Below are 72,089 nucleotides of genomic sequence, written 5' to 3' on the forward strand. Positions count from 1 at the left end.
TATCAAATAAAGACAGCAGTTAATATACGGTGAGATGAGAGGTTACTTCTATTTAAGCAAAGAAATTACAGTATACATGTCAACAGAAGCCCTTTCCTGAAACCCACGTAATAATGCTGTCCAGAATTTGGGAAGAGGGTATTTTGTTTGATAATTTTAGGAGGAAGAACATTTCATAAAATTTCCCCAGAGAATTACATCCCTCCAGAACAGAGAATTACATACATTGTAAATTGATAAAACTCAACAATGTGCTAATTAGTCAAGAACTGAGCTTAACATTTACTAGGCACAGCTGTGATAATTCGAACATTTATGTGGAGTGCTTTTTGTGTCTTCAATTTCCAACTAAGCTTTTCATTCCGCCTCTATCAAAAGAATGTATACACAAAAGTAAAACATATAAAAACAGAATGCTTTAGGAGGCTTAAAAGACAACAATAAAATAGAAAGTTTGTAAAAATCAATAGGAAAAATTACTTATGCATTTTAGGCCTAGATCAAGATGAGATTCCAATATTTCAAGGAAAAGAAAATGGCATGACAGCACCAATTCCTTAAATTTATTATTTATGTATTAGTAGAAGAAATTGTGTATAGGTGTTACTCAAGCTGAGACTAAACCCTCTACTGTAAAAGCAATTAAATTCTAATTGTGCTGGCAATAAATAACTGGAGCCACGCACAGAAAAGTAAAATTAGAACAAACAGCTATAACGCATATAAGTAGAAATTTTACAAGCAGCAATGAGTTCATGTCATACCATTAGTAACTAAACAGGGTTAGCACGCCATCCAAATTTCTAAACCCTTATAATTTAAAAACAAGTTGATTAACTCCTATCAGATCTGCTATTGAAATTAGCATTTCTAGCTAGATTAATACTGTAACATATTTTTTGTTAAATTCTACAAGAACATTACAATACTATTACTTAGCAGGTACATTATCCGAAGATTTTGCAATGCCAGTGGTCTCAATGGTACAAGATGCAACCTTTAACTTCTCTTTGTATTCTTGCATTTCCCTCTTGTACCGCTCCTTATCCCTTACTCCATAATTACAGTACACCTAAAATGAACAAAGGATATGTATCAAACTGTGTTGCTTATCAATTTAAATATAGTAAACTACTAGTCTCAAATGTTGCTATTGCATATGACAATTTTGAAGTTTCAAATTTGAACTGACCAATTTGTCTTCAGTAGTGAGCTTGTTCCAATATTCGCCGATCATCTTACTATACTCCCTTTCACGTTGCGGATACATCTCCTTCAGCCTGGCATGCGTCTCAGCAAAGAAAAAGTTGTAGGCACTCCTGTTGGGTTTTGGGTGACCTGGGTCTCTGCTTTTCCGCCGCCTCTTACGCTCACCCCTCGCATGGGCCAATATTGGCCCATTTGTACTAGCGGAGCCCATGGGTCCTGCCATCTCAGATGGATTAGGCAAGACTTGGGTTTGATCAGGTGCATGATAGAGAACCCCCCGTAACATCTCATCTCCGATTTTGACACTTACGAGGTAGCCATACTCAAATTTACCATCAATTGATCCTGTCACGTTAAAGTTGCATGATCCTACATAGAAAGGTGCATTCAGAGTTTCAGACCATCATCAGATAATTTTACTTCTCTTGTCTATCTAGCCAGGCAAAAACTTAGTTATATCAGTACACAATTTTCTGTCAAGGCGGTTATAAATATATTGCACAACAGATAGTTAATAACCAAAACTATTATGGACCTAATGAAGGCATTTAAACCTAAGGTAACAAAATATTTCTGTTTAGATCCAGATTGTCCAATCAGAATCCGCATGAACATTAAAGTGGCCAAGTGCATTCCATCTCGAACCGGGTTAGCCCAGATTCTGATCAGATGGTCCGAATCTAAACATAAATATTCTGTTACCTCAGAGGATATGGAATCATGCTGGTATGAGCAAGAGCAACTATTAGAAAAGTAACACTTTAAGACTTGTATAAACAAAAAGTTCACCAAATGATTTCATTTACCTCCTTTTAGCGACTCTGGCAGGGCACCTTTTTGTGCACCTGAATTCTGTCCTGAGAAGCCAGAGGCCGGAGAGCCACATCTGTTAAGCTTGCTCTGAGGTGTCTTTCTTTGCAATGATTCTAGTAATAAAAACGAATTACAAGAAAGATTAATTGGTGTTAAAATGTCAAAAATAAAAATCAAATAATATTTTTGGAAATCTGGTACAAGATACATGAACTATCCAGAAAAAATAATATTTAAGCACCTGAAGGTGGGACCAGGGGGCCGTTGGCTCCAAAGAAGTACACCTGTTCAAAATGATGCAACAAGCTCAAGTAATATTTTCTTAGCACAAATGAAGCACTTGTTGTGGTCGGAGGAAACTTGAATTCGGCTATCACATCTCTCCATTTCCTCTCCTTGATCACCTGGACAAAGTAAAATTGCATTTTCTACAGAAGCCCTTGAAACTATATTTTTTGCAAAAACAAACTTACATATAAGAACTAATTAATTAAGGTACCTTTTCCAGACCACCTCTCCGGGTCACTTCGACATAGAGAAGATGTAGGTCTAACACTTTGCCTCCGATCACAGGAACCCTAGAGAGAGAAAGTGTAAAATGCAAAAATATTCAAAGAATTTTTTTGCATGTAACATGAGAACTGTTTAAATGTGTTGTATTAAAATGTACGCGAATTTTAAGCCAATAGAAGAGAGGAAGCGGCTAAGAGCATCCTTGAAAGCTTCTCTATCTCTCACCAACTCTTCATGTGTGTAAAGGGGTGAAGGATACACCTTTGCTTCCACCATCCCATGACCACTGCTATTTAGCATTCTCTCCATTTCCATCTGCATCGAGACCTCCTTTTGCTCCTCCATTGGAAGTTAATTCTCCTAACAAAGAGAGGGATTAAATGAGAGAGTAGAAACTAGAAAGACATTGGAATCAAATGGGAAATGTATAGGAATTAGGAAGGCTCGGGATTTCTGTTGAACTGTATGTAATAAATCCGAAATCACTGGGCAAGAAAGCATACAAGCTAGTCAACTACGCTTTTGGCTTCCAGATGGCAAAGGCTGCCAGAGAGCTCGTATTCACGTTTAATTGTAATCAATAACGGGTGGAGTTCTTGTTCGCTATGGTCCTATGGATAAACTATTCACGAATCTCAACGCAGATTAAATGATTTAAGTTCTAAATAAATGTTGTCCAAAAACTTGGGAAAAAATGGGATGATTGAACTTTTGGCAGTAATTATCTGGAGATAGATAATTATCCAGAATGATGGGATTAGACACGGCAGGCTGGCAGCCCCAGCTTGCACACGGAGCTGTGTCATGTCTATAAGAGCCGCAAGCAGCAAGTATATTCATCTTTATACACATTAATTTTTTTTTTTGATTGGAAACCCGTAGATAAAAAGTTTTACAGAATAAACTCACAAAAGTTTTTGACACATATATGTTTGGTTCAGCAAATCAATTAAGATCAATTGCTCAATTTGAGAGTGTTTGAGATTGAAGTTCAAAAACATTCATCGTGAGTTCAACCTCTACTACTTAATTTACTTGGGAGAAGAAATTAAATTGAAGTTGGTGGCCAATGAAATGAAAACCGATTAATGGTAAAAGTCGACGCAGCATTATTACCACGGCTCCTCTTGGTAGGTAGTTCTCTTTTCTAGATGATTTATACATCAATCTACCAAGACCATAAGATGCAAAATTTTACATTTTAAGTTTTTAACTAGAAGCATATCAGTAATAATATGACACGTCAGATGAAAGTAGAAGGTAGTTGAAAATAGCAGTGTGTTATAAAACTCAATATGACCATGCTATACTGTTTCACCGGATCAGAGCAAGAACATACGGGTCAAATTAAAAAATATATATATCAGAGCAAGAAATTAATTCTCGGTGCTTTTGATGCACTGTTCACCTCTGGCTCTGATACAAAATCCGAAAAGGTTACATCATTTCTCATAAACAAAAAAGGTTCCATTCTTCTCTGAACTGGAGATCTCCATTGTATGTCTACTCTTGTCTCTTGCAGGATAGCGGTTTTGCACCATTCGATTTATTAGAGCATAAACTTCACTATAGCAAGTTTGATCTATGCAGAACAACAACTTTTCTACTTAGAATAATTAATAAATATACAGGGACCAAATAATAAAAAGTTTTTTTTCCGGTCATAAAAATACACCATATCAATCAAAATGAATACTTAAATAGAGCAATATATATATTTCTTAACAACTCACACATAAATTATAACAATTATTTTAAATCATAATTTAACTAACCCACTCTAACAAAATAAAAATAATTTAAATCATGATTTAACTTTAACTACAATAAAAAAAGAATAACTTAAGCTATCTTAATTCAAAATAAACAACTTACCGCCACTAAAGACTGCTGTATGCATTGGCGAATCCAGTAAAGAATTGGGGTAGGCACTTGCCTACCCCTGGATTTGAATTTTTATTGTCGATTCAGTACTAATTGTTCAGTGTGCCTACCCCTGGTCTGAGCTAGTATGATTCTTGAACCGATTCCTTCCGTGCTTTGCTAGATTTTGTATTTTTTTTTATGAAGGTTATGCTCTATTTCGTAAATATAATTTGAACCGATTCCTTCCGTGCTTTGCTAGATTTTGTATATTTTTTTTATGACGGTTATGCTCTATTTCGTAAATATAATGAGGGAGAAGAAGAGAACAAGAAATGTTTGACTGTGAAACATATCATTACAATTCTAAGAAAATGGGCAAGCAGAACTTCTTGAACATTTTATTATTCAATACATATATTTCGGTTAAATTTTTATCTAAGTTTTAACTTCAATTTGCTAATTTTGCTAAGAACAATTCTACTTTAAACTGTGTCAAACAAATTTTTAATTAGCAAAGAAAAAATATTTCAATACAGTGCCAATTGATTTCATGATTTTAATATATTTTTAATAAACATAGTTATAAAAATTGAGTTGCAATTTTATATCCGATAAGTTAATGAATTTGAATTCAATTAGCCTCTGCACGCAAACTTGTTATTGCCGTTCTCAATTTTTTTTCTTTTATGGCCCTCGTTCGTACATAAATAACTATGGAAGTTTATGAGCATAATAATTGCCTTTCTATATATACGGCTGGCGTCTATATCTATTTTTATATATTTTTTTCAGAAAAATATAGCTTTTTAATGAAGAAGAGCACTGGAGAAAAGACAAAACAACTATAGAAATGTTCGCGGTGTGCTCACCAATTGCTTTTCAAATGCAGAGCTTTGTCTTTTCTTGAGAGTGCTATGCCTATACTGCTATTCTTTATTGGATCTATTAAACTCTACATTTTCCATTAAATGTCGACGTGGCAACGGTGTCAGGCACCAGAATAGTGATGTGAGGCGCAGGTGTTATCGGAACCGTACAAATATACGCGAGCTAGCTCCGTAGCTCGTACCTCGTAGCTGCACGCCTGCACCCGTCAATGAAGCTACTAAAGTTATCAGCATAAAACCAGCTGGATATCTACATCGTATCTTTTCTCCAAATATTTCGCCTAGGCAACGACGCCAATCTTTAGAATTTTTTTTTATAAACCATAATTAAAAAAAAATTATGAAACCAACATAATTATTTTTTTTTAACAAAAATCATAAGAACTGAAATGTCATTTCGGTCCGAACTTTTTTTTTCAGGACTGAAATGGCAATTCAGTTCGAGATTTTTCACAAGTTTTACAACGTTTTTTTCGAAATATGTAAAAATAACTCGGACCGAAATGACAATTCGATCAAAAAGAAAATATTTTAGACCGAAATGGCATCTCGGTTCTTATGATTTTTATAAAAACCAAAGCAATCAAGTTGATTTGATAAAAATCTATTTTTTTATTTATAGCTTCTAAAAAAAATTCCAATCTTTGCTTCTGAAGGTCTCAAGATAAATGAAGAATTAATTACTTGAGCAAAACTAGGGTGTGATGTGCTCACCAAAAGAGATTGGTGAGCACACCTCCAAAAAACTATTAGATTGATTTTAAATTACGAATTCAAACTGTTGAAATCTATATACTTCGTGAGTGATGCATGTATATGCAAAAATTTTAAAATTTTGAATTTATTTAGCACATGGTTAAGCGGTTAAAACAATGAACATTTTACAAGTTATTTTTTTAATTATTTTATGTATTAATTTTTCGTTATATATTTGACCGCTTGATTATGTACTAAATAAATTCGAAACTGTAAGAATTTTACATGTATATGCATCACTGATCACTCATATATATGTAGGGGTGAGTAAATCGCTCATAACTCGCTCATTAAAAGCTCACCTAAACTCGCTCATTTATCCGCTCATTTAAACTCGCTCATTTACTTAATGAGCGAGCATGAGCATGACCCAACTCGCTCATAACTCGCTCATTAAGAATTTGTCACATCTAATCCCTACCACATTTAATCCTATGTAATTATGTGTAACATCAACCTTACCTCATTAAGATTGATAGATAGTGAGCATAGTTTCATATTTAATTATGTGTAATATAGTGAGCACAATGTAACATTTAATCCTGTGTAATATACTAATATTCATAGTTTCATATTTTTTTTTTTTTGTAAATCGGCAGAACCAAAACCTCCGCCTAAAGCCCCAAAACAAGTAATAGTCATAACAACTCGCTCATTTAAATGAATTATGACAATTTGTTGGATTTTGTTATGATGACTTTTAACAAATTTTGTTATGCGTGGGCACACTATATAATATTTTTATGAGTCATAAGTCATAACTCGTGAGCCGCTCATAACTCGCTCATTAAAAACTCGCTCATTTATCCGCTCATTTAAACTCGCTCATTAACAACTCACTCATTTACTTAATGAGCGAGCATAAGCATACCCTAACTCGCTCATTAATCACCCCTATATATATGCATCAGTCGCGAAGTCAATCTGATAGTCTTTTTGAGGTGTGCTCACCAATCTCTCTTGGTGAGCACATCACACTCTAATTTTGCTCTAATTACATCATATGAATCTACAGTCTACAATTGATGTAATTATACTATTTCAGCGATGGAATGAATGTTATTGTGTTTTTTTTAGAAAGAAAGAAAAAACGTTCTACATCATATAAATGTCTCGTTAAAAAAAAAAAAATACTGGGAATGTGAATATAATGTCTGGTTCTAGATAATGTCGTTAATATAGTTTAATTGTTTGTACCATTCTTCAACAATTAATTATCTCATTGCTCATGCGGAACCTTTTTTCTCTTTCGAAAGATGTATCGTGTCTGAGAGCGCAAACTATTAAATTGATCAGTGTAAAAAAAATTTCGGCGAAATTACTTATATGAAAACAAATATATATATTTTATTGATATGTATTTTGTAATTTATAATTTAGAGAACTAAGGTGTTCTTAAGTTCACTACAAATTCTAAAACTTATCAGATTGACTTCAAACGACGAATTTGATCCGTTAAAACTCATTTATCTTATATGTCAAGCGGTCAAAACTAGAAGATTATAAATTAATTTTAATGTATTTATTATTTTAATTTTTTTTTATCAATGATTCTATACAAAATTAATTTTAAATTTTAATTTTTTTTGCATGTACATGCATCACTCGTAAGACAGTTGAGTTTCAACAGTTCAACTTCGTCGTTTGAAATCAATCTGATAGGTTTTAGAGTTGAGTTTACAAAGGGCTTGATTAACATAAAAACACCCTGGTGTTACTCTTAAAAATTATTATAAAAAATATTTAATAACCTGAAATTATCTCCTAATAATCTTGAAATGCGTCTTGATAGTATGAATTTAGTTTTGTTATTATATTTACATTTTTTATATATATTAGCATTGAAAAAAAATTATGATAATTCAATACATTTTATAAAATTTAAGCAAATTATATTTTCATATTTGAAATATATTTATATCCGTATTCATTTGATATCTGATTTGTACGTTTATTCAAAAAAAATAAAACATATACAATATGATTGGAGTAATTTCATGTATATCTTGAGTGAGAAAAATAGCACAGCGGAGTCGGTGCTGTCACATAACGGTACAGTTTTGGTATGGAACTGCACGACGCGCATGTATGTTACATGTCGTGACTTGTGTGTCCCATGTTGTGATCATTTGTGTATCATGATCATTTTTTTGAAAATTTGATACGGCATTGCACGACACGTGAAAGATCTAGTCATGACACAGTACGGCACGTGATCACACGGATCACGTGTTACGTGTAATTAGAACCGTTATATCTTGACTAAATGGTAAATCTTCAATAAACTAGTATAAATTATGATCAAATGGTTATATGAGTCATGTTTGGTCATGACACATTTAGGCGTGGCATGATTTATGTGGCGTTATTATTCGCGTGCCGTGACTATCTATTGACATTTTAATCACAGCATAAAACACGTGAAAAATTAATTTAATCACAGCACTACACAACACGAAATTAAAATCATGACGTATTACTCACTTTACGACATAACACAACACTTTTTTTTTCACTCCACGTATACCTCTCAAAAATATCGAAATTACGTATTTCCATTTCCCCATGTATTGATTTTTCTATTAAAATTGTTGCATACTTGTCTTCAATGTTTAGTTCTAATCATACTTGTATCTGGTTTTGAAGATCGGATTTTAGCGAAGATGGGTTAGGATTTTAGGAAGCATGAAAAATTTAAAATAATCTGAAGTCGTGTTGTCTTTTCTGTTTGCATTGTGTTTTCTGTGAGAAGCAAAACATGAGAACTTGTACTGGAATGAATCAACCGTTCAGACCTGACTTGTTCCATCTGTCTTGTACGGTTCTCGCTCCGGATCACAATAAAGCATTTTTTTTTCTGAACAGAGAGAAAAAAAAAATCACTATTTACTCGAAATCTCGAGTTCTCTCCTCTAAATTAAACTATATGATTTTCACATTGAAAATAATAGATACAGAGAAAACATTTTAGCATTTAGCCGAGTTATTCACGTCCGGGCTACAGTTCTAAATTAGATTGATTAAAAAAATTAGTATTAAAACAATCGAATTTAAACTAATTCGAACTTCAATCCAACTAACTATTATTATTTTTTTTTAATATAAATTTAAAATAGTTTGGTATAAAATTAAGCGGTAAAATAAATATTTATAAGTCGAATTAAATACATTTATTTTTTATCAATTTTTGACCGCCAAATTTTATATTAATTAAATTTGAGAATTTAGAATTTTTGCTTGTAGCAGTATTCATAGAATATAATAATTTGGGATCGACTAACAGTCCCCCGCACTAAAAGATAAAAAAAATAGTTAAAACGTGCTAACTACCACCAAAGAGCAAGATTAATGCTATTTTATTAATAGTCAAAACGTATAGTATTCATACCTACGAATTTATAGTATTCATATTTATTATCAGAACCATTCATCATATGTAAACACAAGCTGGAGGGGACCAATAACGACCAGGGGGACCACTGACGTCTTGTGACAGCCTGGATTGGGGACCGCAATCGCCTGAAAGCGACATTTGCCAAGATTGGGGACCACTACAGCGAAACTATATATTATTCATATCTAAATAAAGAAGTATTCATATCTAAACAAATGAAGTATTCATACTGACGATTACGAAGTATTCATACATGTTTGAAATAATTTATACAATTCAAAATTCAAAGTCAGATTCATCTCTCTCACCCCACCTCTTCCAAGAAGTATTTATACTGACGATTACGAAGTATTCATACATGTTTGAAATAATTTATACAATTCAAAATTCAAAGTCAGATTCATCTCTCTCACCCCACCTCTTCCAAGAAGTATTCACACTGACGATTACGAAGTATTCATACATGTTCAAAATAATTTATACAATTCGAAATTCATTGTCAAATTCATCTCTCTCACCCACCTCTTCTAAGAAGTATTCATATCTAACATGAAGTATGCATATCTAACAAATGAAGTATTCATATCTAACTAATGAAGTACTCAATATCTAACAAATAAAATATTCATATATATAACTATTCATATCTAACTAATGAAGTATTCACACATGACACTAACAATATTCACATCTGACACTAATAATATTCACACCTGCCCAGATTGGGACCAAGAAATATTCTCAACAGACTAGTATGCATATCTAAAACAATGAAGTATTCATATCTAACTAAAGAATTATTCATACTGACGATTACAAAGCATTCATACATTTTCGAAATAATTTATACAATTCAAAATTCAAAGTCAGATTCATCTCTCTCATCCCACCTCTTCTAAGAAGTATTCATATGTAACATGAAGTGTGCATATCTAACAACTCAAGTATTCATATCTAACCAATGAAGTATTCATATGTTGCACTGTGACAACCTTCGCTGGGCTAGCATGAACCCCCTCCAATGGTGCACCACGCTCTCCCCGCCAAATCTTGACGGTGCACCACGCTCTCCTCGCTGGATCTCGACGGTGCACCACGCTCTCCTCGCCGGATCTCAACGGTGCACCACGCTCGCCTCGCCGGATCTCGATCGCCATCACAACTGTCGGCGTGGGTAAATGGTGGCGAGCAGTAGAGGAGAAGAACAGGGTGAGTTTTGAGTTGTGTTGATTTTTTTTTTCTTTCTAAGAGAAGATTAAAGAGGGTGGGTTTTGACCACGTGAGGGAACAAAAAAGGAAGGTTGTTAGGGGGACAGATATGAGACAGATTCAAGGGGGACAACATCTTTACTCTAATAATTTTAATGGTTTGGATTTATCGTTTTGGCCTAACTCATGGAAACTTAGATTTAATTCTTTCGTAATAATTCATCTAATGTAATCATATGATTATTATCAGATTTATTTTGGATAGTGAAAATCATGCAACTGAATTATACGAATTAAATAATAATTTATATCTTAGGGAGATAATATGCCGTGTTTATGAGTTAGATATTTAAATGTTGGGAAGATAAAGATGTTCTTTTAATGGAAAATTGACACATATTAGTATTAAAAGTAAGAATAAGACTAGTGTGTTATCTGTAATTTAGTGACATTCTGTGTTTTTTTTAAAAAGTTTCGTAGAGGTTATGAAGTTGTGAGTGGAGCTCGAACTCTTGATATTTGAGTAATTACAATTTTATAATCTTTTCTTCTAGCTAACTGTGCTACCGTCCCATCTCAGTGACATGTTGTGTTACTCCCTCAAAAATTTATTGGAAATACTTCAATGATGAATCCAAACCGTTGAAACCGATCTACTTTTTGAGCGATGCATTATAAAGTTAAGTTGTCAAAAACTGAAGATTTATAAGTTAACTTTAATGCATTCATCTTTTTTATTATTTTAACTGCTTGATTTTATACTAATGAATGTAAAATTTTATAAATTTTATATGTAAATGAATCACTTATAAAGTTGATCAGTTTCAATAGTCTGAATTTGTCGTTTGAAGTCTATTCAATAAATTTTTAAAATGGATAACACAATATGTCACTACTCACTATACTAAAGGAAGCAGAGGTAGCACACTAGCTTTCTCCTTAATGTAAATATATATATATAGAGAGAGAGAGAGAGAGAGGGAGAGGCTACCATGTTTTGCAAATTAAAGTGAGTATTTTAATTTGCGCTCATATCTCTAGCTTCAAAGTTCAAATAGTCAATCCAAACTTCTCAACATGTTCTTCATATTGAAATGTATTTGGAGGCCAAATTTTACATTTTTTTTAAAAAATTTACTACTTTTTAGAATTTTTCAAAAGTAGTGTTTTTTAAATATTAAATATTTAAAAAATATTGATTTTGAAAAATTCTAAAAAAATAGTAATTTAAAAAAAATGTAAAATTTGGTCTCCAAGAGTTCATATTGACTATTTGAACTTTGAAGCTAAAGATATTAGCGCAAATTATAACAGTCACTTTAATTTGCAAAGCATGATAGTCTATCTCATATATATATATATATGGAATATGCTAGCATGCTATGCATAGCATAGAGCCCCTCCATGCAACGGCTCGGATTTCAAGTTTTCAAAATCCTAACGGTCGATCCGAATCGTTCATCTTGTTCTCCATATTAATATGTGTTTGGAAACCAAATTTTACATTTTTTGGAATTGTTTTACTATTTCTTTAGATTTATTGAAAATCCCTGTTTTCAGCAAATCTGGACCATAAAAAAACAGCGATTTTCAATAAATCTAAAGAAATAGTAAAAAAATTCCAAAAAATGTAAAATTTGGTCTCCAAACACATATTAATATGGAGAACAAGATGAACGGTTCGGCTCAACCGTTAGGATTTTGAAAACTCGAAATCCGAGCCGTTGCATGGAGGGGCTCTATGCTATGCATAGCATGCTAGCATATTCCTATATATATATAGAGGTTGGTTACTCTACTTACATAAGCATATGAGGGTATATGCTTATAAGTCATTTTTGTATTTTCAAAATCCAAAAAGTCAATCTGAACCGTTAGATGTGATCTCTATATTGAAATGTGCTTGGAGACCAAATTTTACATTTTTTTGATTTTTTTTTACTATTTATTAAGCCACTTTGAAAATCGTTGATCCAACGGTGGCTTAACAAAACTGTAAAATCAGAAGCCACCGTTGGATCAGCAATTTTCAAAGGGGCTTAATAAATAGTAAAAAAATTCAGAAAAATGTAAAATTTGGTCTCCAAGCACATTTCAATATAGAGATCACATTTAATGTTCAGATCGACTTTTGGATTTTGAAAACAAAAAATGACTTATAAGCATGTACACTCATATGCTTATGGAAGTAGAGTAGCCAACCTCTCTCTCTCTCTCTCTATATATATATATATATGAGGGATCCGATTACCATAATTTTGAGTTACCACAACCATTTTCTACATTTTCAAATTCCAAATCGTCGATCCAAACCGTTCAACATGATCTCCACAATAAAATGTTCTTACATATCAAATTTTATATTTTTTTTGAATTTTTTTACTATTTATAAATTATTTTACAAAAACTAGTCAAATTCAGACCATTGAATTTTGTACCCATCGTAATAAATAGTAAAAAAATTCAAACAAAATGTAAAATTTGATGCACATTTCATTGTGGAGATCATGTTCAACAGTTTGGATCGACGAATTGGAATTTGAAAATGTAAAAAATGGTTGTGGTAACTCAAAAGTGTGGTAATCGGATCCCTTCTATATATATATATTCGGGAGAGTTATCTATTTACATGATGTGATTGTTTCGAATTTTGATCGATAGGCTTATATACATTTATTTAAAAAAAATGAAAATTTCTTTCGTTCCCTTTAGAGATCTATGCATGGACAATTTTTTTTTTTTTTCAATTTCTCTAGAGAAAAAAAAATGGTCCAAGAGAAACCGAAAAAATTGTTCACCAACTTTTTTTCAAAATTGAAATACCCATGTAATAATTCTAGAAGACTAGAACCCAATATTATTTCTATAAATAAAAATTCAGCTCGCCTGGTGGAATAAAATATACCTCTGTAATAAGTAACCAATATCTATGATTCTGATTGAACTGAAATGTTCTTTACTAATATTATTATAATAAGAAAGGTATTCCATTTAGCTACTCCTAAACAGCATTTTTCAAGATCTCATAATGTTAATTAACGGATAGAACTTACAAATTATTCCGTTAGTATTTGTGCGGAAGCGGATCTTGCGAGCGTAGCAGTATCACTGGTTCTGCGAGGAATCACAAGCCGAAGCCGGAAACCCTGTGTTTTCCACGACTTAAGACCTTCAACTATTAACAGAGTATCTTGGTGCTCTGTAACTTTTATCTCTTTCAGTTACTATTTCATTTTTTATCTTATGGAGAGAGAGAGAGACAGATATGGATGGTTTATATAAAACCAATGCACCTTTTCATAATGGGTTGGCATCTATTCATAATGGGTCGGGTTTTGAATTTGGGTTTCCCATAACGGGCGTACCATTTAATAAATCCAACATCTCCCAGTCACACAAAATGGGATACCCGCTATAAACTAAGAGAATGTAATCTCTAATCTATGTTAAAATTCATATAAGGAAATAAGCTGTAATCAACATATCTTAGTTTGAGAGCATATGTTGTTATCCAACTGTTAGGTATGAATAACAACATCTAAGTAGAGTAAATATGCAGTACCTCAGATCATCAAGTCACATTTTTCAAGTATTACATGATCTATTTTATGTATTGATACAACAATACTTATATATTCACAATTATGTTACATAAACATAATTGGTGCACCAGCGAATATAACCTAATGTAACACTCAAATGATCTTTTTTTTTTAATCTAAAATCTATTCATTCCAAATTAATTGCTATCCAGATATGTTCCATTGGATCGCATCATTCATGATCATTGACAACATTCCAAAATAACTAATTGAAAAGAAACTTCAAGTATTTAGTAAAAAATGAAGAGTCCTATGAGATCCTTTTGATCTCGCGGGTCTCACACAACAAAGAATAAGAGATCATATCTTCTGTTACCCTATTGGTCAATTGCACATATGGTATGAAACATATGTTACGGTATTATTCTTCATTTCTTATGGAGCGTATGTCTAAACTAAAATTCAATACAGTACAAGTGATAGTTCAAATATGTTAGTTTGTAATAATCTAGAAGTTAATAATACGATAATTTATCATAAAGCTTTGTTCATGAATTGGATGTTTAATTATATATCATTTTGTTGCCTTAAGTATTATTGTATTATGGATCATTTCGAGTTCATGACTGGAATTGTGAAACTCCATAATAAAGATGATATATATTCTTAAGAAGTCACTAACCGAGGTAATTAGCAGGAACACTAATTAACCGTTACTAGGTTAGTATGTGGATTAAAAGATGATTAAGTTTTACAAACCATTGACATGAGATGTCATTTTAATCACATAGATACATGTTCTAGGAACATGATATTTGACAGACCCCGAATGAAACATTAAATAGAATTGTGTTCGTGTCATTATGATATTTGACAGACCCCGAATGAAACATTAAATAGAATTGCGTTCGTGTCATTAATGTTTTCATTCATTGTCAAGTTCTACAGTATGAGGTATTCATCGTTCCTACTAAGAGATGTGTATGTGTGAGTATTATCTAACGCTGTCCGTAAAAAGCAGTCATAACGGTAGCACTTCCGTATGTATAGCTTAGCTGAGGAAGTGATGGTTTACCAAAAGTACCATTGTCCCTCGTATTTTGTACGAGCTATAGCATCACTGGGCCCCTTGGTAGAGTTAGATTATCTGCATGCGGTATAATTACAAGAGTAATTATATTTGATAATCTGCTCAAGATCAAGAAAAGATTAAGTTAGCAAGGATACACACACCTACCTTGAAACTGATCTGATAGCTATGAGACAAAGAATTGACACAAAGTAAATAGTTTACTGGATCGTGATATTGTACAGTACAGCATCATCTGTGTAATTGGATGGTCATAGTGCAGATGTCAGATGCCTCCTATGATTATAGAAGTTAAAACGGTTTTAATTATATTTACCAACATAACACAGATCCTATTGGGTCACACCATATAGGAGCTACTCGGAGAATCTTATTGATTAATTATAAATTGATTATGATTAATAGTAATATGGTTATAATTAATTATACGTGATATAATTAAATTATAAATGTCATATAAGATGACAAGCAAAAACAACGGTTAATTTATAATCGTGCACGACACGTTGTATAAAAGTTACCGAAACAACAAACTGCAAGAAATATAATTGTTCAGAATAATTATATGGATATTAATTGGATTTTGGGTCGAGGGCATTTTGGTCTTTTCACTTTAAACTTATCCATACATGTCATCATCCTTATCCATACATAACATGTCATCATGCTTTTCCAACCGAGGGCATTTTGGTCTTTTCACTTTTGAACCTCCTTACTATTCACACCTTACTATTCATGGGGTATTTTGGTAATTTGGCAACCGACCCTATGGCCTATATAAAGGCATGGGGTGTAGAGAGAGAAATCACAAATTCACTCGTATCGTTTCGTGTCGAATCAAATCAGTATTTTCTCTCTTTCTCGTTTTCTCTCCCAAATAGTGTTTCGGTTGAGAAAAGAAAGTTATACGTAGTTGACGTATAATCTTGCGGGTTGTTGATTAGTAGATTTACAGGATCAGTGAATAGTGTTTTCCTAAATTTCGCGGTATTTCTGTAACATCTTGAAAAATTAAATTTTTATTATTTGAAATTAGAAGGTTTTATTATACTGTTTAATATACTATATAAGTCTATTTTGAAAAAAAAATAATCGTCATTAAGATATATTAGATTAAGTGAAGATATATATATACATACATTCTTATTATGTGTAGTTTTTTTTTTATTTTAATATTTTAATTAACATTTGAAGTAACAAATTATAACCGACAAGAAATTATAATATAATAGAATTTATTTTTATTCATATTCATTTTTTAAAATAAAATAAAAGGAATTAAGATGGCATCCCTTGCATGCCATGCGGCCATTCGTGACATCTGCATAAATGGTAAAAGTCGGCCGTCCATCTTTTATTCATTATCAAATCCCTTCGAATCCCTTCAGTTTATTTTCTGAAAACCGCCAACCCTGATTTGTCTCAAATGCAAAGCCAATTAAAAATGCCATCGTATACAAAGTAATAATTGATTTGTTTTCGTTTAGTCTCAAAACCGCCCATAACCTCTCTATATACATATACCAATTAAAGAATAAAATAAGCATTGAGACATTGCTTAAAATCATAAAGGAATTCCTGTGGCACTATACCTTCCGCTTCTCTTTTCCTTGCACAACCGATCAAGAAAAAAAAATTATATGTCTGAGTTGAATTTCGAGTATGTCGCCATGACTATGAACTATCGTTGCAATCGGATTTGAAATTCTGAATTTCTCGCTATAAGGTAACCGGACTTCTCTATAATCTGTGTTTTCATTTTGTATGGTTGATTTGGATATGGGTATTGCATATTGGATTATGATGGCATATTTAACGGGATAGCGGGTCTGAGGTTGGAATTTAATTTGTCCGATACACGGGGGCTGCTAGTCGTGGTCGGGACCGATATGCGGGGATTGCTAGTTGCAGTTGGGTTCGATGGTTGAAAATGATGTGACTTGTTTTACGAATAACCTAGACCGACGTGCTATCGCCGATGAAATATGTGTGCATAATTTGATGTGTATTTGTGTGGATTAATCCGGTTTATTTGAATGGTTGTTAAATTATGCCAATTATAGAGAAGCGCGTCGTTAAATAACCGGTTACTGAGCTTTGTAGCTGACTCCGTTTTGTTGTTTTGTTTTCATTTCTATTGGCGACGTAGGTTGACGGGCCAAGAAAAAGTGTGAAGATGCTTATATAATCACGCTCCGGATGGTAAAAATCTGGGGTGTGACAATTTCAGTTTTGCTTATTTGTGAAACTGAGTAACTGAAAATTCGTGTTTACGGGTTTTCGTCTTTTCCCCGTGAATAGTGTTTTGGCAGAATTCCGCAGTTTACAGTATTTCTGGCAAAAGAAATAAACTGCTCTCCGGTTAGTCCTGGTGGATAACCGATAGAGGCATCAAACGTCTGATGCTCCGAGACGAGTCATCCCGATGTCGCTCTTCTCGCTCGGTCTGCTTTCCAATTTGAATTTGGAAACAATGTATAAATATGTTATATTAATCTATTTAATTGGTAAATAGATTAAAGCTTTAAAAAATTAATTATGGAGTAGATATGTAAATGAATTAAAAGGGGTTTTGATGTCAAAGGAATACGAAAGGTGGACAGCCTTGGAATGTTTCCTGACATACCCCATTTAATTCTTAGCTTAACTTAAACGTAAAATTTTGTTTTACGCACTTTCCGCAATTAAGCTAAATCAATGGGTTTAAACTGTCAAAACCCAACAAGATATACACAATATCTAACTTGAGTCCACAACTCTACTTATCATATAAATATAATAACATGACTCCCACTTGGCATAAAACAGTTAAGGTGAATAGTGGGTATTTCACCTTTGGTTATAATAGTATATTCATATGACCTCATCTTGATTCTCTATCAAGGCGATATATATATTTTTAAGCACTTTCTCTCACATTTTGTATCATATCTAGCTTAAAATCAATCTTATTTCTATGTTCTACTAAGACATAGAAGCGATTGCCTGTGTGAGAAGGCCAATCAACTGTCTGACATACCTTTCATTTTATATCTCATGTGTTATGCTAAAATCACAACTGTTATGATATGGCTTAATATAAATTATTTAATATCTTAGCATAACACTTCTAGTTTTACAACAACTGTGAAATAATTTAATAATAATAATATTTATATATTAATATCGAAAGATCACTAAATTTCACAATCATCTTTTTAATTCTATAAATTTTATTACCATTAATTATTTCACTATGCAAAACTCCCACTAAAATTATACATTTAATATATAATTTTAACAAAAACGAATTGTAAAACAGATTTTTCAAAAAAAATCTGTACAAAAAAAATTTCAGTGGCGCTTATTTCATATATAACATCAGTTATCTAAATCGAAAAAAAAAATATTTTATTAATTTCAAAAAAAATATCACTATTAACTTCAAAAAAAAATCATTAAAAAAATTTGAATTGAAAAGCCACTGTTTTGTAGTATGTATATATAATATATAGAATCAACATAATGACATGAAATACATTGTAGTGTAGTGGTAAGGCTTTAGTCTCCCATGGTATAGCAACAAAATAATGCATTTTTTCGCGGTTCACCATCCTGAAATGGACCAAGTCCATTTAGTATGAACCGATGCATACAATCTCCATTTCTCACAGTAATAGACCCATCCATTAGCGCTGGTTGAATTAAAATTGGATTTCATACAATCCGAAAGTATAAAAATGGTCCGCACCAAATATCAACCATCCAATCCGAAAAAATGGTTCTTTGGACGGTTGTAATTCATTTGGATCAAAAAATTGTCCAACCCAGTTATATAAGATCCGAAATAAACTAAAGATGCATTGTTTTGCTTTGCATCTCTCATTTCTATTATACAAGATCATTGTTTTGCAATGCATCTCCAAAACAATGAATACAAATAAATACGTTTTTTAAAAATAAAATTCGTATTTAAATTGATCAAATTTACAAAAAAAATTGTAAATTAAATCTGAAAATTAACCTTGATTTAGAAAAAAAAAAATTCGAAAAAATAATTTTATAATTTTAAATTATGCGTTTTTTCTGAAACATGAAATTAATTTTCGAAACAATTCGTGTTATTTATTAAAACCAGAATACATGCTATAAAAGCTCTGATACCAATGTTAATTAACGGATAGAACTTACAAATTACTCCGTTAATATTCGTGCGGAAGCGAATCTTGCGAGCGTAGCAGTATCACTGATTCTGCAAGGAATCACAAGCCGAAGTCAGAAGCCCTACGTTTTCCACGACTTAAGACCTTCAACTATTAACAGAGTATCTTGATGCTCTGTAACTTTTCTCTCTTTCATTTACTATTTCGTTTTTTATCTTATGAAGAGATTGACAGATATGGATGGTTTATATAAAACCAATGCACATTTTCATAATGAGTTGACATCTATTCATAACGGGTCGGATTTTGGATTTGAATTTCCCATAACGGACGTATCATTTAATAAATCCAACACACAATATGATAATAGTGAATCTTACAAACGTTAAACTAACAAGGGAGAATATTTCAAGAAATCTCCATTTTTGTGAGTATTTCAACAAAGCATGTACAGGTATCCTACGAACATAATGTACATCTTGGAACAATTTCCCGGTACAAATAATGAAACAACAGACCAAATCAGAAATTACAGAAATCACAAAAAATCACAAGAAACATTTTTGAACTGATCAAACCCTGGAAAGATCCCTCCCGCAAAATTTCATTTTCCAATCTTCCAAGAAAGTTAAGTTTTTGTCACGAGTCCTCTATCCCTTTCCAATTTACGTTGTTAGCGTGTCAGGAAGACTAGTAGCAGGTGCACCAGAGATCTTACCACCTACATCTGGAAAGTACTCATAATTCGGTAGCGGCACAACCTTACCATCAGCCTCTACTTTCATCGGGTATTTTAGTAGGTGCCCTTGTAATGACTTCATTTCCTCTCCCGCAAAATTTTCCCAATTTCTTTCAGCTATTTGATTCACAAATTTGATAGTTTCAGGGTGGTTTGGTTCCTTGAAACAGTGATCCACCATGCCTAGATGCTCCGCCCACAGGGACATCCTATATCCATACACCTGTGGAACCATTAGAGAAGCTTATTAAAATTGACAACACAGCACATGTTTCAAAAACTGGACAGTTCTCCTATGCTTGTTGTGAAACACAAAAAAAAAAAAAAAAGAGCGAGGCTAAAATGAGCTCAAGCTCACTAAACTATTCCTGAGCTTAACTTCGAAGATGCAAGATCGACTTCAAACAAGAACATGCCTGACCATCCAACCATTTTTGTTTCTAGTAGCAAAAGTCATTGGAATCGATATTTGATATATTGGAATAATGCGTTTTGTTATTTCAAATTTTTCATTTGATTGAATTTTGTATTGAATCAAGTGGTTGAAAATTTTGAAAGGAATGCCCCAAAATAATTCATTTTTCAACATCTTGATCTTTATACAAATGGACTAAAAAATTAGAACATCTGGAATGCAAAAGTTTGGTTTGTCAAGAAGATCGAGATCGACATTTCAGGTTCACCTTTGAAGTCGACCTTACTATCTTTTGAACTTAATATCACAAACTAAAATATGTTGGGTCTTAGTATCTTTAAGTTTCCTTTTTTACAGTTTGACAATGTTTTTAAGATGAAATAATCCTTGCGAGACCATAATCCAAATTTTAGTTTTGTTATTCTATTTTCTATGCATTGTTTATTTCCGAACAAGAATCATCAACCTACAGCAAGCAACAAGAAAAAATATACAACCAGCATCATTAGTGGTCAGCTTACATTTTGACACTACAGTCTAATTGAATTTTTCAAATAATGTACGGGTCATTGGGCTGTTTACAAATAATGAAGGGCAAGGGATGGCTTTCATAGTAAGATTACAAATCCACTGGGCACGAAAACAAATATAAAGTGTTAAAGTTGGAAAAAACCTGGCCATGTGGGTGCCCCTTTTTCTCAGCCCAGGAGTGGTGAGGCTGGTATGCACCCATGGCAATTTCGGTATCTCTTGAGCCGGCCATAGACCGTTGGTTTATATTAGCTGAACCCAAAATCACGTACTCATCATCTACTATCATCCCCTTTGCATGTACATATATCATGAACCTCCTATTTTTCTGAGCCAACGCCTGATAAGTTCAAATTTAGGCAAGTAATATAACTATTAGAATCTATTTCAAAGTACACATGCATGAATGTAGTATTACATTATTACTGATCACATATATTGACATCTTTCTCGAATAAATATCATTAGCAAGAACGTAATTTCTTAAAATTATTTCGATTAAATCCTCCACTGAAATAGTAAGCCAATTTAATTCATTTTGTACTGTTCTTGTCACAAAAAAATATAAAAAAAAAGTAACAATATGATCTTTTACAAATATATGAACAAAATAGTAGGAATTTACTAAAATTTGAATAGAAATAATTCAATATTACCGCAGGACCACTCTTTTCGGGTTGGTTATCTGATGACATATCATTATTTTCTGAGACCAATTCACGGTTCCCAAGGCAGTAGAAATTTAAGTAATCTTGCGGATGTACTCCTTCCATATTCATAGACTTAAGCTCTTGGGCAATTATTTCATACATCAATTGCATTGTCTGATTCTGCAGTAGAAAAAAATATTTCTAGATAGTCCATTATTCTTTCTAACTTCATTTCATTATTCTGTTCTCATTTTAGGATGGTAATTGCATGTGTGCTCCTATAGAACATTCAAAATAACCACTGTACCCTCACTTCCCAGCTACTTTAAAAGAATTCCAAACTATCCCTTATTCCTAAGTCTTTTATGACCACGTAATTCATGGAATAGAGGTGAATTTGAGTTCCTTTCAGGGATCAGGAGACAAGGTTGGCAGCAGATATAAACAAGTCTTACAGGGGTATAATAGATAATTCTTCCTCTCCGAAGGTAAAATGTTTTTTTTTACTCTTTGGTTGTCAAATTTACAGTATATGACTGCATTGCAAGGTTTAGTAAGGACCTGCCAGAAGAGAATTTCTTGAACAGAGGATGTAGTAGGTGCACCTTCAGGCCACAGCGGTATCACCACATAAACAGCAAATTTTTCCTTTGCTCTAATCTTACTCGCCACTTTTAAGGCCAACTCCATTGGTATCAAATTATCGGCACCTATCAAATATAAGATACTTTAAAATAAACGAGGAAATATTGATGGAATCATCACTGGTTTGACACTGAACTGATACGAACCAGAGTTCTTGTATGAAGGCCAATTGTAAGAAGAACCAAGAAAGTACTGATTCTCTATGTATATGAAGTGTTGAGCTGATCGGATTGCGCTGACATATGCCGAGTGGATGCTTTTCTCTATTACTAAATCCTTTCTACAAACAAGATTCTGTATCAAGCAAATATAGTCAGTAAAAATATTAAAAAAAAAGGTGCTTTGGAGTAATTTAACAGAAGTTGAATTGAAGAAAAGGACTAACCAACTTGGAGGCTTCTTGACTGTTATTGGGGAATCCTTTTACTGATCCAGAGTCTATCGATCTGAAAACCTGAAAAGAGAAAAATGAACAAAAAATAAGAACTAGCTCAAGACAAATGTTCAGAGAGAAACAAGCCTGATGAGTAGTGCCGAAACAGCACCACCAAACCCTCTATTCCAAGTCAAACAAGCACATTAATATTCCATACAGGTTTTCAGCTCAAATAGGTGTTTTATCCTTAGAATGTATTATGCATATTGGATCAGAAATGCTATCAGACAAAAAGGTCCATAAGTCAGATTCTAGCAAAGCTTTGGCACTATTATCTACAGGCAACATTAGTTTCTCATAATAATAAGGTATAGTTAATTTCTTTGTACCTGGACATGCCAATTTTCAGTGTCTCCTTCATCAGAAACCCAAAGGATAGGATCATCTTTTTGCACCTTGGGTGACGGGCTGAGAATCCAAGATATCCGGCCCAACTTTATTAGCGCATCATCCTTCCAATGAGAGGCATGCTTGAAGCGGTCACGCCATTTTGTGGCCTTGCGCCACCTTTGCTCGAAGTTTGTCAAAATGTCGTATGCGGCGGGCCCCTCAATTTTGCAATGCAAGTCGTGCCATGGCTGTCTTGGACCTTTTCCCTCTGTCTGGAGATCAAAAAATTATAGATAGATCACATCATGGTAGATGCATCTAAAAGAAATATATATATATATATATATAGAGAGAGAGAGAGATGGGCTACGGTGAGTTGCGAAGTAAAGCGACTATTTTACTTCACACTCATATTTTGCGATTTGAAAATCCAAACGACCGATCCGAACCGCTCAACATGATCTCCATATTGAAATGTGCTTGGAGACCAAATTTTACGTTTTTTGGAATTTTTTTACTATTTATTAAGCAATTTTGAAAATCGCTGATCCAATGGTCCAGCAATTTTTACTGTTTTTACTGTTCACAGCAAAACAGCAGTTTTCAAAATTACTTAATAAATAGTAAAAAAAATTAAAAAAATGTAAAATTTGGTCTCCAAGCACATTTCAATATGGAGATCACATCTAACGGTTCGGATCGGTCGTTTGGACTTTCAAAATAAAAATATAGCGTGAAGTAGAAATGCGTTTTACTTCGCAACTCACCGTAGCTCATCTCTCTCTATATATATATATATATATTTTTGTGTAAAAATAAGGATCAAGTCCTTTGATATATTGAAATGGTAAAGGGTTACAAAACTTGAGTGTCAAGACAAAAAAAACAAATATTTTTTGAAAGTAATATCTTATATATGTGAAAAAAAAAAACTTCGCATTTTATCATGTTTGCAACTTGCAACTGATGCCCGGCAGTCTTTCAGAAGTTAAGCTAGTGTGGTAAAAAGATGTTATAATAAAAATTATAGTCTAATTAAAAAATTTAGGTCATTTATAAACTACATTGATTAATGAAAAAAGTATAGCATGCTTGTTGGGTTTCATTTCTAGCCTATCCTAACTTGTTTGGAACTAAAGGCTTTGTTGTTGTTGTATGCTTGGCTAGGATTCAGATTTTGGATTTCAGATCAGGGAAAAAGGCTACAGTTAAACAGATATTGTACTGACCAAAAAGACATTGGCATGTATCATTAATTCATTATTGTGACAAAGATTGTGCTTAACTCTCGGATGGAGAGATGCCTTATCATACCAGTGCTTTACAAGTGTGAAGTATGATTACTGTTACGAGGTTGGCTTATACTTTTTTTTCATCTCTATTTTTGTCTTGGGATGAAGGGGGGGAAGGGGGGGGAGGCTATCTTGCATTTAAAATAAATCATAGTTCACTAAATAAACCTTAGTTTTAACTATTTGGGTGTTTCAACAATTAGAAGTACAGAAAGATTTTAAATGCAGGTTGCACGTAAGAAAAAAAATATTTTGGTGCCTTTAGCAAATATTGTAAAAAATAGTGTACTTTGCATAACAAGGTCACCCGTACACCAGGTCCAAAATTAAAGAAGCACTCACAGAAAATGTTGGCTGGTGCAGGTCATTTTTAAACACTGTGTCTAGGTCGGTAAAGAGCCTGTGCTGAGGTGTGTCGTACCGGCCGTCACATAAATCAAGGCCACCAATAAAAGCTGTGATTTTTCGATCGTTTCTCCTAGCTTGGCTGTCAACTAATACGCATTTCTGATGGTGGGTAAAGAGAGTTCCAACTACCTAAAGACAGCCGCAATAAAGAGTATTACATCATTTCACACAAGGTATGAACAAGATTTTAAAAAATGCAATAGAATACCTGTTGCTTGAAAATGCTGAGTTTGCTGCTGGCATAACGAGGTGACAGTTGACATATAACTGACGAGTGCTTGAAGAATCTTCGGGTCTCTTCATCATGTGTTTGCATTACTCCACCCTAAAACACAAAATATTGAAAAAAATATATATATCAACTCCTAAATGTTAGTGTTTCAGTACAATTAATTCCGTGTATCCTTTGTTTTTTTGGTAAAAAAATTCTCTTCATACTTGCTAGGCCAGAGAACAAAAGACTTTTAGAATTAACCCAATTACTTCACCATATTGCAAATTATGCATGAAACCCAACTCATGAAACCAACATTATACCAGGCAAAAAAAGACTATATTGCCCTTGACATTTCCAAATAAACAAAATGACATGTCTTCATGGCTAGTTCACATAAAATCAGGACCAAAACTCTAAATTTGCTGGGTTGGACTATCAGTTATCGTTATTTAACAAAAAAGAGTTGCATAACTAAGAACAAAAGCTGCGATGACCTTACCGTCTTGATGAACAACTTATCATGTGATGTCTTATCATCCCATACAAGCAAACAAACTCTGACACCCTCCTGAGACTTGTACTTGAGCAGCTCACCAAGGGACATGTTCATGAGCTCGTCAGAAATTGGTCGATTCGGCTCTCGCACCAGCTTGACCTTGTCATACACTGACCAGCCTACTATGTATATCAAGTGGTGTGCCTCCAGTATGGCATGGCATATATCTTCCCAGCATGTGTTATGTTTAAAATCTTTCCCATTATCTAGCTCGATTTTTGGTAACTCGCCCTCTCTTACATGGGCATCCTGGTTTGGAAATATAAAAATCAGAAGCAGAATTTTCGAAAAGCAGCAGAAAATGAAATGTTTCAGGTATACATATCCACATGCCATCAATCATGATAAGTATTTTACCAGATTGACATGACATCAGTTCATCCAAATGGGTAATTTATTTTGATGTGAGCTACACCTCAATTATGGGATCAAGGCTCAGTTATTTATATTGTGCTTCAATTAACAATCAATGACGCAACTTAACCCCAAATTTAGCATCAATTATTCTCAAATGGTATGTTTCTTGAATCAGCAACCATAATCCTTGTGTAAGATCTCTGTACAATACTGCAATATCAGTTGTTTTTTGTACCTTATTGATTAATTGTATTTAGTTGGATTTTATAGTATTAGACCTTTCATTGGATTTTAACATTCTAACACTCTGCCTATAACTCTAGTCCTACAACCTCAGTACCAGCCAAGACAATGAAACATGCACCAAGTCTAGCATTTCTTAACAATTTACCTGGTACAGTGTCACCTCACTACCATGCCGCAAAGGAAAATATGCATCCGATACTCCCTCATGCTCTGGATCACCAGCAATACCATGCTGGTACCCTGGGTTCCCCTCAACTGGGCGAAATTTGAACGAAACATGCAATTTTGTTTCAGGCTTGTACTGCTTACCATTTGTACCAATCACTGGGAGCCATTCTGAAACCTCCTGACCTGACAGTACCCGCTGTGCCGGTATGGTCACCGTACCAATTAATTGGGCACCAAACATATCATTATCCTTCACAAGGAACTCTATACTGGCTGTCCGGTGGGCCAGCGGAACAGTGAAGCGCTCGTCCCATTTCGGAAATTCAGAGTTGGTAATGACACGGGTCCGGGCGACAATTGCACCCGCTACAGATAGAGTCACGTACGGATCACTTGTAATGATCTTCACATGAGGGTGGCGGTGGTGTCGGTTTTGACCAGAATTCGGATTCCGATCGGGTTCGGGATCAGTAGTGCAAGTGGCAGTAGCCTTGCAGGAGGCGAAGCACCGGCGGAGGCGCTCAGAAAACATGTCCATGTTCGGAAGGCGGCGCGCCTCTATTATGTGAAGATCCAAATCGCCGTGTAGACAGACGATTTTGTCCGGCAAAGAGGCAACCTCCGCCTCCATGGCTGGGGGGTTGGAGGTTGGTGGCAGGGGTAATTTTCGGAAGAGAAACAAATCCTCTCTCGCGATATTGTGAGAGAGAGAGAGTGGAAAGGTGGAAAGGTGGAAAGTTGGAAAGTTAGAAGGGATATCAGTATCACACAAAGGAGGTGGAATGTGGATTGACGGGGTTAACCAAGATTTTAACAGATCATTTTTTCAAGTTTCGGTGAGAGAGAGAGGGGGAGGGGCTGGAGGGAGGTACAGTTGTACACTGCAGTGCTCCGGTGGGGATGGGATGGATTTTGGTTCAGAATCATTTTTAGCCGTTGGATTTCGTACGATTTTCTGATTAGAGAACTGTGATAAATTTCCGTCACTCTGTCTTCAGCGAAAATAAGAAGGGCAAATCAAGAGGGGCTACGGTGAGTTGCGAAGTAAAATACGTTTATATTTCACGCAATATTTTTATTTTCAAAATTCAAATAGCTGATTCGAATCTTCCAACATATTCTTCGTAATAAAATATGCTTGGAAACTAAATTTTACATTTTTTGGAATTTTTTTACTATTTATTAAGCCACTTTAAAAATCTGAAAATCCAAGTGAATAGTAAAAACAATAAAAATTTCTGGACTATCATATCGGCGATTTTCAAAGTGGCTTAAATAAATAGTAAAAAAATTCTAAAAAATATAAAATTTGGTCTCCAAGCACATTTCAATATAGAGATCATGTTGAGCGGTTCGGATCGACATTTTGAACTTTAAAATTACAAAATATAAGTGTGAAATAAAATAGTCGCTTTACTTCGCAACTCACCATAGCCCATCTATATATATATATATATATATATATATATATATATAGGTTGTGGCTAAATTGCTGCTGGCAGCAGTTCTGCCCAAGTGCTGCCGGGGCTATATTTAGCCGTGTGATGTCCAAACAACAAATTCAAACCGTTAGATGTTTAATCTATATTATAATCTACTTGGAGACCAAATTTTACATTTTTTGGAATTTTTGTACTATTTATTAAGCTGGTTTGAAAACCGCTGATTTCAATGCTGCAGAAAATTACTGAAATCAGCGGTTTTCAAACCAGCTTAATAAATAGTAAACAAATTCCAAAAAATGTAAAATTTGGTATCCAAGTAGATTATAATATAGATTAAACATCTAACAGTTTGGATCTGTTGTTTAGACATCACAAAATAAAAAAAAGACAGCAGCACTTCCGGCTAAAATGCTGCCGGCAGCAAATTAGCCGGACCCTATATATATAACAATGTAGAACCACGTGCACATTAATGACTCCGATAGAATATTGATATTGACTTACATCATAGGTCTCAACTGCCTTGGTCTAATGAAACTGGCACAAAATCCACCATGAAATAAAAATGATTGAATTTTATTATTGTGAGAATACAGTTTACAAATGCCCGCAAGTGATATAATCACTTTGAGATTTACTAAAACATAATTAAGTTTGTCTAAATTTTATAATCCACAATTGTAAATTAAGTTCAAATTCTTACTCCAAAAAAAATTTAGACAAAGGGTTTTTGTTCGTTAAGAAGAGTATTTGTAATCATAATTTTTTTGTATCAACAATTGTGTCAGTTTTTGTTGTTTATATTAAGAAGAGTATTTGTTAGCTAAAACTTATAAAATTTGTAATTACAAGATAAAAATATTAGACTATCGACTCAAAATATAGATAAAAAAATAGACCGTATGAATGACCTCTTTTCAAAAGAAAAAATTTGCTTGTAGTGAAAGAAACATAAAAGCATTAATGATAAAAAGGAATTATAATTTAGCGAGTCGTACATTACACCAATTAACTAGTATTTTGGCTCTATATTTGATTTTTTTTTTTATGTATGAACGGTTGATCTGAGATGATCAACACTATATGTATATTAAAGTTCTCCTACAATTAAATTTAATGTTTTAATACGCATTTATACAAAAAAAGCCACTGCTATAGGACAATCTAATTTTTTTTTAAAATGGATGAAATTCCTCCCTATAAAAAATATATTGGCAACAAGATTTGGATATATAAGATCATACTAAGTGTCTTGAACCATCCTTTAAAATTGCAAAAATCGAGATATAGATTGAAAGCATTTTTCAATAAGAGTTTTAAAAAACATGACAACACAACTCATAATTTAACATCAAATTAGTTTCTTTCTATGTTTTTTTTAATGAGACATGCAAGTCAATTGAGTGATTGAGATATAAAATTTTAAATCTAGATGATACGGAAACAAATTTTATTAAAATAATAAAGAGAAAATTACTAGTTAGTAGATGTTGAAGACACTAAGTTGAAGACGAATGGTAATGTTAAGCAGAGGCGGAGCCAATATTTGAAAGCGGTGGGCAGCTGCTCACCTCTGAATTTTTTTTTTTTTCATATGTATTACTATATAATTGTGCCCCACTCTAATTTAACATTTGCCCAATCCTATGATAGACCTGACCCAATTACACAATAATAGCCCATAAAAGCATTAAATATGGGTCTGTATTATATTCCCTGATTAAAAATATTAATTTGGAATTGAATGGTTCAACAGTAGTTTGCTTCTTTTTTTGCTCCAATTACTTCTTATTATTCCGATTAAAGAAAGAAAAAAATGATAAATAAAGAAAAGCAGAAATAAAATGGGAGATCAATGGATGAATTATGATCTAGTTATTTACATTGAGAAGGATGTGTTTGACCGTGTGGATAATAAGAAAATATTTCAAAAATTTGAAGACTCGTCGAGGAATGCTCGCTTTGACGTCATCGACTTGAAAAATTTAGTATTACTACTTTTATTGTTTTTTTAGGAAGTATGTGTACTTTCTTTTATATGGAAAAATACCGCTTGTTAGAACTTTTAATATTTTTGTATTTCTTGAATTTTTATGTCCACCTCTGATTTAAATCCTGACTATACTGATGTTAAGGATTCCCACCATGAAGATTTAGAATCAAATTTTAATTTTAATTAAAGACGTATTAAATAAGACGAAAGAAATTATAATTTTCTTGTTGAAAAAAAAGTCTAAAGAAAGCTGAACGCAATGGACTTCCCCATTATTCTTTTCAATAACCCAAGGGCCCCGCCCAGGTTCCAGTTCCGTCAAAACAGACGATAAAAGACCGTCAATCTTCGATTATTTCAATCAGACGGCTGGGTAGGTGACTGGATAGAAATCCCTTCGGAGTAGTCTGTATCCTTTTCCATGTGCCCTTAAGCACAGATCGCCCTGTGCTCGTATTTTCGAGAGCGGGAGAACCCACCTCATACCCTCCCTTTGCGTACACGTGCCGCGGTACTGTCGAAGTGGGACCCAGTTCAACAGCACGTTGTAACGGTCAATTTGTACTACCATCCCCTCTTAAATATTTCATTTGCTCTAGGCTCATGATCCGCGAACAGTTCATCTTTCATCGAAACGTAGGATCCACCGCCCTTTTGTTTTGTCCAAGTAAGGCCGAGCGCATTTTAGATGTCAAAGCTTCCGCGGAATCCGTATCCTCCCAGTTACCGTAGAAGATCTACCTCACTTTACGGTTTGAGATTAACACTCAGGTGCTCTAGGATTCAGGCTAGCGCAGGGGGCAGTATTATTGAGCTTTGAGATTCGTGCAAATTTAAAAAATAACGGTCTGGATCTACTAATTGTAAAAGATCCCTCGTCAGGTACCTGGGAGGATATGAATTGAGCTTCCGCGGGACCCATTTGAAGAAATGGAGACGATTACAGCCGACATGTAGGTGTCCCATCCCGCGCACGAAGAAATTAAATATGGGCGACGGAGACAGCGAGGGCCACGTGGCATTGCCCGTTGGTTAGTAAGACAGGATGCAGTTTCTCTATACGACTATGGCATTATGAAATTATAGTTAAAATAACTCGTTACGGGATTTCTCACGTAAATATTGACAGTGCAAAATAGTTAGACTAAGTGACGCGTCCTCGTGAATAGGGGTTCACGCGGCGGATTTTCAGCCGCAAGTCATGGACTAAGATATTACAAAAAAAATATTTTAAGAAAGAATTTCTTTAATACCCCTCAGAAACATCGAAATTTCATATTTCTCCCTTTAAAGTTCACAATATCGTATTTACTCACAAATTTACTTATATTGTCTTTCCTATTAAAACAAATTTAAATTTATAAAGTATCCATTTTATTTTGTATTAAAAAAAATAATATCACATTTAAGAAATATTTAGTAAGTTTTTAAAAATAAATCTATCATTTCTCTACATTTGACGCATACACAATAACATTTATACATATTCCTTCGTAAGCGTTAGAAGTAGAGAAATAACTCATCTGTCGTCCATAATTGACCAATTTAGACTTACATTTTTTAAAAATATACTACATATTTGTATTTTTCTCAATAAAGAATAAAATAGTCCTCATGATCTTTAGTGTTATATGCTGGACAATTTGAAAGTATAGGAATGAACTATGTTTTCAAAATGATAAACCGAAAACTGACAGAAATCTCATTTTTCTTATTGATTAGGTAACAAAAAAATGGAAAAGAAAACACAGGAAGAGGCGCAAGAATGGCTGCCTTTAGAGGAGATGATTGAAGCCATCCATCTTGGAGTTTGGCTTCCTGGAGAAGATCAGATCGTGCCTTATCAACCAGAGGACCCCTCTGAAGACCTGGACACCATTTGATCTATGCTACATGGTGTCATGCAATTTTGCAGCTGCAAACAGTTGGATACCTCCATGGCTCCATAGTGATATGTTGCAGTTATTAAATGTCAGTTATTTTGCTGTTTAGTTCCGTGCTATATTGCAAGAAGATCCACTGTTTTGGCATTTTATGTTTTTAGTTTATTGGGATTATAGATTCAGCTAGTCAGTGTTATGGATTATAGCAGTGCTACTCTCTATATTGATGTTATGTTTGATTTGTAACTTAATTATGTTTCGTAATGAAATTGGGCCTTGGTCTTTTTAACAAAAAAAAAGGGGGGGGGGGGGGGGGGGGGGGGGGGGGGGGATAAAGTAGGTAATTAAATTTAAAATGAGTTTTAATAGAAAATAATAAAATTGATAATTTTGTGAGTTTTTAAAGTTTAAGATGGTAAATCTGAATTGTGAATTTTAGGGGGCAAATAAGTAATTTTAACATTTTTGAGAAGTATACATGAAATTCTCCCTTATTCAATGATGCTCAAGACCGCTGTACCTATAACATTATAGTAATTGGATTATCATGAGCTGACGTGGCATATTAAGTTGCACAAAGGAACTTTTCTTTTACCAAGTACCAACTAAGGGACTAACAGTCACATAATAGATACATCGTATTAATTAGTAGCATTTAATTCGCTGTTTCCCAAACGGGTTAGAGCCCGTTAGCCCCTCTCCAATAGTAAATTGAAGAAGTTATGGATGTTTCCGGGTTTGAGGATGAGCTCATTATTGGGTATTCTGCTACAAGATTTAGCCCAACGGGCTTAAATTTGATTTTGCTTTTCTGAATTTACTTCACTTGCTGGGTGAAAGGCATATAGAGGTTTTATCATCGTCATCTCAATAATGGCTTCAAACTCCATCTCTGAACTTCTATTTTCATATATATATTTTTTCAATCTGATGTACTGAGCAGCTGAGGTAATATTAATTAGGGGAGTGCTATATTGAGGGCATATATTTTAATTTTGAGAGCTAAGAGAAACATTTTTCTTTAGATACCAATTTTACCCTTCCATCTTCTCTCCAACTCATCTAATAATAAAGGAAATAATTTAAACGAAATTTTAAAGTTGCTTCCATGATTCCATCCGTGAGTAAAAAGGAAATTTATAATACGCCCCTGAGAAGGTCTATATTTACTATTACAATGTATAACTTTCATATTTAATTTTAACTCAAGAATACAATAAAATCCTCGCTATAATGTACTGTTACAACCATATATATAAACACCTAATTAATAATAATACAAAGTCGTTATCTTTCAGTGGTGGAGACATGAGGTATTTATTCATCTCTTCCTCTCGCTATTGGCAAAATGTACTCCAGATTTTTATCTCACTACTGGTTTCCTGTACTATTAACCAGAAAAATACATAGATACCCAGCAATACCAGTAAATATCAGAAATTTCCAGAAAACCAGAATTAACCAGAAAAATACCCAATTTAAGAAAATTACATTAAACTAAGCTCATCTAAGCATCAACAAATGTGTAGAACCTAATCTCGTTGATGTTTTTGTGATGTTTTGCCTTCACGATTCCAGAAATTTTATTGGTTTAAAGCAAAAAAGAGTACATGAGGGTACATACTAAACCTTAGAAATCACTGCTATAGCAGCTGAAATATAAATTCTCAAACTTCAAATGCTAGGAATAGTGCTAAACTTCAAATGAGAGTTCTATTTGTCCCCTTGAAGCATAAATTATTTTTCTCTATTTTGTTTTTACTAAGTCCCGAACATGATGAGAAACAGTAACATTTGATTTTTTGCAAAATTGAAGAGTTTTTGGGTACAGGTGAACAAAGTTTTCGAAATAAAAAAATTGGAGGAGAAAGAGAAACACAGAGAGAGATTCTAAATCCTCACAGAGGAGATCTATAGGATGCGATTTTTCTCATGTAACTTTTCTTTCCTTTCCTTTTATTTGTTCTTCTATTAATTGGGGTGAGAGAAAAAAAATGCAAGGACAAAATAGACATTTACAATTTATTTTTAGTAATAAAATATTCACAAAATTGTAGCAGCTGGTCAAGGAGGACAAAAGAGAGTAAAATTAGGGTGTTTTTAATTTCACCAAGTTCAACTCTAAAATTTATTGGAATAATTTTAAACAACGAATTCAAACTGTTAACCAATTTACTTCATGGGCGATGCGTTTACATATCAAATTTATAAATTTTCGGGTTAATTTAGTATAAAGTCAAGCTATAAAAAAATAATAAAAAAATGAACACATTGAATTAATGTATAGATATACTTCAATTTTAACGGTTTGAATTCGTTATTTGAAATTATTTCCATAGATTTTGTAATTAAGCTAAAAAAGTTTAAGTTAGCTTAAAAACATTATAGTTATACTCGCAAAAAAGTTTCTTTAAAAAATTAATTTTAAAGAAACATTACGGAAGGGGCTATATAAGATCTCTCTTGGTTATGATAAAATTTAGAAAGGATGATGCAATCTCTACCATTTTCTGAGTAACGAAAAGACTTACATATTTTTTTAATATTCGATCGAAATCATTCAGCCGGTTTTAGAATAAAATCTATACTAAAATTGTATGAAAACTAGTTAGAACCAACTCACTCTAGTTTGAAGTTATCCATTTATGAACCGTGGAATTTTCTCAGTTGCCAGAAAATTCTCCATTTATTTCTTTGTTTTATTCTTAAAATTCATTATCAAGTTTGAAAATGGTGTGTGCGTGCGCCGAAATTTTTAAATATATCATTATCTCAAAAAATATAAACCAAACCACCACTTTCTCTCAAAATTTCGAATTTTGACATGAATGTGGCCACTTTTTTTTTTCTTCTTCGTGCAGTTCAATCTGAACGGAAAAAAAAAAAGGGTGGCCGCACCTAGGGGATGCGGCCATGTCAAAAATTGTGGTTGTTTGATTTATTTTTTTTGGAAGTATGGTATATTTAAAAATTTCGGGTGCGTGCGTGTCTGTGTGTGTACGATATGAAGTTATGTGGGATAAAATTTTACAATGAACATACTTTTATACTTATTCTAATTATAAATATATTTATGTAATTTCTTTGAAAAATATATAGTTACGTAGGTCTATAATTTTTTAATTTTTTTTCTCCTATGTTGATTTTATGTGGGTTTGTTTTTGTATGCATGTGAGTAAAGTGAGCGTCTTCTTTTAAAATTTTGTAAAATTTTATACGTAAACACATAACTCTAGAATAGATTAATTTTAAATGATAAAAATTTGTTGTTTTAAAATCAATTCAATTTTTTTTAAATTAAGCTCATAAAAAAAACTTCATTCTCTCTCTTTACCTATTAGATGACTCAAAGTAAAAAAAAATATATATATTATCCACATAAGTTATTTTGACTAGAAGAAGAAATTTGCTGTTTATTTGAGCTGCCAAAAGGACTTTTCTTCTTTTTTTAATGAAGAGGAAATTTGGGGTACGAAAATGAGCGAGGTTAGCAATTCGAGTCACGGATAGAGTTCATGTAGATACAAATTATGTGCATGAAACAAAAAGAGTTCATTAAAATATTCTTTCACGTTATTAGACCTGACTGAAACCAATTAAACGCCTACACATAAAACAAAGTATGATTTGGCGGCGCAATTTGACTGTTACGTGATGAGTATTCAACATTTTGCATTTAATTTATGTACCACGTGCTGTTGTTAGAGTTTAGATTAGAATTGAAAAAAAATATCAATAATTATTAACAAGTCTTTACAAACGAATTTTTTTTCCATGAATATATTTTTTAAATTAAGTTTTTTCACAGCTATTCCCACAATAAATCAAATATTTATTTCAATTTTTCGGTAATACTCAAGGAAATGGGTTCCATTAATTGAATTGTTGGTTTCTGTATAGGAAAAATTACAACTTGTATAATTATGTGACAACCGAATATATTCTTTGGTTTTTCTTTTTTGTTCTAGAATAAATTAATCTTTTGTAAAGATAATTTTACAGACAAATTTGACAGACAAGTATATTTTAAACGGACTTAAAATATTTTTAAATTTTATTAAAAATTTAAATAATAAAAAGTAACATGACTAATCACATCAAAATTTCTAATTTAAATCACAATAATAAATAATAAAGATAATAAAATCTGATGTACGAAAGTATAGATACTGTGTCATAGATAACATTTTTTAAAACTTTATTCTTACTTGTAAAGTATAAATTTAACAAGCTAGCTGCAACAAAAAAATAAAAATTACGGTGGTTATTTTTAGGAGTGTCAACCGCCACGATACGGATTGGATTGGAGTCATTTTTATATCTGTATCTGTTATGATAACGATAAAAATCTTTACTTTTACATGTTTTTTCGAATACGGTACTAATCGGGTAAACAGATAACAAAAATGTCATTGACATCTTAATTTGTACTTTCGATAAAATGTTTTTCAAAATAAGAAAAAAAAAAGATGAATATAACTAATTTCTGTTATGAAAATTTAGTAAAATACAAAATTTTATCGTGTATTATCTTCATACATACATACATACATACATACATACATATCATTTTATTTTGAAATTTATTTTAAGATAACAGTAAGATAATGAAAAAAAAGAAGAGATTTTGCTGGATAAACGAATAAAAAAATGTCATTTACACTCATAGTTAATTTGAATGCATTAAATTGCAGAGGGACGCGATTTAAAAAAAGAAAGAAAATAAAGTATGCTGATTAATTCCCACTTGACTCGGCAAGCAAAATAAGAATGTTATAATTTATGAAAAACAAGAATTAATTACAATAATCTAAATACAGGCAGAATCTGTTACGTACCAACTACAAGAGAACTGCATACCAGGTCATATAATACCAAACTCTGTACTGGGTCTATTTTTTAAAAGAAAAAGAAAAAGAAAAGGGTACTATTTTTTTGGTGAGATATATGTATATAAGTTCATATCTATAGTTATTAGTTAACGACAAAAACATTAACAATCTAGTCTTTAGTTGCCAACTTGTTTGGTAGGCTAGAAATGAAATATATTATTATAGTTAATGACGGGCTAGATTATTAATTCTCTAAGCTTTAGGATATTCAAATTAAAAATTAGGGAAGAAGAATAAGAAGAAAAAGAATGGAGCGGTATATTATATACCATCAAATTTAATTTAAAAATGCCACAAAAGAAAAGTAAGCAATTACTTTTAATTAATTATCTTGTTATAGTTCAAATTGGAAAATTCTCATTGTATTAAAAAAATATACTTGTGATTAAACAAAAGGAAAGCTCATATTCAATTGGGTGATAATTATTATTGTATTAAAAATACGATCTGCATCCCTTTTACTATTTTTGCTATTCTCTTTGAATTAACAAACTACAAATGTACAGAACTTTAAAACCAAAAGCGTACATATATACTAGCTACATATCCAAAATCTCTTGGAAAAGAAAAAAAAGAATTTTATATTTTTTACACTCTATCTAACAAAATAAAATAATAAAAACCAACTAGCAAGGAGTACCCCAAAAGCCGAAAAACTTAAAATTTAAATTTCATCTAGATTGAGAGGAATTGGTGCACCGATGGTTCTCCTCTTCCAAAGGTTCACCTCCTTTCTCGGCTCCGGCCCGGCAGCACCACCACCAAATACCAATGGCGCCGAATAGTAAACCGACACATCATCCTCTTCGGTATCTTTGCCTTTAATCTCTCTCTCAACCTCTCTCCAATCGAAGTCTCTCAAGCTCTCTCTTCCGCTCTTAAACCGCTTCATATGATCAATATTCCTTGGTGCTCTTGATGTCGATGCCAACAAATTATCGCTTTTCGACACTTCCAACTTGCGTCTTATACTCGGCTTTCGACCGAACATCTTCTGCACAAAGGAACTATTTTTACTATTTTTATGTTTCTTTTCCGGTTTTGGCACGGCGCGTTTCTTTACACTTTTAGCTCTAGGCAGTTTGTTCTTCCTAGCCTTTTGTTTAATTTGCCCGATACATGAGACCATCGGTGACGTTGGCTCCTGCGTTTCGAAGGGTATATCGGTCTTTTCCTTGCGACGAGCCTCGGCAGGTATAAGTGGCCCAGAGAAGCCTCTATTATGGTAATGAGATGGCCTCATAGGCGGTGCTGGGTTAGAGAAGGTGGTTGATTTTGCTAAAAGGGTTAAGAAGTTTGCTCTTTTTGATTTTACAGGCTTCTCCATTCTTTTCTTTTATTTTTTATGATTGAAAGGTAGCAGAATTTGTGCTAGATAGATGTAAGATATTATTACAAGGTACAAAGTATATATACAAGAGGTGGCTGGTGGCCTGGTGGGGAAACAAAAGGTTTGTTTAGTCAATGGAAATATTTTTTAAGTTTCCTGGTCTACACACTGCCACCCGTTTTTGAGTTCTTCCAGGGAGGATGAGAACGGGTTTGGTTGGCGCTTTGACCCGGCAATTGAGGACCCAAAATCCAACAAAAAATGAAACTGATCGATTAAGACAACAATCAACTGCACGCGCCTACAAGCTAATTAGAATGTCGCTAATTATAGACTCCGAGAGGATTTAATTAATATGCCTATGTTTTATTGGATCCGTTGAAGATCCATTAAACATTGCATTCGGTTAGGTCATATTGTACCAGTCAAGCCATAGCTCAGTTACCAGGTTGCCCTTATGGAGAACTTACTGTCTATTTGTTATTAGATAAGGGCAAAATTGTAAAACAACAATCTTTACCTTCCCCTGAAATTAAACAATGTGATCGGGTTTTCTTCTCTGGTGTCGATTGCATCAGCGATTTTACTTTTTATGTCCAACATATATATTGATTAATTCTCTTGACGGGGATTTCCATTTCATTACTATTTCTTTGTTTGTGATTTGACTTAATCATCGTACCAAATTTGTTCGTGTAAATAATTTTAGTTTGTACGAAACCTTCAACATATCTGACTTTTACGTACATTGCTGATTATTTTATCATAGTACAGGTCCATGATTTTGTTTTTTTTTAAGAAAAAAAATTTATGTTCAGAATTTATATTTTTTTTTACCGATAATCAATTTATTTCAAAGTGTTTTTTTTTAAAACAAATGTCCTTAAAACAATTCTACTTAAAAATAACTCTCTTATTTCTCAATTCTAGTCAAAAATAATTTTGTCCCTCTTTCCATAAATAGGCACGTAATTATTATTTTTCTCTACATTTCTGTTGATTCAAAATTCAACATCTTGAAGAAACCGAACTTCAAGTTGAGTGCTCAATTTGCCAAGTGGGATGTCGTTGCTCGTTGGTAATAAATTCATCCGCACAATGTAAGGAGGGAGCAAGTGTCGGTTTTTGATAATCATATCTCGAATTAATTAACATTTATCAAAAGTCGAGAAGCGTGTTTCCTGCGCTGATTACCTAATTTACACATTTCTTAACAAAAGAAAGGAGATTATTATGAGTTGTAACTTGTAAGTAACTTCTAACCACGGTTTCTATAATGATGTTTGCTTGTTTGCTTGTTACCTTAGAATCTAATAATTTTTTTGTAGAAGAATTAATTTTTGATATAGTGGCAAAAACATATAGTTTTTATGTGAAATATCATGAGTTCAAAATCCGAGTAAATTTTTTTTTATTATAATAACAAGAATATAAAATTGAAAGACTTAACTTTTATCTTTCTTAAAAAAGAAAAGAAAAGAAAAGAAAATTCCCCTTTGGTTTTCATAATAATGGATGCTTGTCTGGTACATGCATACTTAAAAAACAAAATTATACTCGAAATGTGTCAACAAAGGCTTAATTTCGGCCCAATCAGGCTATAGAATTAGAATTATGGTATTTGGTAATGTGGACCTTGTGGGTTCTTACATGCTCACCAACCCAAAATATAATATGTTGAGGGTCATTTTGCAAAACTAGTCTCTTTCATCTTTCACCTTCTTGTCTAAAGGCTACAGCTTTGTTTAACTCTTAAACCCTACTCATGGCGTTCCTTCTCCGACCCAAAACCTCCATTCTTCGATCTTCATCCGTTCTTAACCTTCTATCCACTACCTCTACCGCCACCGCCGCGGCCACCCTATCTGTCACTGCTTCTGAGTCAAACTTCTCCAAAAGCTCCATTCTTTAATATTAGACCAACACGGCACCACCACTCCAATCCCTCTCTATATCCTTCCCCACCTCCGCTCAACTTCTCCATTCCCTCTCTCACTACCACATTTTCTCAGCTTGCCTCCACCACTCCATCCGGTGCTCTCACTCTCGAGCTCATCCGCCGTGTTTCTTCACTCCGCCATGGCCATCCCTTCCACCAAACCATTACCTTCTTCAACTGGTGCCTGTCTTTCTCGCCTCCTCCCGCCACCTTAACAGACTTATTCACTGTCATGATTGATTTATCTGCAAAATTACACTGTTTCCCCTTTGCTCACAAACTGCTCGACAAAATGGCTCCTCTCAATGTACCTGTACTATCACACACCATCATAACCTTAATTCATTGGTACATTCGGGCCTCTATGCTAGGGCTGTCAAAAAAGCTCGTGGCTCGCCTCTAGCTCGCTTGCTAACAGCTCGCTCGATAGTGGACCGAGCTGTTAACGAGCCAGCTCGGCTCAGGCTCGGGCCAAAATAAACAAACTGAGCCAGAGGTCAGCTTAGACCGAGCCAGCTCGGTTCATAACCAGCTCGGCCCTTTAGCTGATTTTTGTGTTGATTTATATGTTGTATCAATTTAATTTTATGAATTGACTTGGTTGTTGCATGAATTTATAATATTTAGTGGGTTGTTGCATGAATTGACTTGGCTGTTGCATGTATGAATGAGTTTTCTTATTTTATATTTTTGAATTTGTATAATAGCAGCCCACTGGTCAGCATGTATGAATGAGTTTTCTTATTTTTCAACACTAATACCGCCACCTACAACCTTTTAATAGAGTTATTTAATAAGGAGGACAAAATGGATATGGTTCTAAGGATAAAGAAAGAGATGGAGAACAATGGAGTCAAGTCAAATGTCAACACTTATAGCGCCTTGATAACTGCTTATTGTGGGAGGGGGAACTGGATGCGTGCATGTGATGCTCTAATGGAGATGGTGGAGGTAAAATGCTTGAAACCCAAGGACCTGGTGTACAGAATGGTCATGGACCTGCTCAAACGTGCTGGTCAGCTGCAGAAATGCAAGGACTTGAAGGAGATGATGGTTAAACGGGGTTTTCTTGAAAAACTGACAGAAAATGCAATGTTGTAGTGAATATTGTTTTTTTTCTTTTACATTTTGTTTTGTTTGTTGCTCCCTTTTTTCCCTTGAAGTAGTTGTTGTAGTGAAAGTTTTGAATTTTTTTGAATTTGGTAAGAAAGATTAGAGAATGAAGGAAAAATAAGATTGTTTCTTATTATACTGTTTGTAAATGTAGGTAGCTTCCTTTTGCTACATTTCTTGAACAATTTCAATGTTGTATGACAGTATGAATAACTAACTACCATATGTACTGCTGTAACGACATATCATTTTTGGTGCTAGAATCGTATGTTGCACTTTTGGTAAAGAGGAATTCACAAGTTTTGATGAGCATCTCCAATCGTTCACTACTGGTTTACATCTCCAATTGCACTTTTCTTCTTGTTAGAATACATCAATGTCCTCTTGTATAATGCAAAGGTGATTATGTTAACTCTTTCACTCACGATGTTGCAATTAGAAAAGAATCTTTATTTCCTACTTCCAAGTTCCAACTATATTTTCAACCAACAGCAGAATAAAGAATGAATAATGGACGGTGTGATTTTATTTTTTTAAATCCCACAAGAATCACAAAAGATAGGCTATTAAAAGTTAAAAGTTGCTAATCAAAAGCCCATTCTGCACTTTTTTGCTTTCTGTCGGGACATTCAGCTATGTCTGTGGGCCCAACCATTAGTGTTTAACTGTTTATTGAAAGCTTGTAGGCTTGCTGAACCTCCAGTTATTTGCCACACAATGGCATATTTGGTATCAGCTTCAGAAGAACAATACACACGGATGAAAACAAAGCAATGCCTCTCCAGTAGTAAATCCAATTCTATAATCCACGCCATACTGCAAAATTGGAATGTTTAGACATGTCACATGTGCCTACCACTTTGAAAAGCATCAAGATCCCTGATTAAGGTTCATAATTTAGTTCCCCACAGATACATCACCACAATCTGTACCCTCGAATCTATCAATGACGAGTTTTTCAAACTGCATAAGGAATGGTTCGTGGTTTCATGGCTCTTTTTTCTAATGTAGGTAATGATTAAACAGTGTAAATGGCTTAAAGTTATTGAAATCATTTTTAAAATATTATAGATCCGGATTTATAAAATACTAAAACAGATGGAGGATTTGTGATCTTTCTTCGTCTATTTTAAAATATATTTCTAAAATAGCACTGGTAAAAGACGCCCACATGAGAGATACAGATGGAAGAATGTTCATATCATGCAATTAAGGCTTGTGTTGATATAGTTAGATATTGGATATGATCATATTACTTCCATTTTAATTTTGAATTTGTGACAACCAACCAATCTCTCTCTTCTCTACTTTTTTCTCTCACTCACCAGTCAGTCAGTCAGTCACCACATCACATAAACAACAAAAAGAAAAGTAATTCAGAACTGTTGATCACTTGGAGCCATCTTCAAACCACTCCAAACTCCCATGACACAAATGGACAAAGGTCAAACCTGATTCTTCCCTCCCCCTCCATCTCTCTCTCTCCCTCCTCACACACATACACTACTTGTATAGCAAGATCTCCAGTCTCTCATGTGAGAGAGCCAAACAAAACAAATCAAAGCCATGGGTGCCCCAAAACCCTACTTAAAGAGGAAAAACTCCATTACTCTTAGAGACCTCTTCAATAGAGACACAAAATACCAAAATGCTTTTACCGGAGCGACTGAATTGCCCCGGCCACCTGAGACTGATAAGCTGTTCCAAATCATTTCCATGTGCAACCGCCTCTTCACATTTGTTGACCCGGCCGAATCCAGTGCTGATCAAGAAGAAAAGCAACATAATCTCTCTCAAATCCTAACAATTATTTGTACCAGTAAGCAACCCATAGAAAGCCAAATTTTGAATCCCCTCATATCCATGATCTCAACCAATATTTTTCAACCTCTACCTGTACCAACAAACCAACACCTTCCATTTGATCCATTAGAAGACGACTTACCAGTACTGACACCTCTACCATCATGGCCTCATCTTGAAATAATCTACGATATTCTCTCATCTCTGATATCAAATACCGAGACAAAGGCATTGAAAAGAAACCAACTCAACCGTACATTTCTCTCGAATTTACTGGTACGGTTCCAATCGGAAGACCCACGTGAACGTGTTAAACTAAAAGCCATATACCATTTGTTATACACCAAATTTATACATGAAAGGTCCTTCATGCGTAAATCAATGAATAATGTATTTCTAAATTTTGCTCTAGAACCAACCAATGAGAGGTATTTCGGAATAAGCGAGTTACTAGAAATTTATGGAAGCATAATACATGGGTTTGCCATACCACTAAAGGATGAACATAAGTTGTTTCTCAAGAGAGTACTGATACCTTTGCACAAACCAAAGGGCTTGGTGGCATACCAAAGGCAGTTATATTATTGTGTCATGGAACTTGTCAAGAAGGACATGCATTTGTCAGAGGTGGTTTTGCAGGAAATTCTAAGGTATTGGCCTCGGACAAATTGTCAGAAGGAAGTTCTGATAATTGGTGAATTAGAGGAGTTAGCAGAGGTGCTAGAGTCTGTACCAGAACAGTTTGAGAAATTGGCTATATCGCTATGTTCTCAGATTGCTAAGTGTTTGACAAGCTACAATTCTCAGGTTTCTAATTTTCTCTGTTTTTGCATCACTTTGATAGTTATCTTTTTCCTTGGAGACAGTCAGCTCCAGTAGTGGTACCATAACTGCTATGATGAAACTGAACTCCGCCTTACTGATACTGACTAAAACCAAATCATAATTGTAATTCCAAGTTGATACCAATAGCAGTTCACTTTTATTTTAAATATAAACTGAGTCAAGAAGTGGCATTCTACATGGTTCCTTGTTGAAAAAGACAAAAAAAATCAAAACCAAGAATTGATTTTGGCCAATTGTCATTTGGTGTTGTTCCTTATAGACCAGCAAAGTGTTCAGATAGGGTGACAGATTTTAACAGTCACAAATCTGTTTTTCAGGTAGCAGAAAGGGCACTTCACATATGGAACAATGAAAAGTTCATAAAATTGACATCAAATAAAATGAAAGAAATTCTTCCTTCAGTAGTGGCTGGAATAGAGAGCAACCTCAATCTTCACTGGAGCAAATCAGTCAAGGAGGTGACCACCAGTGTCAAAACCATGCTCGAGGAGTTGTATCCTAGTCTTTATTCTAAGTGCCTTCAGCAACTCAAGCTGCAGGAAATACAGTTGCAAGAAAAAGAGATGAACAGGAGGCTGATGTGGGAGATGCTCAAGACGGCAATTTAATACTAGTTTTCTAGTAAAAAGGGAGGGAATGGATCCACTCCTATGCACCAAAATTCAGGGGGTCTAATTCTGGGTTAATTGAGCAATAGACAAGGTTAATTCTTATCTTACCCCCTCAATTGCTCGCCTTCCCTCCTCCTCAAATAATAAAAAAAAAAAGTTCCTTGCCTTCCTATCGTACTACAATTTGTGGAGCATGGCTCAAAATCCCAGCTCCTCCATCTTGTAAAAAAATTGAAGCACAACCTTAGAGGCCATCTTTTTATATGGTCAAGGCAAGGCCATTTCTTTGGTATTTCACTTCAGTTCTTTTTTTTTGTACTTTTTTCATTTCTTTGCAAAATTTGTGAAGCTATATGTTTTGTCTTCTTTAGTTACTCTCTTATATGGGTTTTATTTTTCTATTTCCAGGAACAACTTTGCACATTACATCTTCTATTTTGTATTTTAACAAAACTACTCTTTCGGTGTGCCTGTGTTGAGGGCACGGGGGCAAAATAATCATAGCTTAGTGCTACATAAGTTCTTATGATTGAATTCTATTGCCTCATGTGTTAACTGATTTAACAAACTTGATTACAAACGAAAATATAAAAGACAATATTAACAAGAACCAAATCATAGAGAATACATACTTGTACATTATTGATAGATTCTCCTGCCATGAACCCGTAAACATTACCATCTATTTCGATCATACTTCTCCCTGAGTTGTTCTTTCTACACAACCTTCATATTGTTTTCTCAACTTTACAGCCTCTTCAGTTCTATCACGCCTGCATGGCTTCATGCCATCAACAAACCAAGAAATGTGATTTAGGAAAAATTTGCAGATTAACAATTTGGAAGAAGAAAATTCACAGATAAAGTCAAAATTAAGCTCATCAAGAATTTCAGATGCCATCATGTTAATCTCGACCTAAATTATCAGCATGGCACCTGAAACTCACGATGAGCTAATTCGACCTACCACCATGAGAGGGATAAGAGAGAAATGAAAAGCAAGAATTGAGTCAGGGAAGAAAAGCGAAAAGACAGGGGAAGGGGACAGGACTTAAAATTGGATCAGGAGAGGATGTTAAGTGACATGCATAGCGAGGGGTGTTCCTTCAAGAAATTAATTTTGAACAGGTTTGTTGAGAGATCGCGATTGAGTCGTACACAGTTTCGATAAAGAAAACCGTGTTTGAATGTTTATAACTATCATACATAGTTCATTTCGCTTACAATGTGTTCGAATGGCTGCAATCTTGCACGGGCTGCATCCATTCAAACAGGTTTGTAGGAGCTCATCTCCATGCGCGCACCTCCTTCCTTTACACACTGTTTTTATGGAAGTTTTCGGATCTGTGTATGATGTGCTGTGTGTGATTGACCTTTCTGTAGTAGTGAAGTGAGATAGAAGATTTGAAGTCTTAGTTTAGCCTTTTGGAAAATACCAATATTAGCAAAGTAAAAATTGTGCCATTTGCCAGTATGTGTCATAGCATATAGAAGCCATGTGTTTGTTTTGAGTAGTAGACAGCTAATTCAGGGGAGTGAGATGTTATTTTGTGGTGTATGTTGATCATAACACTCTTGAGAATGTGGAGCTTGGTTTGAGTCTGTAACTTTTGTTTCAGTTTAATGAAACAAGACTCAGGACTTATTTAGAGAAAAAAAAAAGTTTTTTTCAATTTAGTTTTATGTACATAACTAGTATTTGAGCATAAGATAATTTTTTATCCCTTTTCAAATTTTGTTTAATTCAAGCTACGCTCAACTTCTAGAAATTTTAAAAATTTTGAAGTTTCTTTTCGGCATAGTTCATCTGCTAAGTTGAGTTTTCGAAATTTAGCCTCCCAAGCAAATCTCAATGACGCCATGAAATGATAACCCAAAGAAATCTTTGAAATTGGTTTTACCTTTTATTTTCTAAATTTTCACTTTTATGTTGAATATCATTTGTCGTCAATTTTACAAAAGTAGAAAAATGAAAAAAAAAAAAAGATTGCCAAAAATGAAAGAAAATTAAAGAAAAAAAAACTTTTCAGATTACATGATGTACTTTTCTATGATCTAACTTGTCTTAAGCTTGTGTGTGTCATCTATGTTTGATTTTGTTAATTGTAAACTAAATCATTCAGTTTATTCTTGCGTGATCTTGATCAACTCAATGCATTCAGTGACTTGAGTACAAACACTGTCCTGCATCTCTCCCTCGAAATTACAAAGCAAACCGTCATCTGTATCCGCCACATCGATCGATATGTGTTGTGATTGCAGAATGGCTAGAGCAAAGATGTTTGCTATATAGTAATATAGTAAGCAAATTGTGAGTGTCTGCTAGGGGTGGCAACAAACCGAACCGAACCGAATCGAACTTATCTTAGGTTTGAGTTTGGTTTGATTCGTTTCGAACTGAATCCATTTCGAATCGAATTAATTGCGAACTACACATTTTTCGAATCGAATCACGAACTAAATTATTTTTTAGCAGTCCTAGTTATACCGGTAGTTTATACATTAATTTTTTCTCGCGGGACAATTCACATGGCTTCCTTTTACCGGTATGAACTATGAAATGAGTGTTTTTAAGTTGAAAAATTGTTCATGAAAAAATACATCAGAGATGACTTTCCTGGTATAAACTATGAGAGACAACCGAAGAGAGAGGAGAAACAGTCATCTAGGCCGGAGAGAGGAGTGATAGCCGGAGAGACAGCCAGTCGCCGAGAGCGTCGGCTAAATTTTAGAGCTAGAGGGAGAGTGAGTTAGGGAGAGGTGGAGAGAGAACTAGGTTATTGAGATTTGAGAGCGAGGGAGTGTCGGTTAAGTTAAATTATGACTCTCTATCTTGGATTTTAATTTCATCAGGTAAATGGACGGCCGATGTTATTATGAGATTCGAACCATAGAAATGATCGAACCCATTTCGATCGAACCAGGCTAGGTTTGGGTTTGGTTTGAATTAATTCCGAATCGAACCTGGTTTGGTTCGTTTCAATTCGAACCCATTTTGAATCGAATTAAACTCGAATCAAACCCGAAGCAAACCCGAATCGAATCACGAACCTCGAATTTTTTTGCCAGCCCTAGTGTCTACACATAGGAGACTGTTGATCATTCAAAAACAATAATTTTGTATCTATTTAAAAAAAATACTTAAATATTTTCAAAAAATATTAAATTTGATCTCTAAACACATTTAATATATGGAAAATAGTTGAAATGGATTGGAAAGTGTTGTTTTACTTGTATATATTAACATTTCCCAAGGAAGAGAATCAAATATGATAATGGAAACATACAATCAAAATTAATTATAAATTTTAACTTAATTTTTGAGGCTATAGACAATCCTTTTTGGGTTGGAAAACAATGGACTTTTGGCTTTGCCTGGGTACTGTAGATCTATTTGCGTGCTTTTCAAAATGAAATCAAACACTAAGTTCCAGACCGTGTTGTCATACATTGTTTTGAAAAGCACTTAGATCTATTTGCTGGAAATGGTTTTACCCCATCAGGTGGTACAACTAGGTTCCAGACCGTGTTGTCATACATGGACTGTATTTCGGATCTCATGGCCTCCAGTCATTTATCAGAGTCGGGTCTATCCATTGCTTCCGCATAGGTCAAAGGATCTTCAGTGTCATAGACTGAGATCTCGTGCAGTCCCAAGTACCTCTCGGGTGCATGGACTGTTCTTGTTGACCTACGTAGCACTTGTTCTTCGGGCTGTTGAACTTGATCCACAACGGTCTGCGGATCTAGTTCTTCTTCAACTTACGTTGAAGTACTTGAGCTCGGGACTAGAACCTCATCCACAGCTACTTGTGGATTTGGTACTTCCAGATACTCATCAGCCGAAAAATCAAGAGGTGGGTTAATCTGATCTGGTTCAGATATTGTATTGTGTGATGTATCTTGAATTTCTTCAAGTATTACATTACTCCCACTACTTCTTTTTGCAAGAAACTCGTTCTCCAAAAATATACCATGACGAGCAACAACTATCTTGTTCTCGGATTGGTAATAGAAGTAATATCCTTTCGTTTCCTTAGGATATCCTACGAAAAAGCATTTGTCAGCTTTGGGATCAAGTTTGCCAGACGTTAGGCGTTTGACAAATACTTCGCAACCCCATATTTTAAGATAAGACATATTTGGGAGTTTCCCAAACCATAACTCGTATGGAGTCTTTTCTACTGACTTGGATGGAACCATGTTTATTGTTAGTGCGGCAGTATCTAGTGCGTGTCTCCAAAATGATTTTGGAAGGGTGGCGTCACTCATCATGGAACGAATCATGTCCAGCATGGTTCGATTCCTTCTTTCAGAAACACTGTTCCATTGCGGTGTCCCCGGAGGTGTGAGCTGTGAGACTATCCCACATTCCTTTAAGTACTCTTTAAACTCAAAACTCAAGTATTCGCCTCCACGGTCAGAACGTAGAGCCTTAATACTTTTGTTCAATCGATTTTCTACTTCAGTCTTGAATTCTTTGAACTTGTCAAATGATTCAGACTTATGTCTCATCAAGTAGACATAACCGTATCTACTGTAATCATCAGTAAACGTGATAAAGTAAGAAAAACCATTTCTTGTACAAGTACTCATAGGTCCACATACATCCATGTGTATTATGACTAATAAGTCACTTGCCCTTTCGCCCTTTTTGGAGAAAGGCGCTTTGGTCATTTTTCCTCGTATACAAGATTCGCATTTGTCAATTGATTCCAGATCAAATTTACCAAGAAGTCCATTTTTATGTAACTTCTTGATGCGTTTCTCATTTATATGACCAAGGCGACAATGCCACATGTAAGTCATGCTTTCATGTGATGTTTTGAGTCGTTTGTTATTGATGTTAAACACGGGTTTGTCCATTTCCAGCATATAAAGACCATTCATCATAAAAGAAGATCCATAATATACCTCATTCTTATAAATAAAACATCTATTGTCTTTTATAACGAAAGAGAAACCATTCATCTCTAAACATGAGATTGAAATGATGTTTCTGGAAATGCTAGGAACAAAATATACATTTTCTAGTTCCATTACAAGCCCACTGGGTAGACACAACTATATATTACCAGCTGTTACGGCTGCAACTCGTGCTCCATTTCCAACTTGGAGTTGTATGTCCTTGTTATGTACCTTCCTCCTATTTTTCAGTGCTTGCACATTTGAACAAATATGAGCACATGATCCGGTATTCAGTACCCAATCATTAATAGAGGTTGCAACGTTAACTTCAATAACATTGATACCAGAAACTGAAATTTCTGAGACTCGCCCAGATTTCAGAACTTCCAGATCCTTCAGGCAATCTCTCTTCCAATGACTTTTGCTATTGCTGAAATAGCAGTCAAAGTTAGCAGAAACTTTTATCTTGGAAGAGTTCGTTCCTAGAACCAACTTTCCTTTGCCTTTGTACTTCGGAGCCACCTTCTTTGGGGCTTTCTTTATCTTCCTCCCACCTTCTTGGATTATGAGGACATGAGAGCTATTCTCAATGTCTTTATCAGTGATTCTCAGCATCCATTGGGGCTCCTGCAAGGTCTTATCCAACTCTTGCTTATGGGAGTTCACAATGAACTCCGAATAGCTGGGAGGAAATGAGTTCAGGATAACTTCTGTGGCCAACTCGTGGCTCCACGGACAGTTAAGCTTCTCCAGTTTCTCATCATCGCTTGTCATACGAAGCGTGTGAGTACTGACAGAGCTGCTCTCTACTATTTCAGCAGGGACCGGTGTATTTCGGGTATATTCCCTTTTCTCACGTGTTTGTTTTCCGAGCAGAGAGCGTAGAGAGAAGGACGTTTCTTTAGCCATATTACTATATTGTTAAACGTAAAGATTTTAGCTTTGTTCATGTAATGTTTTATTCTAATAATAAAACTCCCACTGCAAATTTGTTCTATTCTCGTTTTGCAGTAGGACCAAGATCCGTATTTTACTAATGACCAAGGCAGTGTATGCATATCTTGGCTATCAGTTATCTTAGGTAAGCAAACTTGCTAATCACATCTCTTTGTGATTCTTGGTTTCATTAAAACATCACGTGTATTTAACGAAGACTTTGCCCCAAGCCCAAAACTGTTTTGGAAATCATTGGTAAGTAACCTCACTCTATTTGGTTTGATATGTCGGACATAACCCTCGACCACCAAATGTAAAAGGCGATGTCTACTGAGTAGTTTAATCATCAACCAATGAACAATGGTTTGAGGAGGATAGAATGCGAAAGGCATACTACTTAATATTTAATGGGTTGGTGTTTATGCTTAACAGTGCCAGCAATCTTCAAAGGGGTATGTTAGAAAGAACGACTAATGTGATTTTATTCGTATCTTTATAGCGACTTCTTTCATATGCTTCATTAAGCAGTTGTGGAAAGGAAGTCTTGAATACCGAATGTGATCTCCATTTCTTTTTTTAGCTTATGTCAGAAAGAACGACTAATGTGATTCTATTCGTATCTTTATAGCGAACTCTTTCATATGCTTCATTAAGCAGTCATGGAAAGGAAGTCTAAAATATCGAATGTGATCCCCATTACTTTCTTTTCTTAGCATATGTTAGAATGACTAAATGTGATTCTATTCGTATCTTTATAATGACCTCTTTCATATGCTTCATTAAGCAGTCGTAGAAAGGAAGTCTTGAATACGAAATGTGATCTACATTAGTTTCTGTTCTTATCAGTACCTCTTTGATATGCTTAGCTTTGTTAAGCAGTCAGTTCTTGTAACTGACTTTGGACATTCTTACGGACACGTGAAAGACGTTTGCCAGAAAGACAACGGTGAGTTCCTTCACAAATCTTTCTTTGACATCACGTTCTTTCACGGTTCCTTGAAAGCGATAAATCTAATTTATTCATTTCATATCAAAGCAGTAAATCTAATTTACTTATATACGGGACCAAGTCAGGTATATTATTTATTAGTTCTTAATTCTTTATTTTGCAGCTATGCTCAGTTCTTTATTTTATACCGTTTAAAGCATATAAATAGTTTACATGTTTTAAAAACAGATATTATTTTTGGTCCATAAAGCAATTTGGTAACGTGACAAAGTTCCTTTTCGGCCAGCCATTAGGACATGTAAAAGGGGCTCCCAGGAAAGATCGGGGTCACAAGGACCGCTTAGACTCAATCTTTCTTAGACAGAACCATCTCTTTTACGGTGTGGAAATGACAGCTCTTACTAAGGTACTTTATTGCTTCATCACATTCTTCGATGAACTTTACTTATCCGAAGGTTTTCGAAGAGGCAAAAAAGTTACACTAAATTTTGTCATTTTAAAAGCGTTAAAGCAATTTGGTAACGTGACAAAGTCCCCTTTGGGCCAGCTATCAGGACACGTAAAAGAGGGTTAGACGAAAAGCCGAGACTTTTCTTGTCATTAACCTTGTCTTTTATGGGTGGAGATTAACAGCTCTTACTTAGGTACTTTATTGCTTCATCACATTCTTAGATGAACTTTAACGCAATCAAAAGTTTTGTAAACTAAAACATAAAGAAAGCATAAAATCCTATTTTATCTTTCTCGGTCGGAAAACCGATCCAAGAAATGTAAAACTTTACATTTCATAAGAAAGCATAAAGAAAGCATAAAGAAAGCGTAAATCTAATTTAACTTTCTTAGTCGGTAAAACCGAACCAAGAAAATCTCATTTCTAATCGGTTTTGGACTTGTGCTGCAAATGTAAGAATTTAAACCGATATGTGGTATATGCACCTTATTTGCATAAGTTATAACTTTTAGAAAATCAATCAGCGGGAGAGCCTTGAGCTATGATACCACTGTTGGGTTTTGACGGTTCAAACCCATTGATTAAGTATGTTGGGGTTTTGACGGTTCAAACCCATTTATTTGCTTAAGGTGCGGAAAGAGTAAAACAAAAATTTTTACATCTACCTTAAGCTACGGATTAAATGAATCAAGAAGATCCGTTTAATCCTATTTACAGATCTACTCCATAATTGATTTCTAAAACATTAAATCTATTTATCAATTAAATAGATTAATATAACATGTTTATACCTTGTTTCCAAATCACAGTTGGAATGCAGACCGAGCGAGTAGAGCTACACCAGGGAAGGAATCGACTCGGAGTATCACACGTGTGATACCTCTATTGGTTATCCACCAGGACTAACCAGAGAGTGGTTTATTTCTTTTGCCAGAAATACTATAAACCGCGGAATTCTGCAAAAATACTATTCACCGAACTTTCGGTCAATCAGATTCACTGATTATCAAAATCTAAAATATCGCTAAATTTAGTAAAACACTATTCACCAATCCGAAAAACCGTAAACAAATAAAGAGAGAATTCCAATTAACGAAGTAATCAGATTAACACGTGAATTAGTGAGTTTTCTCTTTCACCTATGCCCCTCTATTTATAGGCATTTGAGGAGGTTCGCAAAAGACCGAAATACCCCCGAAGTTGCCAAAATTACCAAAATGCCCTTTTGGCATTCAAATTTGATTTTGCAACTTCATATTGGTTAGATTAGTTTAATGGATTCTAAACCCATTAACCCAAACCTATTATGAATAGTAAATATCCAAATCAAATATGTATAATTGTCATGTACAATTATATTCGTTTACAGTTTTCGTTTGGTAATTTTTATACAACATGTCAAACACGTTTATAAATTAACCAGTGTTTCTGTTTGTCATTCTAAATGACGTACAATTAATTATAATTAATTATACCAAGTATAACTAATTATAACCATTAGTTTTTGCTTTGTCATTTTTAACATGACAAATATAATTTAAGTATAACACGTATAATTAATTATAACCATCTTAATATTAATTACAATCAATTTATAATTAATCAGTAAGATTCTCCGAATAGCTCCTATATGGTGTGACCCAATAGGATCTGTGTTATGTTGATAAATAGAGTTAAAACTGTTTTAACTTCTATAATCATAGGAGGCATCTGGCAGTATACACTATGACCATCCAATTACACAGATGATGCTGTACTGTACAATATCACGATCCAGTAAACAATTTACTTGTGTCAGTTCTTCTGTCTCATAGCTATCAGATCAGTTTCAAGGTAGATGTGTGTCATCCTTGCTAACTGTATCTTTTCTTGATCTTGAGCAGATTATCAAATATAATTACTCTTGTAATTATACCGCATGCAGATAATCTAACTCTACCAAGGGGCCCAGTGATGCTATAGCTCGTATAGAGATACGAGGGACAAATAGTATTCTTGGCAGACTATCACTTCCTCAGCTAAGCTATACATATGGAAATGCTACCGTTATGACTGCTTTTTACAGACAGCGTTAGATAACACTCACACATACATATTTCTTAGTGGGAACGATAAATACCTCATACTGTAGAACTTGACACTGAATGAAAACATTAATGACACGAACACAATTCTATTTAATGTTTCATTCGGGGTCTGCCAAATACCATGTTCCTAGAACATGTATCTATGTGATTAAAATGACATCTCGTGTCAGGTGGTTTGTAAAACTTAACCATGTTTTAATCCACATACTAACCTTGTAGCGGTAATTAGTGTTCCTGCTAATTACCTTGGTCAGTGACCTTTTAAGAGTATATATCATCTATATTATGGAGTTTCACAATTTCAGTCATGAACTCGAAATGATCCATAAATGCAATAATACTCAAGGCAACAAAATGATATACATTCAATTCATGAACAAAGCTTTATGATAATTTATCGTATTATTGACTTCTAGATTATTACAAACTAACAAGGGTGTCATTGACACCCCTAATATCCAGTTGCCACGCCTCTCCCCTGCTCCACCGCTCTGCCTTTTTATCTGCTGCTCAGCCTTCTACAATCCATATTAGGGGCTTCTCGCTCCGCCTCTGGGCGATGGCGTTGGTGATGCTGCTCGTATAGCTTTTTCCCTCTTTTTTTGTTCTGTGAATAAGATATCATGTTTTTGTTTATAGTTAGTGACAATGTCTAGGTTTATTGTTTATTGTTTTTTGTTTTATGTTTGGTTGGAGTAAGAATATGTTATATTTAGAAGAAGGTTATTCGGAATAGGTTGTTCATTGTTTGAATGAGATTAAATGGTTAAAATAGTGAATTCAACTTTTTTTGTTTTATTAGAAATGCCTATTCTTGGGTACGTTTGGATCGTGCAAGGATCAGTGCAAGAATAGCGATTTTTGGATTAGTGGTTAAGAATAGTGCTAATTCGAATGGTTTGAGAATAGCACTAATTTTGGACTATTAGGGTTAGTAAAAATGTCGTTTGGATTGTATATTTGAAATAGCGATGTAGAGAATAAATAAAATCGTGATTAACCTAATTTAATATTTAAACTAATATTATATTACATTTAATATCTAAACTGATATTTTATTTCATTTAATATTTAGACTAATATTATATTATATTTAAACTAATAGTTTTAAATACTAATTTAATTAAATCTGATATTATATTTATTTAATGCTAATTTAATATTTTATTTAATACTAATCTAATATTTGAACTACTATTATATGACATTTAACATTTAAATTAATATTATATTATATTTAATATAATATATTTATTTAATGCTAAACTAAAATTTAAAGTAATATTATATTACATTTAATATTTAAAAATAATATTATATTACATTTAATATTTAAAATAATATTATATTACATTTAATATTTAAAATAATATTATATTCCATTTAATATTTAAAATAATATTATATTACATTTAATATTTAAACTAATATTATATTATATTTTATTTAATAATAATCTAATCTTATCATATAATATATTTATTTAATACTAATCTAACATTTAAACTAATATCATATTACATTTAATCTAACATTTTATTTAATATTAATCAGATGTTTTATTTAATAATAATATTATATTTAAATTAACTATAATTGAGAGGAATGAAATATTTTATTAATATCACTAACCCCACAAGCTCTATTCTTGCTAACCCATCATTTTTATGGGTTGGTAGAATAGAGCTATTCTTGAACTAACCTAATTTGCTAATGTATGTTTGAATTAACAAGAATTGAGAATAGTGCAGCTAACCCAAGATTAGTTCTATTCTTGGGTGATTCAAATGCACCCTTAGAGTGTGTTTGGTTGTATTGAGAATAGAGTTATTCTCATATTAGTTGTACTATTCTCAAAACACTGTCATCCAAATGACAAATAGCAAATGAGAATAACAGAGGAATAAATCTATTCCACTATTCCGTAGAAACGTTGGGTTAGCGAAAATCAAAAGTTTCTGAGTTAGCAATACTACTAAAATATTCGAACTGTCTATTTTTTATAATATTACTCTCCCAACCGATCTTTCTCTCTCCCAGCAACATTTATTTCTCTCTCCACAGCACCAGCAAAGATGAAGGAAGAAACTCGCTGCCCTCTTTCCAGATCTCCGCGTTTGTAAGTAAAAATTGTTGGAATCAACTGCAATATTATCTTCTCGGTGTAACAAGGAGTAGATAGAGATCTGTTTTGTTGATTTTGTTAAGATGTGAAGAAGGTGGCTAGTTCAAGTCTTCACCTCTTGATTCTTAAGAGAAGATATTCAAATCCATGAAGAAAATCTAGATAATCCAACAAATATGTTTCCTACATGTAAGTTTTTATTAATTTGTTGTTTTCTCCTCTTCTAGTTTTTAACTTGTGCAATTTTAATTTGATTCTCAAGACCCATTTCTGTCTCATGGTGCTTGTTGTTACAACAAGTTACCATAACCTACATTTTCAAAGTCCAAATCGTCGATCCAAACCGTTAGATGTGATATCTACAATAAAATGTGCTTGGAGACCAAAATTTACATTGTTTTGGAATTTTTTTACTATTTATTAAGATGGGTACAAAAACTAATCGAATTCAGACCATTGAATTTTGTACCCATCTTAATAAATAGTAAAAAAATTCCAAAAAATGTAAAATTTGGTCTCCAAGCACATTTTATTGTAAAGATCACATTTAACGGTTTGGATCGAAGATTTGGACTTTAAAAATGTAGAAAATAGTTGTGGTAACTTGTTGTAACTCAAAAATTGTTGTAACTTGATCTCTCCTCATATATATATATATATATATATATATAGAGAGAGAGAGAGGAGTTGGCTAATACCTAGGGCTGCTCATGAGCCGAGATGAGGACAACTTGGATTCAACTCGCGAACTCATGAGCCGAGTTGAGTCTGAGTCGCTAATCCAGTTTTGAGTCAACAACTCCGATTTGGAATCAACTCGCGAGCAACTCGAGTCGAAGCGAGTCAACTCGTGACTCATAATGTAGTACATAGTAAGACAGTCTAATTTAATTCTAACAAAAAAATGTTACATATTTTACCAAAATAATACACACTTAAAGACAATACATAATGAGATAATGGTCAATACATAATTAAAAATTACGAAAATACCAAAATATTACATAATAAAACATTACCAAACCGATAAAGTCTAACAAAACAGTACAGAGTCTAATAAAGCGGAAGCTGGGCCAACATGGCGAGACGGACATAAAGTGGGGAATGGGGATTAGGTTTAGTCGCTTCTTTGATTTTTTTTTTAAGTTTCAAGCGGCAATGTGAAAAGCATGTATAAGGTTCTGTGGGGCTCAAAAATTGGAAATATATGAATTAGGATAAGGTTTGATGAGTCCAACCGAGTTGATTCCGAACCGAGTTGGGGATAACTTGGATTCGACTCATAAATCAACCGAGTCAATAAACTCGAGTTATAGTGAGTTGAATCCGAATTGATTCCGAACTGAGTTTCGAGTCATGAGCTTTTTCTGCACCCCTACTAATATCAAATCAATTGTTCCTAAGGTCCCTTGCAACTAAGTCATTTTTCAATTTTCAAAGTCCAAAAACTCAATCCTAACAGTTAGATGTGATCTCTATATTAAAATGTGCTTGGAGACCAAATTTTATATTTTTTGGAGTTTTTTTTTACTTTTTAATAAGCCGCTTTGAAAATCGTTGATCCAATGGTGGCTTAACAAAACAGTAAAACAAGAGTTGACCATTGGATCAACGGTTTTCAATGTGGTTTAATAAATAGTAAAAAAATTCTAAAAATTGTAAAATTTGGTCTCCAAGCACATTTTAATATAGAGATTTTATCTAACGGTTTGGATCAACTTTTTGGACTTTGAAAATTGAAAAACGACTTAGTTGCACGGGATCTCAGGAACAATCGATTTGATATTAGTCAACCCCTCCCCTCTCTCTCTCTCTCTCTCTATATATATATATATATATATATATATATATATATATATGAGGGTTCAAATGCCTCCATTTTTTGTGCCTCCACCATGCCTCCATTTTTAAAAGCATTATTAAATCAAAATTTAAATCATAAATGTCAAAATAAAACCGTTAGATGTTATCTATGCTATTTTATCTATATGTTCATAAAAAAATATTACATTTTGATTTTATTTTTATGTGAATCAATTACTTGAAAAATCAACGTCTAGAAATTATCCACATTAGTACGTTTTTACGAGCTCTTGATGGCAACCAAAACAAAGTTGAAATGTCATAATTTTTTACATGTGTATAAATAAAATGACATAGATCATATCCAATGGTTTTATTTTGACTTTTAAGTTTTAAATTTTGAGTTATTAAAGTTCTTAAAAATGGAGGCATGATGGAGGCACAAAAAATGGAGGCATTTCAACCCTCCTCATATATATATATATATAGAGAGAGAGAGAGAGAGAGAGAGAGAGAGAGATGGGCTATGGTGCATTGCAATGCATGGAGGGGTTTGTGCATTGGACCGTAAATCTAAAAATTCAAAATCCAAATGGCCGATCCAAACTGTTCATCTTGTTCTCCATATCAATAAGTGCTTGGAGACCAAATTTGACATTTTTCTGAATTTTTTTACTATTTATTAAGTATTTAACAAAATTGTTGATCCAACGGTGGCTGCTGATTTTTGTTAAGCCACCGTTGGATCAACAATTTTGTAAAATACTTAATAAATAGTAAAAAAATTCAGAAAAATGTAAAATTTGGTCTCCAAGAACATATTAATATGGAGAACAAGATGAACGATTTGGATCGGTCATTTGAATTTTGAATTTTAGATTTATGGTCCAATGCACAAACCCCTCCATGCATTGCAATGCACCATAGCCCATCTCTCTCTCTCTCTATATATATATATATTGTTGCATTTTCTTCTTTGAATTATAATATACTGTATACTTAGTAATATAATACAAGTTTAGGATCTAAAATTAAGATTATGACGAAGTAATTATGAAACTTTTACGTATTTTAGCATGAGATTTACGCAATATGACAAGGAACACCTGACCTACCATAAAAAAAATCTAGATAACGTGATGATGCATTTTTACAATTTTGATCATCAAAAGCAATCCGTGATATGGAAAAATATCACAAACTTACCATCATAATGGTAAAACATCAACAAAAACGCAATAAATTTGATGTTTTTCCTAGAGAGGTTCTAATCAATATCTTCTGAAAAAAAGAAAACACATCATCAAATTAATCAAACGCAATAATATTTGTCACATGAGATAACACCTTAACCGCAAGATAAGTAATGTCATGATCAACAATTTAAAACAGAAGCTTCCGAATTGTCATCAGTCAAATTAATCAAACGGACGCGTTTTGCTATGCTCTCTAATCGTCGGTTTCAATCACTATCCCTTTTGAGTAATATTCCTCCAAACCTTAGCCGTTAAGATACATACAGGGAACATTTTCGAGCATGACCTGGAAAATGTTTTTATTTAATTCTATGTCTGATTGAGCTTGCCACATTACAAAAGAAAACAAAAACAAAGGACATAAGTTAACAAAATGAAAAGAACAGAGTAGGAAGGAGCCAGAAAAATCAAACAAAGTTCATCAGCAATTTGAAAATGATGAGGGCGTGAGACGGACTATCCACCTCCGAAATTATGATTTTTTTTTCCTCAAATAACCCGTAGGCCTCTGAAATTATTTGATTTAATGAAGAAGATCTAGTAATGCAATTCTCCGAACAATACTTAGTTAAATCCACATTTTTAGTTGGATATCTTAATATGGTAAAATATGTTTTAGCAGGTATATACTTGTGTTTTTTTTAATTCAACTTAACTTGAAATTTAAATTGTTTATAATTCAGACAATTGTAAATAGAGGAGGGTTCAAATGCACCTTATCTTTCAAATTCTTTTTCTCTGTTTTCAAGATCCGAATAGTCAATCCGAACCGTTAGATGCGATCTATATATTAAGATGTGATTGGAGACCAAATTTTACATTTTTTGGAATTTTTTTACTATTTATTATGCCACTTTGAAAATCGCTGATTTTACATTTTCTAGACCATTGGATCAGCGATTTTCAAAGTGGCTTAATAAATAGTAAAAAAATTCCAAAAAATGTAAAATTTGGTCTCCAAGCACATCTTAATATATAGATCGCATCTAATGGTTCGGATTTACTATTTAGACTTTGAAAACGGAGAAAAAAGATATGGTGCATTTGGGTGCACAAAAATTTGGGTGCATTTGAACCCTCCTCTTGTAAATAATATATAAAAATTTATTTTATATGACTGTAGATTTAAACTCCAAACATAAATTGTTCGTCAACACTCCTTAAGGTTCAAGGATTAAGATTTTAATCATTGCTAAGGAACAATTACACCAAGGAAGAATGCTTAATCTTCTCTAAGGAAAGATTGGTTCATTGAGATTTAAGGTCGATTAAGAAGCTATTGAGATTTATGAATGCGTAAACCATTTCAACTTTATATTTTATAACCAATAAATATTATTTCAAATAACTTCAGGTCATTTAGAAAATCAGTCTTTAATTTAATAATAATAATACTTTTATGTATGAAAAATTACAAATTTAAAATCAAAATAAAAAATTATAATTAATATTAAATAATTAGATAGCTTAACTTTTTAATATATATAAAATAGAAATTTAAACATGACCATGAAACTAAAGCTATACTGAATTACAAAATCACATAAATTTTTAGTTGGATATCTTACCCTGGGGACTAACTGCTATAGTTGAAGTCCCCAGGGTATGAACCCAAATATGGACTTATCAAGGGTGGTAATGCAAAGGAAAAGCTTAAGCGGTGCGGTGATGTTGTTCAAAGAAAAAGAAAAGGAAACGGAGAAAGAAGGAAAACGAAATCACTAACCCACCTAAGTACCTAACCCTTCATAAATGCAAAGACAAGACTGTTCCTAGTCTCTCCTTATATGTCATCCCCACCGCTCCCCATTTCTGTTAATTAACCTAGAAACAAAATCAAAATTATGGATTCGATTCTTTCTTCCCCTTCTTCTAGTCGCCTGAATCCATTATCTTCTTTCAATAGCAACTCAAGAGGCCCTGATAGAAGAGGGAATACAACTACTTTTGGTCGAATTGTGGGAGGTTTCATTGAAGTCGTGATCACATGTATATTTGCATCAGGTTGGCTGTTTGATCAATTTTTGCTTTTCGTTTTCAAAAAGGGGCAGGTTTTCTGTTTCAATTTCAGTAGAACGAATAGTTGAATGGATTTTTATTTTCAAATTTTGCCCTTTTTTCACCAAATATCTGTATGATTATATGATTCAACTTCAATTAGAGTCTAAGTTGATGGAATCCTATGACTGAATTAGAGCTCTGGTTCAAATTTTTCACTCCAAAACTTCCTAACTTTTACGACATAGTTTGCTTTCTGATATTTTCACGTTTTGGATGCTAAGGACTTAGAAAGAATTCTTCTCTAAAGAGTATAGTTGACATTTCCTTTGTTTAAAAGTTCCTCTTTGTTTTTGGTCCCCTCTCATAATTGATACAAAAAAAAATGCCCTTCTATCTCATTAACATAATATAGAAAATTTTACTAAAAGTAGACAATATCTAAAAAACAAATCAAAACCACAATACAACATATTACCTCTCAACATTTATCCTTTCTAATTGCATTGGAGAATTATTTTTTTTTCTCAACATTTCTCTTTCTGATTCAGTGGGCGTTCTCCTTGGTGCTGTGACGGGTGCTCTGATTGGCCTTGCGACAGAAAGCGGAGTACTTGGGGGGACGGGAATCGGTGCGGTGTCAGGGGCACTCGTTGCCATGGAAGTTGTTGAACGTTCATTCACCATCTGGCGCAGCACCTCTTCTGGAATTTGGAGTATTTTATATGTGGTTGGTGGTTTGACTATCATTGTATTGTTATTTTGACTTAGTATAACAATTGTTGATTAGTATACTTCCTTCGGATCAAGTATACTAGTACAGCGAGTTGTAGAACAAAGTAATTATCTGAAGTTACCAATTTTTGCATAGAAATAAAAAAAAATACAAATTGGTGCCTGTAGTATAGATTGGTGTGTTATCAGTATATACGCATTTATCAGATAGGTTAACCGTTTATTGGTATGTATTGATGATACATGGTCCGTGTCAGTCATAAAACTTTGTTTTGAACTTTTCATTTTTTTTATCTTATCTTTGTATCATATTTTTTTACTAAATTAAAATTTATTTTCAGCTGGGGGTACTGTATAGTCTCATGACTGGTCAGCTTGTTCGTGAGAAAGTCGATCCAGCAGTGCAGAGTGCTGTAGAGAGCCAGGTACATTTAAAGAAAAAGCAGAAATGAAAATGTTGAATTCAACCACTATATCTATTGCACATTTTTAAATTAAATAAATTTTTATATTCGACAGATGAATGCGGTAGACTTGCCGTTTAGAGAGGTTCTGGATATTTTTGAAACTGGTGGAAATTCTGGAGGTATGGAGAAGAACTCTATTGACATGCTTCCTGTGATTAAATTTAATCACCAAAACATTGTTGATGCCTCTGGTGAGAAAATCAGCTGCTCCATTTGCCTTCAGGTCTGTTTTTTTTTTTTTTTTTTTTTCAAAAGGAATCAGCTATTTATTGGTTATTCTTATTTACTCTCTAGAAAAAAAAAAAAGGTTTACCTGACAGTACATATCTTGGCATTTATCTCAGTATAACTGTAAATAGTTAATAGTGAGAATACGTATAATTAGATTAGACTCTGGTGATTAGTAATTTTGAACTCGATTTGTTCGAAATAGTCCTCTGATCTGTGTTTCGTCTATTATGATGTTTCAGGATTTTCAATCAGGAGATACTGCTAGGGTTTTGCCACACTGCAAGCACATGTTTCATCTGCCGTGTATCGACGGATGGCTTCTAAAGCATGGGTCATGTCCTTTATGTAGGCGTATCTTCTAGATATTTTTTTGATAGATTTAGTTTGCTGACATGTATACATTTGTTTGGCATGTGTGTGTCCGTCTGTGTTGTGCAGGTGGGTTTTGTTCATTATAGTACTAAAAACATTAACAGGTCTGATAGCTGCTAGAGATGTTATGTAATGTATGATATTTTTTTGTGTAGTAATAATTATGTATATGGTCCTCACTTGAGTGTTGAGATGAGATATCACTGTGCCTCAAATCACTTTGCAAGTTGCATTTACTAACAAAATTGCATAATTTCACAAGTCTCTCTCAGTTGTGAAAAACAAATGGATGAAACTGGGAGAAAATGCTGCTCTTTTCATTGTTTCATTACATGAGGTTTTAGTTGTTTAAATTGTCTTTAATCATTTGTTGATTCATGTGAGAGTTTGTACAATCTGAAGTTTGAAATTGACTTGCACTATTAGTTTGCTATGTCATGTAATATATCTGTATTTGTGCTTGCAACAGGGTTAATATTGATATTATGTTTCAATATTAACTCCAACCCTGTATTGTTACAGAAGAATAGATGTGTGCATTAAATTATTTTTTTCAAAGGTTGTGTGCATTAAATTATTATAACCAGTACATTTAATGCGTTGCTTTAACGGATCGTTGAAAATTCAATAGGTAAAGAGACTTTTGAAGTGGTACGATCTGATTTCAAAGGCAATAAATTAGGTGCAGAGAAAAACCCACGTAGTTAGTTACCAACTTGACCAAATCCTTACCATGCTATAATAACACTATGGGCTATTTCATTACAATTTTGACAAAGATTTTCTGGCAATTCTGTGACCCGAAACTCGAACGATTTCATCACATTGTGGATTTCAAATGCTGTGAAATACATTGTGTATGTGATCTCTGATTTTGACCATCTGGTCAGATCCAATTTTCTCTATCAATTTCTCTGGAAAAGAATGGCTTGAAACGCACTAAAAAATATAGATCTTAGACAGTAAAGAGCACTTCTTACATGAAACACTAGAGTCTAGACTAACTGTTCCAGAGAAACCTGAATCTACTAATTTGGTGCTGGAACAACTTGAAATCTATCTACCAACTTATTTCTGTCTGTCCCTGATTCTATAAAAAATTGATAACAATATTCCCACTTTGGAATATAATAGCAAAACTATGGCTAAGTTTATACTTTCAGTGATCTCAAAAAAAAAATTTATACTTTCAGAAATGTTGATTGAACGGATGTATTCCTTCATAGTTTTAAATGTAAATGTACATGTGTGGATTGGGTCAAAACTTTTGAACACATTTTCAGAATTTAGGTATTAATCTGCTATTCTTTCAAAACTAAGAATAATATTTCAATTTTTATGTCTTGGGATAGATATAAAAAAAACGGAAAATCTAAAGTTGGATTGCCAGGTATTAATTAGAGAATTAAGGACATCCAAAAAATGCGGTTTTTCTTTAGCCAAGGACCACAATCATTAAATTCCCTAAATGGAAGCAAAAGGCAATACCTTCTTTCCAAGGTCTTAATTGCAAAATGCACCTGTATGGTTGTTGGTGGTAGAGGCAGATAGAGAGGGGTCCAGATCCTCTAAACTCTAAAGTAACTCAATCTTTGGGATTTGGATCGAGACTGTCCGATTCTAATCCGTCGCTCGAGATTGCTTTGCGGTTCAAATCCATCTCTCAGGATGTGTGCGCTCCATTTCGGATAGATTTTCACGGATTCGAATCGGACGATCCTGATATAAAAATCAAAAATTGGGTTACTTCACTGGATTTGAACTCGATAGAGAGATAGATAGATACAAGGCACAAAGGAGCAGCAGAGGTTTTCTTGCTTGGCATTGAAACATAAATGCTACTTGTGCAATACACTGAATAGGGAACAATTAAAGCTCCCTTGAATTGGTCACCATTGATTGCCAGATCTGTAGGCCTTTTGAGGGGAAGCCTCTCTTCAATGAGTTAGGTATTCTTTGTTTCCCTTTTCTTTTTCTCCAGATCTGTTGCATGTATGTGATCTATGTAAGGAATTTTAGTTGATGAGGCTCTGGAAGCTTTACTTAAAATTTTGACTAACTAAAATTAAGTTAGTATGAACTCGAGTTCGTTAGGAGTTGTGAGTAGTTCAACTTCAAAAATCGTTGCATTAACTTTAGGACATGTTCGGTAATATAGGAATTTTTAATATGAGAATGAGAAATTTCAATTTGTCAAAATAAAAGGTATTTAACTCATGAAAAAATTTAGAATATAGGTGTTCGGCAAATGCATGAAAAATTTATCATGATGTTGGTTTTTTTATTATTAGAAGATGTAATACTAAAATTAAACTATATTAAGTGCATTGATATTAATCACTGATTATGATCAATATAATTATATATAACATATATGTAATACTAAAATTAAACTATATTAAGTGTATTGATATTAATCATTGATTATGATCAATATAATTATATATAACATATTCTAAAAAAATGAGATTGTTTAAACTATATTAAGTTTAATTATGCTTGTTTAATTAATTTCTTGTATTATTAAGTTGTGTTTTTTAATTAATTTTAGTCTTCGGGCTTATTTAAATTGTGTTTCTTTTATTATATTATTAAATCGTGTTTGTTTCATTATGCTTGTTTAGTACTTTTTAGTAGTCCGAATAAATTGTATATAGGTATAATTAATGATTAGTGGTGGTGATTAAACAAAAAATTTGAAAAAAGAACATAAAAAGAAATAGTTTATATGATTAGCTGAAAACAATCATATAAACCATTTGTTGTCCTGTTGCAATTAAACATAATTTTCAGAGAAGAAAAAACAAAAACAAAATGAACGAAAAGTCGTGAGCTCCAGCTTTTGAGCAAAAAAAAAGGGAGCTTGGAGTAGATTTTATTTTCCCCACAAACAACAACGAAGTAGATGGGAAAAAAAAACCTTTGAGGTTTTGAGAATGGGTTTTATAACTAAGTTTCCGAACGTTTCATAGGTAAAGATACTAAAAAAGTTATTTACCTAACAAAACCTATGGGAACTGTTGTCACTGAACAAGCATAGTGACAAGATATCCGAATTATACCCGAATTATACCCGTTTAATTCTTTTTTGGGGTGATGCCGAACCGAACACCAAATTATTCAGTTGACCGAACTTTGACCGAATTAAACCCGAATAATTCCCAAATTTTACGAACTTTTTCCGAATTATTCACGAATTTTTCCAAGAACAATTATTTTTTTGGTTTTTTATTTTTTTGCTCCCTTGCAGGACTGAGATTTCTGATCCGGATAATTCCGAATCATTCCCGAATTGTACCCGAATTATAGCCGAATCACGAATTTTTGATCTCGCCGAACCGAACCCGAATAATTCATTTGTCACTATGTGAACAAGGCCAAACGACTAATTTCACCTAAATTTATATTTTTTTTATGCGTTAGAAGTAGAGAAGTGGCTCATTTGCTCTCAGAAATCAATCAATTAGAAGATTGACATTTTTCTGAAATATGTTTTTTTTATTTTTCTTAATAAAAGGTGAAATTGGTGTTTTATAAACTTAAAATGAGTTCTAATAAGAAAAGACAATAAAATAAATAAATTTGTGAGTTTATAAAATTTAGAAGAGTAAATATGACAGTATGAATTTTAAAGGGAGGAATAAGTAATTACCAAGTATTTTTAGGGGAAATCGTTGCATAAATTTTAAATAGCGAATTTGAACGGTTGATCATTTAATGAGACAAGTATTTAATTTCAAAATTTTCAATATTTTGAGATCACTAGGTATGAAATGAAGAGATTGACAAATAAATTATTTGGTATTTCATTTTTAAATAATTTTTTACCTTTTCATCTTATATAAAGCATATTTTTACCTCTTCATTTTTAAATAATTTTTTACCTCTTCATCTTATATAAAAAATTTTACCTCTTCATCTTATACAAAGCATATTTGATCACCTTTTAAAACCAACCTGATAATTTTATGTTAACCTGACAAACTTTATTAGCTCTGCTTTATATAGAAAAAGAACTGATGTGTACTGATTTTTTTTCTTCGACAGAAGTAAAATATAGGAGTTTACAAATATTATTGTTAGTTCAATTGATGTTAGATTTTGCCTTGTAATTGGGTTTATTAGACATAAAGAAGGTAGCAACTATTGTCGAGTGCATGGTCGCACACTCTTCAAACTTTCAAAGATATGTTGTGCATTTTGGCAGATATTTTCTAATTCCAAAAATTATAGTTCCCTCATTAAATATCTCATAAAATCTTATCTGTTTTTCTTCACACATTAATGGAACTAAACCGGTAAGCACTATGTAACTATTATATACATTCCATCTTACCAAGTGTCTTTCACATGTATGTACAATGCAATGCAATGCAAGTATTCTGTACATTGCCATCTTATAAATTTTTTTTTTTTTTCTAAATCACTTTTTGCTTGTATATTTATGTAGACTTTTCGCCTACCTATCCAAAGGATCAGAAATAAATGTGGCATATTCTGTAGGACATGGTAAGTGGTCCCTCAATTTAGAATTGATTGGGAGTGTTCAATTTCCCATAACATCGCCAAATTTCTTTGAGATGGACTACAGTGCGGCCATTTTTATTAATACCCTTAAAAAAAACCTAATTTTAAAAATAATCATGTATTGGATTTCTTTTTAAAAATGCCCCAACCGCCAGGTCCACGGGCGGCCCAAAACACAAGCGGATCGCCTGTCCCACAGGCGGGTCACAGCACTAGCATTTTTTTTTTTTTGTGAACTTTGATTTTATTTGTCAGTTGGATATCACAAGTCTAAATATAACACTAATTAAGGACTTGACCTTTATTAAAAAAAATTCAAGTTCTGACAGCATGTTGATCTTCTCTTTTTCCGATTTTTATAATATATGTATAATATATACATATATACATATACATATATACATACATATACACGTACACATATACACAGATACATATATATACACACATACACATACACATATACACATACACATACACATATACACATACATATACACATACACATACACATATACACCTATACACATACACATATACACATATACATATATACAATTTTTTTTTATAATATATGTATATATGTATAAATATGTACATATACATATACATATACATATATATACATGTATTATATTATATATATACATGTAGAGTAAGGCTACGCTACTTCGTGAATTAAACGAGGCGTTTTAATTTGCGCTCATATCTCTAGTTTCGAAGTCCAAATAGACGATCTAAACCGTTAGATGTTTAATCTATATTAAAATGTGCTTGGAGAACAAATTTTACATTTTTTGAATTTTTTTACTATTTATTAAGATGGTTTGAAAATCGTTGTTTTTTAATGCCTACCGTCAAACGAAAACATAAACTGGATTTTTGAGGCACTAAACGACGTTTTTTAGAAATTCTGATGCTTCCAATGCGACGATGCCCGGTGTTCCACCTCGGCAAAATGGATCCGTCTCGTCCTCCCTTTTTCGAAAAGTGCTCATACGCATAAATCCGAGTTTCGTAGCCAAAGTTATGGCTGTTTAAAGTTTTTTCGAAAATTAAATTTTGAAAATTCATAACTAACTGTAGAAAAATCCAAATAAGTTAAAATTTATATCAATTATGTGTATTTTTGAATGCTCTACATGCTGGTGCAATCAAACTGACAAATAAAATCAAAGTTCACCCAAAAAAATTAAAAGGAAAAAAAAAAAACAAAGTTATAAAGAGTTACGACATCACTTCATAAATATATCAAATGTTTTATTTTTTGGCATATATTAAACAAAAATTATTTAAATCAAAATACTAATATCTCTAATAAAAACAAAAGTGGACCGCCCGTCCCACGGACAGTCCGCTAGTGCTGTGACCCGCCCGTGGGACAGGCGGTCCGCTTGTGTTTTGGGCCGCCCATGGGCCTAGCGGTTGGGACATTTTTAAAAAGAAATCCAATACATGGTTATTTTTAAAATTAAGTTTTTTTTTTAAGGTTATTAATAAAAATGGCCGACTATAGTGAGTTGCGAAGTAAAACACGTTTATACTCTACGCAATATTTTCATTTTCAAAGTTCAAAATGTCGATCTGAACCGCTCAACATGTTCTTCATAATAAAATATGCTTGGAAACTAAATTTTACATTTTTTGAAATATTTTTATTATTTATTAAGCCTGATAAGCCAAAATTGTATCTATTTAAACCTAGGGTTAGGTATGTAAATTAAGCCAAGTTTTGGTTAAATTAGTTTAAATTAGGTTTAATTAGGTTAGAAATGTCCAAAAGTTCAAGTTACTGCCCTAGTTATGTTTGTTTTACAGGTAATCAAGTGTTCGGACTTTAACGAAGCAAAACGGGTGAGTTAGCACGACGAAATGAGCTTCTGCCAACATTTATTGCGGCCCGAAATGGAGTTATTGCGGCCCGCAACCAAACAAGTCAGAGCCTCTTCATTACAGCACAATTATTGCGGCCCGCAATAAAGTTATTGCGGCCCGCAACGCACTGTAGCAGTCAGCCGAAAATAGAGTCTGAACTTAAAACGGCCATAACTTTTGACTCGTAACTCCGATTTAGGCTTGTGACCACTTTTTGGAAAGCTAACAAGAAGATCTACAACCTGAGAATATAAAAGTATTGTATTGCGACCCGCAAGGACTTTTATTGCGGCCCGCAAGGACCTCTTCAGAATTTTTCTGCGCAGTCTATTAACTGCTACAGTACATTGCGGCCCGCAATTAGGTCGGTTCAGAGTCCGAATTTGCTATTTTTGGTTGGTTATTTCTAGGTTTTAGAGGGGGCTATAAATAGGAACCTGTAGAACAGATTGGGGGACGTTTTTTAGGCAGAATTTCTAGGTTTTGAATAAGGAAAAGCAAGGAAAAGCTAGAAGAGAGAAGAAGGAGGAAGAGATCATTGATCAATCGGTTTTATTTGTTTTCTTTCTTTCGGAACTCTTCTATTTTTCTTTGATTTGATTTGTATCTTAGCCATGACAGGCTAAGGACTCTTCTAGGGTAGATTAGGGTTGTACTTGAAACTTTTGTTATGATTTAGTTGGTTTTATTTTATATATTCTTGTTCTTTATTATGATCTATTCTTTATTTTAATTGATTGTGAGGACTTAATCGAAATCACATGAAACCCTAGGATTTGGTATTTGCAATTGAGAAATTGAATATTAGGTCCAGACCATAAGGAATAGGGTATTTGATAGGCTAAGTACCGAGAGGTGACGCTTGTCTTATACGGGCTTTACCTAATAGTTTAGAGAATTGTGCCAAGTACTGAGAGGTAAAAGATAGTTTTCTAGATTTATTGGGACAGTAAGAACTTAATGACTTTAGATTAGGGTAGCCAAGTACCGAGAGGTGACGTTTATTCTAATTTAAAGATGGTATTAATATAGAGATATCCCTTTGTACCTACAACACCCAACTGTGCCTTCATAACTAAAAGAACAAATTTAATAAACCAATTAGTCATAACACTAGTGGATAGGAACCCTAAGAAACCCTAATTTCTCATACTTGTTAAAAACTCAGATTTTGCTTTAAGACTTTAGTTTAATTCATTTTAATCGAAACCAAACTAACCTTTGAACAAACAAAAACCTTTTTTACTTTCTTTTACTAAATTAAATTGTTAGGTTAGAGTTAATATTCCGACTTGTCCCTGTGGAGACGATCCCTAAGTACTCCTCGATAAGGTTGTACACTTGCAACCAAATTGAGTGCAATTTAGGATTTATTACTTGCATTGCATAATTCACATCAAAGCCACTTTGAAAATCTAAAAATCCGGGTGAACAGTAAAAACAGTAAAATTTCTGGACCACCCAATCGGCGATTTTCAATGTGGCTTAATAAATAATAAAAAAAATTCAAAAAATATAAAATTTGATCTCCAAGCACATTTCAATATAGATATTATGTTGAGCAGTTCGGATCAAAGTTTTGAACTTTAAAATCGCAAAATATGGGTGTAAAGTAAAATAATCATTTTACTTCGCAACTCACCATAGCCCATCTCAATTTCTTTTATATATTTTTCATCATTAACTTTAATTGAAGAAAAAGACATGGTCATTAGAGCATTTCATTTTGCATTAGCCATCTTTGACCGACAAAATATGCCCCTAAAATAATTGGGTCAATGGAACTTTGAGAAATAATTCATCTTTGACCACAATTCTCATCATTTTTTTTTGTGATTTCTTGCCTTGGTGAGACTTTGGACTTTGCAGATATTTTCCAATTCGTAGCCTTGTTAAGAGCTCTTCCACGTGCATAAAGCCAACACATCAAGTTTGGTTCAACTTCCTATCTGTTTTTATCTATCATCCTAGTTGCACTGAGAATGCTTCAATTAGAACCAAAGCAAAAGAAGCAACACAAACTAACCCTTAATTACTATATTAGTATTTTACTATCACTATTTCTTATATAAATTGTGCTCGTTGAGTTGCTTTGCTAATTTGAGCCCACTGCTCTATTACTTGATTCTCTTGAAATGGATAAATAACACCTAGATTGCCAGGTTAGAGTATCCATTTTCTATCATGCAAGCATTGAAACAATAATTACAACAAACTAGGGTCACCCACCAATGTTACAAAATTACCCTTCATCCAATATATTCCCTACATCACATCTACAACCCCTCAAAGTCCGAAACCATGTTTAAGGGTTTAAAACCGGGGGCCCCGCCTACCCACCAGCAATTGTAAAATTAAATTCATGAAGAATTCAGATTCAATGCTTCTACGTGCGCCGCTTCGATCTTTTCAAACTCCTTTGACTTGTCCCCATTTTCTAGCAAACTGTTGTACAAACTATAACTATCTTTTGAGAAATCAGTCAAGGACTCAAATATACCCGCTAAACCAATCTTGAACCCGTTAAGAGTTACATCATGTGTCTCTCTCATGCAATCATGATGCCTTAATTTCTCAGTATCCAACCTCTTTCTTAGATTGTTCAGCATCTCTTTTCTCTCGGCCAAATGCTCAAGCCTCTGTTTTGCATCTGCTTCAGGTTTATGTTCCAGCAACTTAGTCTCCAAAACCCGATTCTCAGCTCGTTTAAATGCACAGAGCTTTTTATCGATCTCTTTTGCAAGGCTGTCTACTTTTCTCTTCTGTTGTTGCTCCTCTCCTTGTTTTATCCACAGTACCCTCACACTCCTCACAAAATTTCTAATGGAGCCTAATACTTGTTTATCAGGTAATTTACCAAAACCCACAACCCACTCATTGCACATCAAAACCAATGGAGGTACACCATTTTTGGGTTTGGTATAATAGGATGGGTCAGGTGTGATAAATTTGGAGAGCCACCCATTCAGGGCTTCAATGTAGGCCTTTTGGGCCGAGATATAAGCCGAGAAACAGGATCGCCAGTTACGGACCTCAGCTTCCAGTTTTAGAGTTGCATGGCGTTGCGCATCATTTGAAAATTTTCCATAAGCTGGGCATGTGA

The 72,089-nt window shown here is 33.6% G+C and overlaps 7 protein-coding genes across 9 annotated transcripts in view; 3 read left to right on the forward strand and 4 right to left on the reverse strand.

Annotated features, from left to right (window-relative positions):
- Positions 1-686: 686 nt before the first annotated feature.
- LOC144567510 (HMG (high mobility group) box protein with ARID/BRIGHT DNA-binding domain-containing protein) lies at positions 687-2,899 on the reverse strand. 2 transcript variants are annotated; one of them, XM_078317656.1, is made up of 6 exons: positions 2,693-2,899; positions 2,522-2,600; positions 2,264-2,426; positions 2,016-2,135; positions 1,193-1,578; positions 687-1,072 (listed from the first exon to the last, which is right to left on the reverse strand). In XM_078317656.1, exons 1-6 carry the CDS (start codon positions 2,878-2,880, stop codon positions 932-934), a joined length of 1,077 nt encoding a protein of 358 aa, XP_078173782.1. In that variant the 5' UTR covers positions 2,881-2,899; the 3' UTR covers positions 687-931. The 2 variants fall into 2 exon arrangements, with proteins under 2 accessions (XP_078173782.1, XP_078173783.1); XM_078317657.1 differs by having other exon boundaries at positions 2,761-2,852.
- A 16,928-nt stretch (positions 2,900-19,827) lies between these two features.
- PLDDELTA (phospholipase D delta) lies at positions 19,828-27,170 on the reverse strand. Its single transcript, XM_078317658.1, has 11 exons — positions 26,389-27,170; positions 25,584-25,889; positions 25,076-25,192; positions 24,802-24,996; positions 23,167-23,439; positions 22,787-22,855; positions 22,548-22,695; positions 22,318-22,466; positions 21,763-21,936; positions 21,249-21,446; positions 19,828-20,383 (listed from the first exon to the last, which is right to left on the reverse strand). The coding sequence occupies exons 1-11, from the start codon at positions 27,040-27,042 to the stop codon at positions 20,087-20,089; spliced, it is 2,580 nt and encodes an 859-aa protein (XP_078173784.1). The 5' UTR covers positions 27,043-27,170; the 3' UTR covers positions 19,828-20,086.
- A 9,861-nt stretch (positions 27,171-37,031) lies between these two features.
- On the reverse strand, positions 37,032-38,019 carry LOC144567626 (uncharacterized protein At1g76070). Its single transcript, XM_078317804.1, has one exon. The coding sequence runs from the start codon at positions 37,949-37,951 to the stop codon at positions 37,289-37,291; it is 663 nt and encodes a 220-aa protein (XP_078173930.1). The 5' UTR covers positions 37,952-38,019; the 3' UTR covers positions 37,032-37,288.
- Positions 38,020-39,465: 1,446 nt separating this feature from the next.
- On the forward strand, positions 39,466-41,135 carry LOC144567634 (uncharacterized). The gene is made up of 3 exons (XM_078317808.1): positions 39,466-39,480; positions 39,694-40,284; positions 40,653-41,135. The coding sequence occupies exons 1-3, from the start codon at positions 39,466-39,468 to the stop codon at positions 40,992-40,994; spliced, it is 948 nt and encodes a 315-aa protein (XP_078173934.1). The 3' UTR covers positions 40,995-41,135.
- A 1,361-nt stretch (positions 41,136-42,496) lies between these two features.
- Positions 42,497-44,406, forward strand: LOC144567585 (serine/threonine protein phosphatase 2A 57 kDa regulatory subunit B' beta isoform-like). Its single transcript, XM_078317750.1, has 2 exons — positions 42,497-43,616; positions 43,973-44,406. The coding sequence occupies exons 1-2, from the start codon at positions 42,573-42,575 to the stop codon at positions 44,261-44,263; spliced, it is 1,335 nt and encodes a 444-aa protein (XP_078173876.1). The 5' UTR covers positions 42,497-42,572; the 3' UTR covers positions 44,264-44,406.
- A 16,110-nt stretch (positions 44,407-60,516) lies between these two features.
- LOC144567179 (NEP1-interacting protein 1-like) lies at positions 60,517-62,799 on the forward strand. Of its 2 annotated transcripts, XM_078317240.1 has the most exons (5): positions 60,523-60,785; positions 61,331-61,509; positions 61,856-61,939; positions 62,034-62,204; positions 62,452-62,799. In XM_078317240.1, the coding sequence occupies exons 1-5, from the start codon at positions 60,626-60,628 to the stop codon at positions 62,572-62,574; spliced, it is 717 nt and encodes a 238-aa protein (XP_078173366.1). In that variant the 5' UTR covers positions 60,523-60,625; the 3' UTR covers positions 62,575-62,799. The 2 variants fall into 2 exon arrangements, with proteins under 2 accessions (XP_078173367.1, XP_078173366.1); XM_078317241.1 differs by lacking the exon at positions 61,856-61,939 and having other exon boundaries at positions 60,517-60,785.
- An 8,347-nt stretch (positions 62,800-71,146) lies between these two features.
- Positions 71,147-72,089, reverse strand: part of LOC144567755 (protein ALTERED PHOSPHATE STARVATION RESPONSE 1-like) — a 5,617-nt gene continuing 4,674 nt past the window's right edge. The window contains exon 4 of the mRNA XM_078317925.1: positions 71,147-72,089. This exon is cut by the window's right edge and continues 74 nt beyond it. Within this exon, the coding sequence (XP_078174051.1) occupies positions 71,347-72,089 (743 nt within the window). The 3' untranslated portion in view covers positions 71,147-71,346.

This window comes from Carex rostrata, chromosome 16 (genome assembly GCF_964058835.1).
Source record: "Carex rostrata chromosome 16, lpCarRost1.2, whole genome shotgun sequence".
NCBI classification, from domain to species: Eukaryota; Viridiplantae; Streptophyta; class Magnoliopsida; order Poales; family Cyperaceae; genus Carex; species Carex rostrata.

What these genes read in the sequence shown, in the direction of transcription:
- LOC144567510 (XM_078317656.1), bottom strand. Translation starts at nt 2,880, where the DNA reads ATGGAGGAGCAAAAGGAGGTCTCGATGCAGATGGAAATGGAGAGAATG. An exon ending in GGAGAGGTGGTCTGGAAAAG is followed by an intron (nt 2,427 to 2,521) that starts GTACCTTAATTA and finishes TACTTTGTCCAG; the next exon opens with GTGATCAAGGAGAGGAAATG. An exon ending in CCCCCTGGTCCCACCTTCAG is followed by an intron (nt 2,136 to 2,263) that starts GTGCTTAAATAT and finishes TTTTATTACTAG; the next exon opens with AATCATTGCAAAGAAAGACA.
- PLDDELTA (XM_078317658.1), bottom strand. Translation starts at nt 27,042, where the DNA reads ATGGAGGCGGAGGTTGCCTCTTTGCCGGACAAAATCGTCTGTCTACAC. An exon ending in CTGAAAATTGGCATGTCCAG is followed by an intron (nt 22,856 to 23,166) that starts GTACAAAGAAAT and finishes TTCTCTTTTCAG; the next exon opens with GTTTTCAGATCGATAGACTC. An exon ending in CCGAAAAGAGTGGTCCTGCG is followed by an intron (nt 21,447 to 21,762) that starts GTAATATTGAAT and finishes TGAACTTATCAG; the next exon opens with GCGTTGGCTCAGAAAAATAG.
- LOC144567626 (XM_078317804.1), bottom strand. Translation starts at nt 37,951, where the DNA reads ATGGAGAAGCCTGTAAAATCAAAAAGAGCAAACTTCTTAACCCTTTTA.
- LOC144567634 (XM_078317808.1), top strand. An exon ending in GGCTGTCAAAAAAGCTCGTG is followed by an intron (nt 40,285 to 40,652) that starts GCTCGCCTCTAG and finishes TTCAACACTAAT; the next exon opens with ACCGCCACCTACAACCTTTT.
- LOC144567585 (XM_078317750.1), top strand. Translation starts at nt 42,573, where the DNA reads ATGGGTGCCCCAAAACCCTACTTAAAGAGGAAAAACTCCATTACTCTT. An exon ending in TGACAAGCTACAATTCTCAG is followed by an intron (nt 43,617 to 43,972) that starts GTTTCTAATTTT and finishes TCTGTTTTTCAG; the next exon opens with GTAGCAGAAAGGGCACTTCA.
- LOC144567179 (XM_078317240.1), top strand. Translation starts at nt 60,626, where the DNA reads ATGGATTCGATTCTTTCTTCCCCTTCTTCTAGTCGCCTGAATCCATTA. An exon ending in CACATGTATATTTGCATCAG is followed by an intron (nt 60,786 to 61,330) that starts GTTGGCTGTTTG and finishes TTTCTGATTCAG; the next exon opens with TGGGCGTTCTCCTTGGTGCT. An exon ending in GCTGCTCCATTTGCCTTCAG is followed by an intron (nt 62,205 to 62,451) that starts GTCTGTTTTTTT and finishes ATGATGTTTCAG; the next exon opens with GATTTTCAATCAGGAGATAC.